This window comes from Macaca nemestrina, chromosome 13 (genome assembly GCF_043159975.1).
Source record: "Macaca nemestrina isolate mMacNem1 chromosome 13, mMacNem.hap1, whole genome shotgun sequence".
In the NCBI taxonomy this organism is placed as follows: Eukaryota; Metazoa; Chordata; class Mammalia; order Primates; family Cercopithecidae; genus Macaca; species Macaca nemestrina.
The window spans coordinates 11,524,686-11,591,597 of NC_092137.1; the positions used below are offsets into that span (position 1 = coordinate 11,524,686).

At 44.2% G+C, this 66,912-nt stretch overlaps 1 protein-coding gene and 2 long non-coding RNA genes across 10 annotated transcripts in view; 1 reads left to right on the forward strand and 2 right to left on the reverse strand.

Annotated features, from left to right (window-relative positions):
- The first annotated feature begins 572 nt into the window (after positions 1-572).
- Positions 573-11,112, forward strand: LOC105486480 (uncharacterized). Of its 2 annotated transcripts, none has more exons than XR_011611455.1 (4): positions 573-636; positions 2,830-2,956; positions 9,174-9,255; positions 10,769-11,112. It is a non-coding gene; the product is annotated as an uncharacterized lncRNA (long non-coding RNA). The 2 variants fall into 2 exon arrangements; XR_011611454.1 differs by having other exon boundaries at positions 621-757.
- On the reverse strand, positions 611-35,546 carry LOC139357768 (uncharacterized). Its single transcript, XR_011611456.1, has 4 exons — positions 35,008-35,546; positions 6,361-6,482; positions 2,790-2,925; positions 611-743 (listed from the first exon to the last, which is right to left on the reverse strand). It is a non-coding gene; the product is annotated as an uncharacterized lncRNA (long non-coding RNA).
- A 17,536-nt stretch (positions 35,547-53,082) lies between these two features.
- Positions 53,083-66,912, reverse strand: part of LOC105486478 (E2F transcription factor 6) — a 19,670-nt gene continuing 5,840 nt past the window's right edge. Inside the window, exons 2-7 of one of the 7 annotated variants that reach the window (XM_071076236.1) lie at positions 65,146-65,200; positions 61,462-61,675; positions 59,571-59,727; positions 57,933-58,046; positions 55,477-55,624; positions 53,083-54,311 (exon numbers count right to left, since the gene is read on the reverse strand). In XM_071076236.1, the coding sequence (XP_070932337.1) occupies positions 54,265-54,311; positions 55,477-55,624; positions 57,933-58,046; positions 59,571-59,727; positions 61,462-61,675; positions 65,146-65,200 (735 nt within the window). In that variant the 3' untranslated portion in view covers positions 53,083-54,264. Of the gene's footprint in view, positions 54,312-55,476; positions 55,625-56,367; positions 56,560-57,928; positions 58,047-59,570; positions 59,728-61,461; positions 61,679-63,235; positions 63,369-65,145; positions 65,201-66,912 lie in introns of those variants that run through there. The other 6 variants (XM_071076235.1, XM_071076239.1, XR_011611457.1 and 3 more) reach the window with 6 other exon arrangements.

A 66,912-nucleotide genomic window follows, 5' to 3' on the forward strand; every position in this document is an offset into this window, starting at 1 on the left:
CAGGCTGGTCTCGAACTCCCAACCTCAGGTGATCCGTCCGCCTCGGCCTCCCAAAGTACTGGGGTTACAGGTGTGAGCCACCGCATCTGGCCCAAGATGGCCTTATTAACCTGCCTTGTCTCCCTCTCTGCATTGTACTGACACGGGTTATTAGTCTGTAATAGCAATAGTTACCATGTAATCATCATAGTTCAAATTGACTCCCACTCACCACAAGCTAAGCACTTTACATTTACTTTCCTCATAACCCTAACAAGTGGATCCCATTTTACAGATGAGGCAACAGAGCCTGAAAGGTGAAATAACATGCCCAGACCGAGTGTGCCTGGACCCAGAGCCCGAACAGAGCACTGCCTCACTGGCTGGGAGAGTGTCTATCACCTGGAAGGTTTTGCTATTATTGTCATGCATGGTCCTAATCCAGGCAGCCCAGGATGTGACCCAGGCAGGGGAACCCGGGTGGGGAACAGATCCTTGGAGCCCTGCCGCCTCTACCTTCCCGGTATCACCAAGGAAACCACAGCTCCTTTGTTGTTGCCATGGCAACCATCTAAACTCTTTCTTTCCCCCAGCTTCACCATGGAGACAGCCAACGGGAAAGAAGTTCCTGAGTGGGAGGCGGTACAGCAGGCAGAGGTGAGAATGCGCCTCCAGGAATCAGGACTGGAAATTCCCACTCCGCTGAGGAATGCAGAGGCATTCCTGAAGCTGCACAGAAGTATATTGTCGAAGCCGGGATGTCCCTGGGGAAACATAGGTTGGAAGAATTGTTTTCTGAATTTATTTCTAGAGGTTGCCTTTCCTGTAGTCAGCCATTGTTCAAACCAAAGGAAATTCCCAAATTTTCATATCTCACAGATGCTGAAAATCTACTCGGCCAGGTCTTTTCCCTGTCTAATTTTGCTTCCAACTCTCTGGATGACATTGGGTAACTCAAGTACATCTCCCCAGGCAAGTGTCAGATGAACCTGACAAGTTACACCAATGGTGTTCAGGTCTCCAGACTTCTAGACCAGGATGAGTTCTTTAAGAAAACAAAAGGTTCCAACCCAGGGTTGCCACACTTTTAAAATTTCTGTTTTTTTTAAACAGAGTCTTGTTCTGTCACCCAGGCTAGAGTGCAGTGGCACATTCTTGGCTCACTGCAGCCTCCACCTCCGAGGTTCAAGCCATCCTCCCACCTCAGCCTCCTGAGGAGCTGGGACTACAGGCACATGCCACTATGCCCAACTAATTTTTGTATTTTTTGTAGAGACAGGGTTTCACAGCCTGTGGCCCAGGCTGGTCTCGAACTCTTGAGTTCAAGCCATCTGCCTGCCTCAGCCTCCCAAAATGCTGAGATTACAGGCACGAGCTGCAATACCCAGCCACCACACTTTTATTTGGGGAGATCAAGATGTCAGAATTGAAAAGTGCATTTAATCTACAGAGGCAGGATGATGTGACCGTTAAGAGCAGGCACAAGGAAATCAGACCTGCCAAGTTCAGGTCCCTACTCTGTGACATGCTGCTGTGTGACTTGTAACAGTTTGATCTCTCCTAGTCTTAGTTTCTTCAGAAGAAAAAGTGGGTTAATAATTGGGCCGGGCTCAGTGGCTCACACCTGTAATCCCAGCACTTTGGGAGACTGAGGCAGGCAGATCACGAGGTCAGGAGTTTGAGACCAGCGTGGTCAACATGGCGAAACCCTGTCACTACCAAAAAACTACAAAAATTAGCTGGGCGTGGTGGTGGGTTCCTGTAATCCCAGCTGCACAGGAGGCTGAGGCAGAAGAATCGCTTGAACCTGGGAGGCGGAGGTTGCAGTGAGCCAAGATCATGCCACTGCATTCCAGCCTGGGTGACAGAGCAAGACTCTGTCTCAGGAAAAAAAAAAAAAAAAAAAAAAAAATTAGCCGGGCGTGGTGGTGGGCGCCTATAGTTCCAGCTACTTGGGAGGCTGAGGCAGAAGAATCACTTGAACCTAGGAGGCAGAGGTTGCAATGAGCCAAGATCCCGCCACTGCACTTCGGCCTGGGTGACAGAGTGAGACTGTTTCAAAAAAAAAAAAAAAAAAAAAAACCAAAAACAAAATTGCGTCTTTTTCTTAAGGTTCTTACGGTGATTGAGATACACCGTGCAAGGCTTTAACACAATGCCCAGAACATGGCAACACTCAATAAATACTAGCAAATGTCACCATCATTATTTCCGTCACTTCACCAAAGAAAAGACATTTTAACAACAAAAATATATATATCTTGGCAGAAATGATAGTTTAAATTGTATACATTTAGCTTTAGGAAGTGTCGCTCATTGATTCTGTTTCATCAGGGTGGACCTAAGAATCCCTGGATTCAGTGATCTTGGGGTTCTTTCTGCTCTAAGAGGCAATGCTTTTGGGGTTGTTAACAGCCTTGATTAGCAAAGGAATGTTCATGGCCCATGATTAAAGATAAGTGATAAATCAGATGCCCTTAGTGGCCATCCTGAACTTGGATTAGACTCTGGTTCTGCACAGCAGACCTTTCTTGCAGGGCTGGACTATTTCAGGAAATCAGAACCACAGATATGTAATCCTTCCCTACTCTCCTCCTTGTCTCTGTTGGCGACGTCAGGCTTCAGCCCCACTAGCCGTTAACTGAGGTCCGAGGGTCCTGGCCTGGGATCCGGAGCTCCTAACTGCCTGTTCTGCCTTCCTGCAAAAGCTGGTTGTTTGGGCCAGTTGGTTTTTGGTTTCTGTGCAGCCACTCCCACCCCCACCCCATCTCCCTGACCGCAGGCTGTGGAAGAGTGGGATGTTATGGAACCTTCTCAGCGTATTCAGATAGGCTTCTTCTTGCTATTTAGTCTCCCTCTGGCTTTCTCTGCTGGGATCTGGGTGGCAGAAGCAGCAGGAGGATCAACGAACAGGCTGAGCGCCAAGAAGCCTGAAGATTCCAGAATCTAGCGGGAAAAGCATTCAGAGTCAGAATGAGTAAGCAACTTCATCTCTGGGCCTTTCCTTTTCTGTAAAACAGAGGTAATTCTATCTCCCTCATGGATGTGATAAAATAATACTTTGACTAGTAATAATATTCAGGAGTGGATCTGGGTATTGGGGGCCTGAAGCTTATTCAGTGCGGAGGGTCCTTTTTAAGAAAGAATAATACAAATTTACAAACACATTAAATATAAAAAGGGGTATTTACTTAGGAGAAAAAAATCACAACAAATTACAGTTAAAAAGAAAAACTGGGCCAGGCACAGTGGCTCATGCCTGTAATCCCAAACACTTCAGGAGGTGGAGACGGGATCACTTGAGTCCAGGAGTTCCAGACCAGCCTGGGCAACATGGTGAAACTCCATCTCTACAAAAAATGCAAAAATGAGCTAGGCATGGTGGCACACGCCTGTAGTCCCAGCTACTCAGGAGGCTGAGGTGGGAGGATCACCTGAGCTTGAGAGGTTGAGGCTGCAGTGAGCTATGATTACGCCACTGCGCTCCAGCCTGAGTGACAGAGTGAGATTCTGTCTCAAAAAAAAAAAAGAAAAAAGGAAAAAAGAAAAACTGAACAAATACAACTATCACAAAATCTAGAAAAATAATGTACTACATTTTATTATTCGTCTTCTATGCTTCTAATACCTTTTTCCTACATTTTTTGGCTGCGTACATTTTAATAGCTTCTTCCTATGACAATGGTTTTGTGGTAGTATTTTCTGTTTCAATAAAGAGATTATAAAGTTAATTCAGTCTTTTCCTTAGCACAGTTGGTGAAAATCTGATTTTTATTATTGATAGCTTCAACTAGGTATCAATGACAAACAAATTCTCCGCTTGCAATTGCAATTACATATTCATGATTAGAAGCATTTTCTTCAACCTTAGCCTGCCTTGATTCATCCCCCAAAACCCATCCTTTCACAGCCAGAATGCATTTGTTTCAGTGTGACTTTGAGCACTGCACTTTCTGTCATGATGCCTGGTGAGTGGGCACCACAGGCCTCAGGAGGATTTCTAGAAACCACTCCTCCACCAGGATAGCTAGCAACAACTTAATGGAAGTGATTCTGAAATGCATCAGTATATCCCATTTACCCAAATAAAATGAATCTCCAGGCCAGGCCTACTCCTAACAATTGCATAGCCCAGGACAAGACTGGAAAGGAGGTCCCCTCTCCATGTTTTAAAAATAAATTCCTGAAAGTCATCAATCACGCTAACAAACCATTCAATACATTGTGTCCCATCCTTCTACCCTTACAATTTGAAAGGCCAGATTCAAATTTAGAATTCTCAGAATCCTGAGTTCCATCGGGAATGTGTTGTGTGGGGAAAGCTGGCCCTGCCCCCGGGCTGGCTGCCGGTTCTCCTTCTCCAGGAGGAAGCACTTTGTTTGCACCCTGAGGGCTCTCGCGCGTGTGTGGATAGCCCAGGCTCCTGGCTAAGATCGACCATTGCCTCGTACACAGCCTTTTCTGGCAGCCCCTCAGGCCTGGGGTTGCACACCAGAATGTGAGCCGGCCTTTAGGAGGACGTGGGCAGCAGTCCTGACAGGCCCTGGTAGCATGATAGATATTGGCAAGGAATCCTGGGTCTCTGGGCCTGGAGTATCCATCCAGGTCTTCTGATAAGCAGATCCAGGAATGGAATTGGGGATGCAAGAGGTTTCCTGAGGAGAGACATTTTTGAAAGATAAAAAGCGACAGAGGAGGGTTGGTTGGGGAAGGCTTCAGATCACAATGCTGATCTGAAATGTGTCAAGGGCAAAAATGGGCGGGGAGAGCCCCACACTGTCCTGGAGATCATTTACAGGGTGGTCAACCCGATGGGCAGCTCTGCTGCAGACTGTGCATCAGAGGAGTCCTGCACTGGGCGTAGAAAGCTCCCGGTGTGCTCACTGCTGGCCGGGCTGCCCGGAGGAGGCTGCAGTGAATTGTGAAGGGGCTTCAGCTGGATGCTGCCTGCTAACTACTCTCCTTGCAGCTGACCAGTAAGTTCCTTCTGGAAGGGAGCTCTGAGCTACACGCCTCTCTGCCTGCCACTGTCCACAATAGCCAGATTGGCTTTGGTAAGCGGCCGTTCATGCTGCTGGGCCCATATGTCATCTCTGCTTCTGCCAGCTCATAGCTCACGGCATATGCTAGCTGACATCCCGTGGCTGAGCTATTCTGCCTACTTGACTATTTAGTGCCCCTTTCGTGACTAATGCTTTCAGGTAGCTGATATATAATGCAAAGATCGCCATTCTTTATGTCAATTTCCATATATCCATGACCATGCCTCTCCCCCAGACCTCCTTGTCTCTGATCATTCATTCTTCTAGGTTGGCCCCTGACCAGTCTGCCAGGTCAGGTGACAAGGTGAACTCCTGTCACTGCCATGAGTTCAGACTTTTTTCACCTTTGGCAAAGATTCCTTCCACACAAAGTTCATGACCAGGGACAATGCTGGAATCCCCCTGATGGGAAGGGCTTCCCCTGGCCACTGTCTCTAGCGGTCCGTCCCTGAGTGTCACTGTCAGGCAGCTGCTCTCCAGTTTCTGCTTGTTTCTGCACACAGCATCCAGCCAAACCATCTGCAAATTAAATTCGGGCCCTTCCTCCACCCTCAGCCGGCTATAGGAGACCCCTGCTCACTCCCACCGACGGGAAGGCCATGGGGGTGTGCTGAGGGAGGGGTGATGGTGCAGCTGTGGCAGATGACACGGGGTCTGGGACACCTGCTCATACAACTTCCTCGTGCTCCCCCACCCCCAGCTCAGGCTTGATCCCAGGTGAACCTTTTCCATCACTCTATGAGAGCCCAGATCATGCTGGATATTTCTAGATGCATTTTCACTTAGATCCCCTGGGCAACTCTCCCATTCCCATCAGGGCTCAATAACACACCAAGAGCTGCTTTTCGAAAAGCATGTATTCTCTGCTGCAGATGGCATGGCCTTGCTCCAGGTCCCCAGGGGCCTGTGTTGTGATGTTCCCAAGGCGGCTTGTCATTAGCTCTACACTGCATCCTCCTCCACCATTAACACCTCCAGCACTGCAGGGACTGCTGGATCAAATGGCCCAAGCGGCAGGGCTGCCTGCACCACAGCCTGAACCTGCTGCAGGCCCCACTCTGCTCTTGGCCACTCAGAGCCGGCAGCCTTCCATGCCACTTACCAGATAGTCTGGAATAGCCTTCCCAAGTGTGGAGCGTATTGCCTTTAGAACCCAAGGGGCCTATCAGGCATTGTGCCTCCTTCTTTGCAACAGGGGTTGTAAAATGCAGCAATTTGTCTTTTACTTTGGAGAGGATGCCCTGGCATGCCCCTGATCACTTCATCCCTAAAAACTTTATTGATATGCCAGTCTCTGAATCTTCATAGAGTTTCTTCCCCACCCTCCAGGGTACTTTACCAAGTCCTCTACAGGCCAGCTACTTCTTTCTCATCCTGCCGAATTAGAAAGATGTCAGCAATTTCATGGATCCATATGACGCTCTGGGGGATGCCCAAACAATCCAGATCTCTCTAGAGTACCTTAAGACAGAAAGCAAGTGAGTGAGTCAAAGAGCCCTGGGGCAAAACTGTAAAGTGTGTTGTCCGTTCCATGTGAATGCAAAATATTTCTGATTCTCTTTTCTGATCAGGATAAAAAATAATGCACTCATTAAATCCATGGCCGTAGTAATCTGCTGTAGCAAAGATACTACACTGGTCGTGGTAACTGGGGGTATTGCTGTTTGGGTTTGTGGTGGTCCACAGTTCTCTGGGTTCCCTCTGGTTCCTGCAGATTCAATTTCATTTAATCTGGTCGATTAAATGGAAATACGGGGGAGAGCTGCAGCCCTGCCTCCTTGAGTTCCATAAGGGTGGCATTAATCTCTAGCAGTCCCCGGAATGCGATATTGTTTGTATTTTCCTCTCCTGGCTGAGGTTCAGGGTGGGAATAGTATCAAGAGTTTTCACTTGGCTTTCCCCAGTATGATAACTCTTACTCCACAGGCCAAAAACCCAATGGGGGAGTTTTTCCACTGCCAATGATACATTCGGGGACTGAGAAAATGACCTCAGGATGGATCCAGGGAGGCAGTGGACCCACTCCGCTGGACTTCAGCCGGCACTCGCTTTCTTCCCTGGCTCTTTGCGTGGCCCTACTCTAAGAGATGGGCTGGGAGGATGCTTTGGATCTCTGGATGTCAATGTCAATTCAGCTCTTCAGATAATCCTTCAAATAGCTGAGTACTCCTCTTTCCCCAGCAAAAAGTCACTCTAGTAAATGGTCATAGGTCCTGTTGTTTATCTGAAATCTCTACTTTAAAAACTGTCATGTCACAGGATTCTTTCTCCTGGGTACCCAGCCACCTCTTCTGTCAATGGTTCTCAGTTCTGGAAACTAACTCCAGTCAGGGGCTGTGTCTTATGCCTGGAATCCCAGCTACTCAGGAGGCCGAGGTGGGAGAATCATTTGAGCCCAGGAGATCGAAACCAACCTGGGCAATGTAGTGAGAGCCCGTCTCAAAAAAAGAAAACCAAATAAATAAAATTACATCAAGTAAACTAAAAAGTCATTTTTCAAAAAGCTAATTCCAGTCCAGTTTATACATACGCACATAAATACACACACACACACACAGCAGTCCACATATGGGCCGCCCCTCGCTAGCATTGCTGTAGTCTGTCAACATCTCCCTCACTCTGGAAGTCAAGCCCTGTTGGCTGCCACTCCAGCTTTGCCAGTTGTTACGATGGGTGTGACCCTCTGGCTCCTGGCGATTAAGCACTACCATGTGCCTCTACTGCTTCAGGGCACCCATGAGCAGTCCATGAGCAGCCACAGGGGCTGCGACCTGCAGACCCCCAGAGGCAGAGCTGCCCAAGGCTTTGGGAGCCCACCCCTTCCATCACTGTGCCCTGGATATGAGACATGGAATCAAGGAGATTATTTTGGAGCCTTAAGAGGTAATGGTGCACTGCTGGGTTTCAGACTTGAGTGAGGCCTGTAGCCTCTTTCTTTTGGCCGATTTCTCCCTTTTGGAATGGGAGTATTTACCCAATGCCTGTACCCCCATGGTACGTTGGAAGTAACTAATTGTTTTTGATTGTACAGGTTCATAGGTGGAAGGGACTAACTAGCCTTGTCTCAGATGAGACTTTGGCCTGTGGACTTTTGAGCTAATGCTGGAATGAGTTAAGACTTTGGGGAAGGAACTGTTGAGAAGGCATGATTGGATTTTGCAATGTGAGAAGGACATGAGATTTGGGAGGGGCCGGGGTGGAACGATTCGGTTTGGATCTGTATGGATCTGTGTCTCTATCCATATGTCATGTCAAACTGTAACCCTCAATGTTGGAGGAGGGGCCTGGTGGGAGGCTATTGGATCATGGGGGCAGGTTCTCACGAATGGGTTAGCACCGTCTCCCCAGTATGGCCCTCATGATAGAGTTCTCACAAGATCTGGTTGTCTAAAAGTGTGCAGCACCTCCTCCCTCTCTCTCTCTTCCTCCTGCTCTGGCATGTAAGATGTGCCTGCGTCCCCTTCTTCCACCACGCGATTGTAAGTTTCCTGGAACCTTCCCAGAAGCTGAGCAGAAGTTGCTATGCTTCCTGTACAGCCTGCAGAACCATAAGCCAATGAAACCTCTTTTCTTTATAAATTACCCAGTCTCAGGTATTTCTTTATAGAAGTATGAGAATGAACTAATGAACCTGGTCTTAAGCCCCACCCTGATCAAGCACCCTCCCTGCCTGGACCCTCCTTAGTGCCCACTAGTCTATGGCAGTCCATTCTTGCAGCACCTTTCAGGGTTCTTGCTTTCCTCCCTTATCAAGCCTAGCCTGTCCCCAGCTGGGTTATGCTGCCACTTAATCCTACTTATTGGCTTTGCAGCCAGGAAAGGATATGGGGGCAGATCCTGAGGGGGGGCCCTGCTATTGTGTAGGGGAGAGGCCTCTACAGGGTGGGGAAAGCACCGACTCTTGAGAGAAGTGGCAATCTCTGCCAACTTTGAGGGCTCAGAGGGGTCTTGGGAACCAAAGTCATCAGGGGCATCCACCACTTGGGTCTTCCCACCATCAGAGCAATTTCCCAAGTCAACATCACTGAAATTATAGCAATTGGGTTGCTGTGTCATCCTAGGCACCCTCTGTGCCTCCCAGACCCCCTGGGATGGGGCCCTCACGCTAGCTGAACAAGGTGCCACGCCCTCTCTTATTGCCTGCTTTCTTAGGCCACTTCCAGCATCAATGGTGTCAGGTCAGGTCCTCTGGGTAGAAGAAATGGAGTCAGGAGTGCTGGAGACTGAGTAAGAGGTAAGCCTTGTTAACATGATAGGAGGATGAAGCATGAATGGGCAGAAAAAGACTTCATATCACAATGCCAATCTGAATCTGGGAAAGGAACTAGAGAAGGAGCAGAATAAGCAGGTAGAGGCTCAGAGTGAGATGCCATCTGATGAAACCTGGTCCAACCCAATAAGGAGCTATAGTGAAAGACTACCCATGAGAAGGCTCCCCCACTGGCAGAAATGGCCAGCCACTAGGATTCCTGCTGTGGTCCCTCTTTAGCTGAAGGCTGCCTGGCGGAAGTGTGGCCTTGACTCAGATGCTGTGGCAGATCCTGATGGGGTTCTGGCTGGAGGTCTCAGCTAAATGCAGCCCTTGCCACTGACAGCATGCTTTTTTTTTTTTTTTCTTTTTTCTTTTTTCTTTTTTTGAGGCAGAGTCTCACTCTGTTGCCATGCTGGAGTGCAGTGGCGTGATCTTGACTCACTGCAACATCTGCCTCCCGGGTTCAAGTGATTCTCCTGCCTCAGCCTCCCAAGTAGCTGGGACTACAGATGCACACCACCACGCCTGGCTAACTTTTGTATTTTTAGTAGAGATGGGGTTTCACCATGTTGGCCAGGCTGGTCTTGATCTCCTGACCTTGTGTTCCACCCACCTGGGCCTCACAGAGTGCTGGGATTACAGGCGTGAGCCACTGCGTCCAGTCCCTCATGCTCTTCTTGAAGGAAGTTCTGAGAGGCAGATGCTCATGACTGCCACACCTGGGGAGGAGCCTGGCAGAGGGTGAAGCTCCCTTTGGCCCTGTAGACTCCTTGCCCTTAGGGTAGAAATCCAGGTAGAGAAGGACAAGAGAGGAGCCTTTGAAAGCAGAGGGTGTACACTGCCCTAGTCCAGGCTGAGGATGTTACTGTGTAGACCCAGTTTGACTTCCCCCTGGCTAAAGCCCCAAACAACCACACCACCACCCAACACAAGTACAAGTGTGGTGGAAACAAAGTCTGAGTGTAAGACGTGGGCTTCAGGAATTGTTAAAATATTGTATCTTGATTTTTACATATTTTATAAAAACATGCTGGGTCAGGTGTGGTGGCTCACGCCTGTAATCCCAGCACTTTGGGAGGCCCAGGCGGGCAGATCACAAGGTCAGGAGATCGAGACCATCCTGGCTAACACGGTGAAACCCCGTCTCTACTAAAAATACAACAAATTAGATGGGCATGGTGGCGGGCGCCTGTAGTCTCACCTACTCAGGAGGCTGAGGCAGGAGAATGGCATGAACCCGGAAGGCGGAGGTTGCAGTGAGCCGAGATTGCACCACTGCACTCCAGCCTGGGCAACAGAGCGAGACTCCATCTCAAAAAAAAAAAAAAAAGCTAATCTATTGCTTGAGTCCTCCCAAGGTTTGAGAAGGGCCTCTTCCAAGGGAGGTCCTGAAATTTAAGCTGCGTTAGCTTCATGATGATTCCATTTCTGCATTAACTATTGCTATGGTTTTCATATTGGGTAGTTCCTGTAATTTGAGGTCCTTCTTTTTCAGATGGTGGCTGAGGCTTACTACCCCAGGGAAGGGATGCCACCAGAGAAGGCAGGCAACCAAGATGGCAACTCTCAATTTTTGAGCTCCTAATTTTCCGATGGCAGACACAAGAAAAAAAAAATTTTTAAGAAAAAGCATTAGGTTGCAAAAATCTAGGCCTTTGAACTTTAAAGTCCCATCCTTGAAAGCCTTGGAGAATAAAGCTTATGCATAAACAGTAGATTATATGCCTAATTACCCAGAGCCATTCTTTCAATACCCCAGTGATTGTTTAAATATTCTATAGGCTGGAGTCAATGGCAGGAGGTGGGTGGGAAAGGAGTCAAGAGGGAGGAGAGGAGAAGCAAGAGGGTTGGGTAGATATTGCCACGTGACCCTGAGAGGAGGATTCTGGGTCAAACCCCTAGGGGGTTGTGCGTAATGGAGACTCCAGATCCATTTGGGAATCTGGCTCTAAAGAAGACTTCACCTTGCCTTCTGAGTGGAGCCCCGAAGTGGCAAGACTCATAGAATTCCCCCACCGGTCCACACGAGAGAGAATGAATAGAGAAGGCTGCATGCTGGCTGGACCAAGGCAGCCTCAGGTGACACCGCCGCCACCAACACCACCATGACCACCACCACCACTGCCACCACCATCACCACCACCACCACCACCACCACGACCACCGCCACCACCATCACGGCCACTGCCACCACCACCGCCGCCGCCACCACCACCACCACCACCACCACATTATGGATAATAGCCCAATGTTTCCTGAGTTCCCTAGAGGGCTGAAAGAGAATAGGACCTAGAGAGATCGTATAGTTGGGACAGGCACTCATTAATTTGATCCAATGACTAGAGACTAGATGGGAACAAAGATGCCTTGAGAGATGTCAGTTTGCGCGCATAGATAGAAGCAGCTGGTGACTGGGCACTTGGGAAGCCACATGGACACACACAAAGCTCCTGGAAGACATTTTCAAGGGGTTGGGTTGTGCTGGGATCTAGAATTGGCTGAAGAAACCATGAGCTGACATGAAATTTCTGCCACCTATCAGAATGGAGGCTCCATTTAGAAATTAAATTATATACTTAAAAAAAATATAAATCCTTCCTTCGTTCCCTCCCTCCCTCCCTCCCTCCCTCCCTCCCTCCCTCCCTCCCTCCCTCCTTCCTTCGATGGAGCTTCACTCTTGTTGCCTAGGCTGGAGTGCAATGGCGCCATCTCAGCTCACTGCAAACTCCACCTCCCGGGTTCAAGAGGTTCTCCTGCCTCAGCCTCCCGAGTAGCTGGGATTACAGGCGAGCAGCCACCATGCCGGGCCAATTTTGTAATTTTAGTAGAGACAGGGTTTCACCATGTTGTTCAGGCTGGTCTCGAACTTCTGACCTCAAGTGATCCGCCCACATTGGCCTCCCAAAGTGCCAGGATTACAGCCATGAGCCACTGCGCCCAGCCAAATGCTTCGTTTCTTATACATCTGAGTTGGCCATCTGAGATTCTGTTTCTACTACACAGGACTATGGGAAGGATTACGCAAAACCACCACATCAATCCCCTGTGCCATGTAATCAGGACACAGCAGATCGTAGCTGGGTATTTTCCATTTTCCTCCGGATCTGCTCTGCACCCTTCTCCACTGGCCCTCGGCTGTGGGAAGCTGACCTCATGGACTGCATGCAATGCGCATAATTGCCCAATGGGAGGCACCAACAGGAAATGGGAGGGGCTGCGAGGGAACAGCTATGAGGTATTCACTCTGCGGGTCTGGCAATGGCTGTATTTCTCTCAGTTCCTGCCTGGTGGCCCCCTCCTACAGGCAAAGCTCTCACGGAGGTTCTGCCTGCTCTCTCTGCTCCTCTGGGCGTCGGGGTGGCAGGGCATTTCTGCTCTTGCTGGCCTCAGATGCTTTCCTTCTTGTGTACCCTTAACCTGTGCCCACTTCTGTAAATAGTCCCTTCATTACACTCTCTGGAACCACCTTTTTGGAGAATGCCACTGTTTCCTGAGGGGACCCTGGATGATACAACTATTATTAGTATTACCTTTAGTTTGAGGTCACATCTGATTCTCTGTGTGATCCCGTGGAGTCAGGGAGCCTTTCTGAGCCTCAGTTTCTTAATTTCTTAAATGTGAATCCAATACTCCCAGCTTTCGCTTTCCTACTTCAGAAGGATATTGTGGGAATTAAATGAGTCAATGGAGGTGACAATACTCTGGGGAAAAAAATACAACTGTGACCCTGTTATTAGAATTACTAAAAGTAACAATAGTAATAAGATTGTTCCTGTCCAGAGATCTCTGATCCCTCTCTCTTCACTCCAGCACAATAGCAGTGACTTAGTCTTTGGTCCTTCGCAAAGCTATTGTCTTTTCTGCAAAGTCCTATGCTGCGGAAAGATGAAAGTTTGTGATCAGATACAGCACACAATTCTCAGAGCTGTGGCCACCATCTGACAAATGCCATGGGGGCTCCAGGCTGTGCTGCGGCCCCTCAGAGCAGACCCAGGCCTGCCCTTGCAGCCTCTGGGCTCTGTTTGCTGCTCACAGAGGACTGCTGAGAACCAGCCTGTGGCCCTGGCTACAGCCACTGAGCATCCAGGATCCCTCCCACCTGAGTAGCAGGTGGATAAGGCCTGGCTTAGTGGGAGCCGGTGTGGACTCAGGTTGCTCCAAGCTCCTGGCAGGAAGAAACTTGCTAGTGGGGTGTGCATGGCTGGGTGAGCTGGGATAGCCCAGAGTGGAGAGCGAGGACAGTAGCCCTGCTGGGGGCAGTTTCACTTTGCTGTGCCTATTTTAAAAACAAGAGCACGTTCCTTGAGAGCTTCTCCTGCCTCTCCTTCCATACACTTAATCCATCCGGTCCACGATCCCCTCTTCCCAATCTAACCCGCCACCAGGCCTGTCAAGGGAGGAACACCTGGAGTAGCAAAGCTCATCGGTGGCCTCTGAGTGATCAAGATATCTTGCCTGGCCTGGTGGCTCACGCCTATAATCCCAGCACTTTGGGAGGCCAAGGTGGGCAGATCACCTGAGGTCAGGAGTTCAAGACCAGTCTGGCTAACACGGTGAAACCTCATTTCTACTAAAAATACAAAAATTACCTGGGCATGGTGGTATGTGCTTGTAATCCCAGCTACTTGGCAGAATTGCTTGAATCTGGAAGCTAGGGGTTGCGGTGAGCCGAGATTGTGCCACTGCACTCCAGGCCTGGGCAACACAGTAAGACTCTGTCTCAAAAAAAAAAAAAAAAATATGTGGGCCCCCAGTTGTTTAAAATCAGGAGTCAGTACCCCTGGAGCTGCAGAAAGAATTGTCCTGAATCAATTTAGGACTATGTTCTGTTGCATGATGTGGAAAGTTGCCTACAGTGGATTATTTGAACAGGTTTCTCTTTCCTTATTTCTTCTGCCACTTTCTACTTGTAAAAAGGTCTAGAGGTAAGCAGCCCTGAACTGTTGCAGCTACTCAAGAAGGTGTGGCCTTTGCTCTCCCGGCGCTCAGACGACAGCTGACCTCCAGTATGCATCATTCACGTCTGAGACACGAAGGAGAGGGAAGGACCAAGGGTGAGGCGCTAAATGAAGAGGCCAGTGAGGTCCATTCCCTTTCAAAAGCTGACCTGAAGTCTCAACCCAGGACATCACTAGCACATCTGGGTCACATAGGCTTCTACGGTCTGGCCTGGGAATCTAGATTCTCATTAACTACATTGGAAAGTCTGTTCTAATCCCACACTCAGATCCAGTTGACATTTTTGACATGGACCAGACATCAGATTTGACACGTCTGATTATAGTTGATACAGGGAAATGCCTGTATCAACTATAATCAGACTTATCAAGCCCGGCAATGAGGCTGGACTTTGGAACCTGGGTGGGGTCTGGAGAGGGGGAGAGGAAAGGAGAGAAATGTAGGTGGAGCCACAGTATAACAAGACTGGGGAAAGTTCGGAGACTGAGGGGTACTTTCTGAGGTGGTCCCCTACAGTTTTAAAGTGACGGCTTCCCGGAGTTCCACCTCTGCTGAGAAACCCCTCACCGAGCTTCCCTTTCTGTCTGGTTCTGTTGAACGGAAAATGACGTCTGCTTCCCACTCCCTGAAACTTCTCTTCAGGGTTCCTGTCATTGGCTCAAGCTGTGGGAGAAGGCGTGTGAGACCCAGGCCTTCCGGAGGCTTCCAGAGTTACAGCACTCCCACGGACAGGAGACAGAACTGCCTGTGGAGAATTGCATTATAGCCAAGTGCCAGGATATATATTTATCTGTGCCTGACATTCTCATCTCTTTTTAAAGGAAAAGCCACACATTTGGCCAAAAGATGAAGTGGAAAAAATGTACTGTTGAACAAATATCCAGGATGGTTGCTCAGAATGTATAAAACGATGAACTGTGTGGAAAAATCATGCCTGTGGCAAATTGTCAGCAGGCTATATTTGGGGGTCCGAATGCAAGGCCCCTGCCAACTGAGTTCACATAGCCTCAGTGTTTTTCCACTTCTATTTATAGCGATGCACACATTCACACACAAAAAAATGCAGAGGACATTGGACTTCGTTTTTAAATGATGAAAATGTTCTAAATGTATCTGGTTTCAGCACGTGAGAGCCGCTCTGCTGTCTACGATTAGCTTTGCTTACTGAAGAAGGGATTAATCAACGTGGGGAAAACAACATAATATGATCCTTTGGGAATCTGAAAGTCTGAAAACAACTTTTTTCTCTATTTCCTTTTAAAAATGTAATTCACTTCAACAAAACTTTATTGAGCACCAACGATGCAAAAAGTTAACTTGGGACCTAAATACAAGCAAGACACACTCTCTGGCCACAAGAAGCTGGCAGTTTTCAGAGGGAGGTACAGATACTGAAATAAAACCCATGGCAAGGATGGTCTGTGCCTTAATAGAACCGCGGACAAATGTATCAGGCACACAGAAGAGGGTGTGAAAGAAATGGACATCTGATTGTTGTCTCTCAGCCTCCATTCCTCCTGCCCCTTTTCCAGCAGCCATTGCTTCTAGTTGGAGAACCACGTGTTTCCAGCGAGGGAGATTCTTCTTTCCAGCTTCAGATGTTGAAAGGGAGACCTGGCTTGGCCAATCAGGGCAAGCCATCCCCCTGGGCACAGTGATTGGTTCAGGCCCACCCCGAGCTGGACCAATCAGAGTGAAGACTGAGACTTTGGCAGGGAATGCTGAAACAAAGGCTGAGCCTTAGTGTTGGATTTGAAGGAAGAAGCCCCAGGAGCTGCTGAGAGCTGTTTTGTAACCATGAGGTGAGTCAGCCTTCCAATGAGGCTAACTGCAGAAGGTGAATGAAGAGACGGAAATAAACTAGAACCACCAAAATATTTCTTACCTAATGCCATTCTTATTCTGGGGTTTTCAGTCATGTGAAACTATAAATTCTTCTCATTGTCTAAGTCAGTTGGAGTTAGGTATTTTTGCACTCCCAACCAAAAGCATCCTTGGTGATACAGGATGGATTAGGGTGTACTTCCTGGAGGAAGTGGCACAGAACCTAAAACTTGAGGATGGGTTGGATTTGGATGGGAGAGGACAAGAATGTCTTGACGACTGTGCATGTGGCTGGGAGTGGGATGAATCCTATTCCAACGCAGCTGACCCTGGAAACATTGGGCTGGTGAGATCTTGGCATGTAGTAAAGGACACACTAAAGAATTTGGTCTTAATCTTGCAGGCAGTGTTTGTGTGAGTGTGATGGGAGGTTGTTCCCTTCTTTCTCAAATCCCTCCTCAGGTACCAGGAATTCATTCAGTGCATTCACATTTGCTGTTCACAGCTCAAACTTTATAGCAAGGTAAAGCCAGAATGTTCAGGTGAAGAAGCGGAGAATGGCTGCATTAATTTCCTAGGCTGTCAGAAGAGAGAGCCACAAACTGGGTGGCTTCCATCCACACAAATGTAATTCTTTCACAGTTCTGGAAGCTGGAAGTCTGAAATCAAGGTGTCAGCAGGGCTATGCTTCCTCCAAAGGCTCTAGGGTAGGATCCTTCCTTGCCTCTCCAGTTTTTGGTAGAGAAGTTTTTGGCTTATCCCAGCTTACTCCAATCTCTGCCCCTGTCTTCACATGGCCTTCTCATGTCTCTGCATCCTGGCCTGTTCTTCCAAGGACACCAGTCATTGGGTTTAGAGTCACTCTAAATTCAGGATGATTTCATCTCACGACACTTAACTAATTATATCTACAAAGATCCTATTTCCAAATAAGGTCATATTCTGAAGGTTCTCGTAGCATAAATTTTGGGGGACACTATTCAGCCCACTACATTGACCAATACCAAAGCCATCTGATGCTCCATAATTTATGTCAGTTAAGCTATGGAGTCCCCTCTTGCTGGCTGTGCTTTGGCCCTTGGTGGCATTGCTGGACTCTCAGTCTTCCTGTGAACCCAACCACTGTGTCCTGTCTTTTAAAAATTTATTTTCGTTTGAGATGGGGTCTTACTATGTTGCCCAGGCTGGGAGTACAGTGGCTATTCACAGGAGTGATCACAGTACATGGCAGCCTCAAACTCCTGGACCGAAGTGATCCTCCTGCCTCAGCCTCCCAGGTAGCTGGGACTACAAGAGCATGCCACCAGGCCTGGCTTTGTGTTCTCTCTTAATAATGAGAATAACTAACTTACTATGGAGGAAGTACTGTGACAAAAGCTTCTTGCTCAAACTTAGGCACTTTCCTTGGCTTCTGACATGTCAAGGATTTTCAAGAAAGGAAAAAAGAGAGAAGGAAGAATGGGCGAGGAAGGGATTATAACCCCACTTTTCAGATATGACTCTAAAAAAATGAAGCGACTTGCTCAGAAAACGGAACAATGCTGAGATGTGAGGGCACTCTTTCTAACTCCAAATGTGTGCTTTTTAACCTCTTCTTTCTGGCTCAGAAGGAAAACAAAATATAGCATGAAAGTCTAATGAATTATGTTGAGGCTGGGCTATCCAAGATGGCCAGTTAAAGGAGAAAAAGAGAAGTTCACTGTGCAGTATGTCTAAGCCTTGAGCTCCACTTATGAATTTATAATTTTTGCTTACAAGAACCTTCATTTGCATCATGTTGGGAAAGAATAAGACCAAAGGAGATTAATCTGATGCCTTCAGGACCTTTTGTTTTCAGGCTGAGCAGCAGGCTGACAGTGGTGGGGGCAAATGGAAAGGAAAGCCATTTGGTGGGAGGGATCATCCAGTTTATAAGTATAAAAAAGTTATGACTCAGCTTTTGACAGGGACCCAGGAGAGGGACTTAGAATTGAGTCATTATGGATTATTCTCTGAACCCAATAGGCCAATAGGCCAATGTGTTTTATGGCTCAAGAGGTTAAACTAGTTTGGGACATGATTTCTTAAGATTTTAGAACCAAACCAAAATATATCGCTCTTCTCTTGGGCAAAGTCATGGTGCATTTGTGTCTGGCATTCTGTGTGTGTTTCTGGGGGTTTAATCTCAAGAAAACTGCTGTAATTCCTCATTTGTTTTACTGATAGGGAAAAAGATCTCCATATAAATGAAATTTCCAGGTATTTGAAGAGTAACCAACTGAGAACTAAAACATTTTAACTTTGAGCATTTGGGAAGGACTCTTTCCAAATGGTAGTACACATCTGTGCACTTTCTAAAACTAGGAAATGACATGATGATTTAGGGTCACCAGTAGGAACACCATTTATCATATGGACTGGACACAGTGATTATGTCAGTGGCAAGATACTAGAGTGGACAGAGTCTGAGCTTTGAAGTTACCCTGACCAGCTTTGAATTCCAGCTGCCTCCTAGCAGCTATACAATTTTGTAGGAGTGACCTAACCTCTCAGCCTCAGTTTCCTTATATGTAAAATGGGGGTAATAATTCTTACCTCCTGGGGTCATTGTGTGGATTAAATGACATAATATGTATCCATTAGATACATAGTGTGTACAGAGAGCTTTCAGCAGCACACCTGACAAATAGAATGTGCCCACATGATTATCAACAACACAAAAAAGTCAACTGTTGTTGTTATTGTCCCTACAGTAACACTCCACTAACTCTCCCAAGATGGTTATTTTCATTGTAAGGACATGGAGTTTATTGAGTTTTATGTCCGTTTGTGTTTTTTTAAATGTTTGCTTTTTAAGGGGTGGAGGTGGTCTGGTGACTTTCTTGCTGCAGCTCTCTTCCTGCGTGGGAGTGCTTGCCAAAACATGACTTCCCCATCCTTTCTCATTCCATTCATTTATCCAACACGCATCGGTGACACAACGCAATGTGAGAACATACACGCCAGATGAGTCCCAAATACAATGTTTGGAGAACTGAGAGGAAACGGGGATGAATAAAGGAAGAATGGATGCATGAGTGTGTCACAAATGAAGAAACTCACAGGAAGGCCGTAAGAGCAAGGGGCAAACACCAGAGCGCTTTCCATATGCCTGATAGACTCTTCCCAAAAGCATACAACCCATTTTCCATTGTCATCAAATATTAGCAGACACCATCATAGGGTTTGCCTTTGGCATGAAAGATCTGGAGGAAGCTCAAAGGTCCTCAAGCCCCTACCCTTCAAGATGCAGTGATGGAAATATTGGTGTCTCAAACCAAACAGGTCCAACGTACGTATGTCTCACATTCACAGCCAAAGCAGCCCCTCTTCCCTCTATGCCTATTTCATATGCTGATGATCCATCCAGGAAGACTGCAACAAATCTCAGAGGCACTGGGAATCGAAACTTCCACTGCCTCCCACCTCCAGTTATCCCAATGCAGATAACTCCAAGCAGGGAAGACCAGATGAGTGAATCCTCAGCACACAGGCTGGGGATGACCATCAGACAACTAGGAATGGCCAACACCTTGAACTGGAGGTACTCCAAGGGTTGTGTTTTTAATTTCTGATGTTAGTTGTAAGATGCATTCCTTTAGAGCTATTAATTATGTAAGTAATAGTAGACAAATATGGACCCTGAGGAAGGGAGCCAAGGGAACGGGCCTGAATTTTCTGCTCTTTTGGGCAGGTGATGACTCCAAGTCATTACAATTTAGATGCATCCTTATTTTGCAGTCACAGCTTGCTGAGATCTGAGGACATGATCAGATACACTGACATGGATGTTACCATGTGGACAAGGAATGAGCAACCTTGAAAAATGTATTTTTCTACAGGCTGTTTTGGTTTTAAGATCTTGAGAAGGAAGTCCAGGAATTCACAAGCTTGAAAAGGAGATGCTGAGGCCACTCTGAAGACTTGAAGGCTTTTGCCTTGGAGGCAGTCCCAGGCCCACCACTCTTAGCAAAGGTCTCCTCCTGCCCTTTCCCAGATCTAACACAGGACACCAGGCGGAGAGGAACCGCCCCTTTTTCCTTCTCACTATTCTGGCTCTTGTTAGAGTGACAGTGGGATGGGAACTAGGACTCCTTGTCATTGCCAACGGTTGCCTTGAAGGACTGGAGTCTGAGAGTAAGCAAAGGTCATGACCCACACAAAAAGACCAGCTTCATGAAAGCTTAATGAAGTTACTAGTGTGAACTTAGAAGCAAGGTTGGATAATTAATTTTGTCCTGGCTATTTGTGAATAAACAAAGATTAATACAGTGATTTCCATTTCGTTGAGTATTTTTCGGCCTCCAAACAGGAAGGTCACGTGGTTTTGCTCTTGTTTGCATGAAGCGAAATTCTGGGGTCCTCTCAATAAACCCACACGTTTCTATCTGATGATGACAGCTGGCTTCTTGTGTTTTTCCAGGCCGAATTTTGACAGTGTTTCTTGCGCATTCTTCACCATCATTTGTAGCCACCTTGGCAGCGTCTGTAGACAAGAAGATAAGGGACTTTCAAACCTACCCATGAAGAGGAAGTGGCCCCAGAGTTCAGATAAAGTCCTGCCGTACACGGGCTGTATAAATGCAATTTGACCACTTGAGATTTTAAGTCTTAAGAATCTTTCAATTTCTCAGGCTCTGGCAGGAGTAAGAGAATATCCTGGATGTTTATAAAATTCGATGACCTTTTAAATCCATCCCACTTGAAGGAAGAGCTAGATTTCTGGACCCCCATTTTCTGAGGCTTTCCAGGGTGGACGCATGCCATCAGCTCCCCCTGCAGGTCTGAATCTGTCCTGCCAGGGAATTCCTGAGATCCACTGAGAAAGTGGATTCTGGAAGGGCTCTGAATTGTGTCGCACAGATGAAATGCTTCTGCTGCTTGGAGATGACCCACCTTTCTGCTGGAAGCCACACGTCCTGGGAATGCACCAAAGTCTGAGTCTGTCAGTACCTTACTATGCTGCAGGAAGACAAATCCCACCTAAAACTTCAGTGCCCAGGCAGGACCTTCCTTGCGCTAAATGCACTTTAGAATATTTGATTTTCTATTCTTTGTAAGCACTGTGGCCCTGTGGTAAATCCATCACAGATAAAATGGCCTCTACATGAGCCATGTGCTAAAAAATGATATGTATACCCATTGTGTGTTGAGTCTAAAAGTTGTTTCTCAAAAAGTTTTGGATTGTCTCGAATTTTATATGCGAGTCTGCTGATTCAGTCATTCAATAAATATTGTGATAGACATTCTGCTATGTGATTGATATGTGATAGACATTGTTTTAGGCACCCTGGACAAAGGAAGAGACCAAGGCAGGCGAAGACCCCATTCTCATGGACCCTCAGGAACAGCAGTGACGACATACAGTAAACAAGTGCATGAACATAAGTGTGGTGTGATTTCATGTGGAGATGGTGCTATAAAGAAGAGTAAAGCGGGACAGGCCAGGCATGGTGGCTCATGCCTATAATCCCAGCACTTTGGGAGGCCGAGGCAGGCAGATCACTTGAGGTCAGGAGTTTGAGACCAGCCTGGCCAACGTGGTGAAACCCCATCTCTAGGAAAAAATACAAAAAAAAATTAACCAGGCATGGTGACACGTGTCTGTAGTCCCAGTTACTTGGGAGGCTGAGACAGGAGAATCACTTGAATCCGGGAGGTGGAGGTTGCAATGAGCTGAAGTCACACCATTGCACTGCAGCCTAGGCAACAGAGTGAGACTCTGTCTCAAAAAAAAAAAAAAAAAAAAAAAAAAAAAGGCCAGGTGCAGTGGCTCATACCTGTAGTCCCAGCACTTCGGGAAGCTAAGATGGGTGGATCACGAGGTCAAGAGATGGAGACCATCCTGGCCAACATGGTGAAATCCCATCTGTACTAAAAATACAAAAATTAGCTGGGTGTGGTGGCACATGCCTGTAGTCCCAGCTACTGGGGAGGCTGAGGCAGGAGAATCGCCTGAACCCAGAAAGCAGATGTTGCAGTGAGCCAAGATCGTGCCACTGCATTTCAGCCTGGTGACAGAGCAAGACTCCGTCTCAAAAAAAAAATAAATAAATAAATAATAAAGAGTAAAACAGGATAAAGAATTGGAGTGACTGGGGGTGTACTCTTTTTGAAAGACTGGTCAAGGTAAGTTGAATTAGAAACCTACATAAAGGAAGACACCAACCCATGCGAAGATGTGGGTGGAGAGCATTTCAGGAGAGGAGGCAGCAAGTACAAATGCCCTGAGGTGGAAATGAGCTTGGTGTGCTCCAGGAAAAGCAAAAAGGCCAAGAGACGCAGGACCGCAGAGTGTTAGGGAGTCAGTTGGAGGAGATGGAGCCCAAGAAGTAGGCAGGATATGTTGTGTAGGACCTTAAAGAATATGGTAAGGAGTTTGGATTTTATTGTGAGATGGGCAACCATTGGAGACCTTTCAGTAGAGTGAAGTGATCTAATTTACGGTTTTCAAACTTCCCTTCTGGCTACTATGTGCAGAAAAGACTTGAGAAAGACAGGTGTGGAGCCAGGGTATCTCAGTGAGGGGCTATTTTATAATAGAAGCCCTCTGAGAGGTGCTGGTGTCTTGGTAGTCATCGAAGTGGTAAGATGTAGGCAAATTCTGGCTATATTTTGAGGACAGAGCCACAGGACCTGCTGGTTAATTGGATGTACGAAGTGAGATAAAAGAAAGAAATCCAGCTGGGCGCCATGGCTTGTGCCTGCAATCCCAGCACTTTGGGAGGCTGAGGCCGGCGGATCATGAGGTCAGGAGATCGAGACCATCCTGGCCAACATGGTGAAACCCCATCTCTAATAAATATACAAAAATTAGCTGGGTGTGTTGGCACACGCCTGTAATCCCAGCTACTTGGGAGGCTGAGGCAAGAGAATCACTTGAACCCGGGAGGCAGAGATTGTAGTGAGCCAAGATCTCACCACTGCACTCCAGCCGGGGTGACAGAGTGAGACTCCGTCTCAAAAAAAAAAAAAAAAAGAAAAGAAAAGAAAAGAAAAAGAAGAAAAGAAATAAATCAGGTATGACTCCTGGCCTGGGCAATTAACTGAGATTGGGAGGACCGGGGGAAGAACACATTTGGGTGGGTGGAATCAAGAGTTCTGCTTGGACAAGTTAAGTTTAAGAAACTTATTAGTCATCCATCTGGAGATGTCAAGCAGGCAGTCTGGAACACATGCTCCATGCACGAATAACGAGGAGAAAACTATTTATGGAAAGAGGAGCTCCGTTCTGTAATACGTTGTGACACCTGGTTGTGAGCCTGCTCATCTCCTAGGTCTTGGTTTTCTGTTTTGTAAAATGATGGGCTTGGCTGGTCTCTGAGGGTCTTTTCGGTCATGCAAGTAGAAAAGAGAAGATTCGCATTGAAATTCACTGAGCAACAGGAGAGGGCTAGGCCTGCTGCTGGCTGGACATAAACCCATGAGACAGAAGACCCCAAGAAGACTGGCAGCGTATCTTAGGAACCTGAATTGGAAATGAGTCTTTGCAAAGCAATCACAGGCTTGTTTGAAAGTGGGAGTTTTGGGGAAGGAAGCACTTTAGCAGCAGCAGATGAATCTGCTCAAAGCAAAGCAGTATAAAACTTGGTATAAACAGGATTTGCAGGGAAGACAGTGAAGTGATGCTACTTCACTTCCTGGATCCTTTATCGCTATAACAGGTAAATATGGGCACCTGTGTCTGCCAGGAACATTGACATTTAATAGAGAAGTTTTTGTTTTGCTTTTTGCTTTACCTTTTCTTCTTCTTCTTCTTTTTTTTTTGAGACAGAGTCTTGTCCTGTCACCCAGGCTAGAGTGCAGTGGCACGATCTCAGCTCACTGGAACCTCTGCCTCCCAGGTTCAAGCAATTCTCCCGCCTCAGCCTTCTGAGCAGCTGGGATTACAGGTGCGCACCACCATGCCTGGCTAATTTTTGTATATTTAGTAGAGACGGGGTTTCACCATGTTGGTCAGGATGGTCTCAAACTGCCAACCTTGTGATCCGCTCGCCTTGGCCTCCCAAAGTGCTGGGACTACAGGCTTGAGTCACTGCACCCAGCTCTTGCTTTACCTTTGTTGACACTAGCCTACATTGCCTGGATACACATTAGGTTTATTTTGTTTTTTTCTTTCATTTTTCTGTTCACATTTAGTCTTCTCACTGTGCAAAGTGCTTTCATATTTCTGAACACCACATTTGGTCAGCATAACAGCCCTGTGGCTAGGAATATAATTAGATAATCCTGTTTTGGAGATAAAGAAACTGAAGTTCAGAGAGGTTGAGTAACTTGCTCAAGACTACCCAGACAACATAAGGATGAACCTAGGTTTTATGGATCCCTCTGATTTCCTCTTTCGCATTATTCCATTTGGTCTTCCAAATGGAAAGGCTTGCTAAAGATTACTTGGCCGATTCCTGGACACTGTATGGTACAATTGATTATTTTGTGCTTTTCTTTTCAGATGGGAATATAGAAATGACACTGGTTTAGGTTTTCATGTTGCTTTAGAAAGCCTCCCTGGTATTGCTAAAGTAGTGAGGTGTGTGGCACACTTCTGAACTAGTGGTTTTTGTTGTTGTTTTGTTTTTTTTTTTTTAATCTTTCAAATACAACTCTTAGACACTATAACAAGTTTAGGAGTATTTGGGTTTTCTCTTCCACAGTGATGTTCAGCAGAGGGGAAGGAAGATCTTAGCAATATGGCCAGTGGAGGGAAGACTAAAGTAGAAGCTTACGCTTTTCAGCGTCTATGAGTTGGAGGATGAGATGGCCAGGTGATTCTAATCCAGGAGTGCGTTCTAATTTGTTGTAATTACTATTGCTGTGTAACCAATTATCCCTAAACTAAGCAGCTTATAACAACCATTTGACTACCCTCACAGATTCTGTGGTCAGAAATTGGACATGGCAGTGGGATGGCTCGGGAGCCTCAGGTGGGAAGACTTAATGGCTAAGAGTGACTCAACAGCTGGGGTCTGGAATCCCAGGAGACATCACCACTTACTGTCTGGTGGTTGATCTGGCTGTTGGGTGGAACCTCAGCCAGGGCTGTTGATTGGGGAAGCCACGTGTGGCCTTTCCACGAGGCCTGGGCTTCCTCACACTGTGGAGGTTTTGGGATAGTGGTTCCTTGGGGCTCATGGCTCCAAAAGCGTGAGCCCCAAGGAACAGGGAAGAAACAGCATTGCCTTTTTTTTTTTTTTTTTTTTTGAGACAGAGTCTCGCACTCTAGCCCAGGCTGGAGTTCAGTGGCGCCATCTTGGCTCACTGCAAGCTCTGCTTTCCAGGTTCATGCCATTCTCCTGCCTCAGCCTCCCTAGTAGCTGGGACTACGGGCACCCACCGCCATGCCTGGCTAATTTTTTGTATTTTTAGTAGAGACAGGGTTTCACCGTGTTAGCCAGGATGGTCTCGATCTCCTGAACTTGTGATGTACCCACCTCAGCCTCCCAAAGTGCTGGGAGTACAGGCATGAGGTACCGCGCCCGGTCATTGCCTTTTTTAAGGTAGCCTCAGAGAGCATCACTTCTGCACATTCTATCAACTGCGATCAAGTCCCAAGCCTGCCTAGATTCAAGGATCCAGGACATAGACCCTGCCTCTTGATGGAAGGTCACATTGTAGGAGAAGATGTGGGATGGGAGATATTGCCACAGTCATCTATGGAAAATACCATGTGCCATTCTACTGAGGGTGTATCACCTCTGGGCTTTACTAACAATAGTGAAGGGACATGCTCATCTGCCAGATGCCATTGAAGTATTGCTGGGGCTGTAGCTCATGGCCAGTTACAGCTGCTTGGGTTTGAATCAGATCTCTCAACCAACCAACCAACCAATGCAGGAACCAGCCTAGCGACAGCAGCACCCTATAAGAGTCAAATACTGGGTCAAGAGCCAAGTATGAATTAAAAAGGCCCCTACCCTCAAGGATCACCTGAATCTTAAAGTTAGTGTACATAAAGCTAGCTGGAGTAAAAGTTTAAACTACAGATGGCTGTCTGCCTCCCTCCATTCTAATTCAGTTGTCAGTTCCAGTTGGGGCCCAGGAATCTGCATTGTAACAAGCCTGTAGGTGGTTCTAGCATAAGAGATCTGAGGGGGGCACTTTGAGACTCAGTGATGCAGCAGAACGAGCGCTTTGAGGCTGGGCACAGTGGCTCATGCCTGTAATCCTAACACTTTGGGAGGCTGAAGTAGGTGGATCACTTGAGATCAGGAGTTCAAGACCAGCCTGGTCAACATGGTGAAACCCTGTCTCTACTTAAAAATATAAAAATTAGCCAGGCATGGTGGCACACACCTGTAATTCCAGCTACTCAGGAGGCCGAGGTGGAAGGATCGCTTGAACCTGGGAAGTGGAGGTTGCAATAAGCCAAGATCATGCCATTGCGCTCCGGCCTAGGCAACAGAGTGAGACTCTGTCTCAAACAAACAAACAAACAAACAAAAACAACAAAAAAAACCACCTAGCATTTTGGTCCAGAGAGTGAGCTTGGGTGCTTTTCATAAGTCATTAGCTTTCAGTTCGCCTGGCTTCTCTCCTTGCATCTTACTAGCTCTAGTAGGTTAGATTGTTATGCCTGTTTTTATTTTATAGCCTGGACGCCTCAAAACCATCGTTTTTGCCTGCTAGTGAAAATGAATCTGGGCCTTTTATATATTTTTTCTTTGCTAGCTGGCACAATTTTAAGCTTTGTCAGTAGAGATGCTGCAGACAAAAAACGGTTTTGCTTTCTGGTTCCCATAGGCTTGACCAGCAGCCTGCTTTAAGGAGTTGCTTCTCCGGCGAATGGCTCCTGCAACACACATAGCTTCTCAAGCGCACAGCTCCTGCGCAAACTGTGGTGCATCTATGCAGTGGAAAATTATTCAGCAAGAAAAAAAAATGAGCTTTCAAGCCACAAAAAGACATGGAAGAATCTTAAATGCATATTGCTAAGTTAAAGAAGCCAGTCTGAAAAGGCCACAACTGTATATCATTCTGGAAAAGGCAAAACTATAGAGACAGTGAAAAGACCAGTGGTTGCCAGGAGTTAGGGGTAGGGAAGGGGAGATCAATAGGTGAAGCACAGGGGATTTTTAGGGTGGTGAAACTATCAGGTGTGATACTGTAGTGGTAGATACAAGACATCAGGCACTCAGCAAAACCTGTAGAGATGTACAACAGAAAGAGTGAATCAGAACTGAAACTACAGACTTAATAATACTACATTAATATCGGGTCATCAATTGTAACAGGTGTACTACATCAATGCAAGATGTCATTAATAGTAGGGGAAACTATGCACAGAAAGAGGGGGTTATATGGGAATTTTGTACTTTGCATCATTTTTCTGTAAACCTAAAACTACTCTAAAAATATAATCTACTTTTAAACGTCATTGAAGGCAAAAAGAAAAGGTTCAGCAAACATTGATTTTAGAATTTTAAGTCCCCCTCCTCCTACAATTCTGCCTAGAGTATTTGATTATTTCTTTTCATATTTACAGTGGCACAAAGGGAAAATAATGGACACTTTACATTTTACCTAAGACATTTTGCAGTTCTACATAGATACTGACATTTCATTTTCATTTTTATTTATTTATTTTTTTGAGACAGAGTCTCACTCTGTTATCTAGGCTGGAGTGCAGTGGCGCAATCTTGGCTCATTGCAACCTCTGCCTCCTGGGTTCAAGTGATTCTTGTGCCTCGGCTTCCCGCGTAGCTGGGATTACAAGTGTGCACCTCCATGCCTGACTAATTTTTTTTGTATTTTTAGCAGATACTGGGTTTCTCCATGTTGGCCAGGCTGATCTCAAACTCCTGACCTCAGGTGATCTGCCTGCCTCAGCCTCCCAAAGTGCTGGGATTACAGGCATGAGCCATCATGCCTGGCCTTATTTTTATCATATTCAACTCATCCATTCAAAATGCTGATGTATCAGCCAGGTGCAGTGGCTCACACCTGTAATCCCAGCACTTTGGGAGGCCGAGGCAAGTGATCACCTGAGGTCACGAGTTCAAGGTCAGCCTGGCCAACACAGTGAAACCCCATCTCGAAAAAAACAAAAAAACAAAACAAAAAAAACATTAGCCAGGTGTGGTGGTTCACACCTGTAGTTCCAGCTACTTGGGAGGCTGAGGCAGGAGATTCACTTGAACTTGGGAGATGGAAGTTACAGTGAGCTGAGATCGGGCCACTGCACTCCAGCCTGGGTGGCACAGCAAGACTCTGCCTCAAAAAACAGAAAAGAAAAAAAAGTGATCAATGTTTTCACTTTGTAAGTCATGGTTTTATGTACAGGGTGTACATAAAATCTTCATAGGAAAAATCTTCATAGGAAAAGGAGAGTCCGTGGAAAAACTAAATTCTCCCTTTCAGATTTGTCCACTGTGTGGTAGTGGCAACAGCAATTTCTAGAAGAAAGGTCTTGGATCGCACTGCCAAGTTACAGCTTCATAAACTATCAAGTGAGCTGTTTTCCATGAGGACAACTCACACACTTGCTATCACCATACACAGTGAGCTACTAAAGATACCACAGCTCTCAGGGCTGACGTCAAGCGGATATGAGAATGCGACACAGCTGATTGCCTGCTCCAAGTCCCAAATTGGAAACATGAGCTTGCCCACATAAGACATTCCAACTAACGCAACAAATGAATCCTCAAATGCTCCTCACGATCATTTGTTTTAAAAAGCTCAAGTGATTTTTCATTGTCTCAGACTGCTGCTGTGGAAGGTTGCCTATTAGAAAAAAAAAAAAAGACAGAATCAAATGGAATATTTCCTAAGGCAGGGCAGAAAGAACAAAGTATTAAAAAGGACAAGAAGTCCCACTGCTGTAACAGAGATAGAGATTCCTGATCAAGAAGCCACATTTTTAGGAAAGTGGGATGTGCTGTTTTATTTTTAAAATGAGATGCAATCAATGACACACGCTGTACAGCATGTATTCTGTGTACTAACCTCTCCCCTGGTTGTGTATTATTTTTCTACCCTTATTTACCCTTTGCCCCAGTTTTCTTAACTCTTTGAGAAAATACTGTATCTTTTCATAAGATATTGGAAATCCTATTTGATACCTTGTGAAGTGAAAATAAGCAGAAAATGACGTATTTTGAGCATTAATGATAACTTTCTAAATGTGCTGCAACGGATTATTTTTGGTGACTCTACTTAAAATACTCAAATCAAATTCCCTACTTGAGTATCAGCATAAATATTCCAGAGTTCTGAAATCAAGATTTAAAGAGTTATTCCAGCATACATATATATACATAGACATCGATGTAACTTTCATAAGACATGTATTACAAGCTGCTCTAACTACAGTTCCAGAGGTTCACTGACCCACGAAAATAACCTTAGTAGTGAAGTACAAAATCCAATCTAGAAAGCAGCCCAGGGATTTAGTCAGATTGCTTCTTCTCACCGGGTAGCATCATACAGTATGTATTCCTACCCACACACACTGGTAAAGGGAAGAAAGAAATGGTCAGTAGTAGGAGAAATGGGCTTAGGTAGTGATATGGTTTGGATTTGTGTCCCTGTCCAAATCTCGTGTGGAACTGTAATCCCCAGTGCTGGAGGAGGGGCCTGGTGGGAGGTGATGGGATCATGGGGGCAGATTTTCCCCTTGCTGTTCTTATGATAGTGAATGAGTTCTCATGAGATCTGGTTGTTTACAAGCGTGTACTGCCTCCTTCGCTCTCTTCCTCTTGTGCCAGCCATGTAAAATGTGCCTCCTTCGTCTTCGCATTCCGCCATGATTGTAAGTTTCCCGAGGTCTCCCCAGCCATGCTTCCTGAACAGCCTGCGGAACAGTGAGCCAACTAAACCTCTTTTCTTTATAAATTACCCAGCCTCAGGTAGTTCCTTATAGCAATGCGAGAACAAACTCATCCAGATGGTATGGTCATCTTGATTTGATAGTTAATGTTTGCCTGCTTGCCCCAAATGCTGAAGAGCTGTCTGACAATTAAGACCATCTCCAGTAACTACAGCATGAGCTGAAAGAATTCCACACCTCAAATTCCATAGCCTGACAAGGGGTCACCTTCATTTTTAAAGGGAATATGGCTTGTGAACTGTACTGTCTGGGGTCTGAATCCCGGCTCTAGTATTTCCCAGCTGTGGAGTTCTGGGTGAGCATGCCCTTACCTTCCTAAGCCTCAGCAACCACACTTACCTGACAAGGTAACACAAATATTAACTGTTTCTCCTAGTCCAGGGGCCGGCACATGGTATGGGCTCAATAAATGGCAGTCATTATTATGAGTAGATAGTTATAACAATAATAAAGTGTTAGAAGATTCATGAAAGTACAAGAGGCTTGAAATTTCTATAAACCACTCCCCAAACATGATATAATGTTTACCTACAACCCAGTTTTTCCTTTTGCACCAACTAAAATCCAGCTGTGCAGCTGAGAGGCAATGAAATTGAGAAGAATGATTCTAAATTGTTGTAAATATATTTTCAAAGGATTGTAAATATACTTTCAAAGTTAAATGTAAAATGAGAGCCTGTTTGTAGACAACTGAGTTGGTTTGTGATGACATTTTTTACTAAAGCTGTCAGAGGATCTGAAAGAATTTTGCGAAGTACTGGACGTGATGTTCAGCTTCTTTAGAAAGTTGATGAGCACTAAGCAATATGTTGCCTTGTTGTAAATAGCAAGTCAGTGTCATGGTCTTTACTCTCCTTCACCAGATTATGTGATCGAATAAGTAACCACATGTTAGGTGGAAACAAATTGTTAAAGGCTCTTAACTAAGCAACATTTCAATATTTGTTTGTTTGTTTTGAGACAGGGTCTCTCTCTGTCACCCAGGCTCGAGTGCAGTGGTGCGATCATAGCTCACTACTGCCTTGATCTTCTGGCTCAAGTGATCCTCCCACCTCAGCCACTCAAAGTGCTGGTATTACAGGCGTGAGCCCCCGTACCCAGCTTCAATATTCCTTTTAAGTCTGGTTTGTTTTTTTCACTGCCAACACATTTTATTCTTAATGTTACCACCCAAGTCAACCAGAAGTCATTTAAGAAATAGCTGGTGTAGAAAATAATTTTGCAAAATGAGAAATCCATTCATGACTGGATTCCAAACCGGTATGAGCCTGTCCCCAGTGTTGGTGTCTCGTCTCCATGTAGTCTTTTGCCAACTCATCTGCTTTTGCCCCCGACCTGCACTTGGGCAGAATCCAGTGCAGATCCTCATGCATTTAGGAAGGGTGTCTGAAGGCTTATTCAGCAGCCACCAATCGTCACGTCTTCAGCATTTTCTATTACCACATTCAGTTACAAATAGGTACACAAGTATGAAGAGAAACGGAGGGCAAGGGACGTAAAATGACGCATGCTTCTCCTGCCCTGGTAAAATGTCCTTCTCTGGCAATATTGTCTCCATAGGCAGAATGGTTGTTTGTGACAAGAAGAGATCGTGGGGGTAGGGAGAGCAGGGTAAGGTTTTAAACAAATTCTTTTTGCAACATTTACTGATTATTTTATTTTTTCTCCATTGAAGAGACTTTTTTTTTCTTTTTTTGCTCTATTCAGCCATTTTATGCTTTAACTCTGCAAACAACAACAAAAAATACACTAAACTACATTTAGACAGATGGGAAGAAATGGAGAAAAGGACGATGACTCAAAACACTAAGTTGAAGCTGGGTGTTGTGGCATGCACCTGCAGTCCCAGCTACTCAGGAGGTTGACGCAGGAGGATCGCTTGAGCCCAGGAGTTCAAGGCTGCAGTGAGCTGTGACTGCACCACTGCACTCCAGCGTGGGCAACAGAGCAAAACCCTGTCTCAAAAACAAAACAACACAAAACAAAACACCCCACTAATTGCTGAAAATGGTCAACTTTTTTTGCCTATGGACATCTACATGCTCCCGTACCATTTGTTGAAAAGACTGACCTTTCTCCATTAAATTGTTTTATCAGTTACACATTAAGTTCCTATGAGAGTAAGAAGAACAATGGGTTTGGAAGAAGGTTTGAAGATACAAGTGAAAATCTGAAAGAGACTTGTTCTAATATGGAATAACTTACAAGTTTTTCTGATTAAACTGTTAATTTTCATAGAATTATAGACTCACATGCAGTTGTAAGAAATAATACAGAGAACTCCTGTGTATTCTTTATACAGTTTCCCCAACGGTAAACTTGGAAAGTTATAGTAGAATATCACAGCCAGGATATTGACACTGATACAGTCAAAGTACAGGACAGTTTCACCATCACAAAGATCTTCTGTGTTGCTCTTCTAGAGATAGCCACACCTACCCCACCCCTACCCGTGTCCCTGGCCTCCAACAACCACTAATCTGTTATCCATTCTTTAATTTTGTTATTTCAAGAATGTTATATAAATAGGACCATACAGGATGCAACCTTTTGCAACTGGTTTTTTTTTCCCCCCACTCCATCCAGTTCCCTGGAGATCCATCTAAGTTATGTGTATTAATAGTTTGTTCCTTCTTACACACACTGGGGCCTGTAGGGGTGGGGGAGGGAGAGCATCAGGAAGAATGGATGCTGGGCTTAATACCTAGGTGATGGGATGATCCGTGCAGCAAACCACCATGGGACACATTTACCTGCGTAACAAACCTGCACATATTGCACCTGTACACCTGAACTTAAAAGTTGAAGAAAAAAAAATAGTTTGTTACTTTTTATTGCTGAGTGGTATTCCATGATATGGATATGCCACAGTGTGTTAAACTGTTCCTCCTTCTCAGGACATCTGGTTGTTTCCAGGTTTTGGCTGTTACAAATACAGCTGTTATGAGCATTCATGCACAGGTTTTTATGTGAGCGTACGTTTTCACTTCTCTGGAACAAATGACCCCCAAAAGTGTAATTGTTGGGTCTTACAGTACTTGCATTTGGTTTTATAAGAAACAAAACTGTTTTCCAGAGTGACTGTATCATTTTACATACCCCCCAGCAATGAATGAGTAATCCAGTTTCCCTGCAGCCTCACTAGCATTTGGTGTTGTCACTTTTTAAATTTTAGCTGCTTTTTTTTTTTTTTTTTTTGACACAGAGTCTCACTCTGTTGCCCAGGCTGGAGCGCAGTGGTGCGATCTCGGCTCACTGCAACCTCTGCCTCCTCAGTTGAAGAATGTGTTGAATCAGGGAAAAGTTATTATAAAGTAAAAAATCTAGGAGTATCTGGCAGTCGTAATGGGGCTATGTGCCTCAAAGGAAAGCAGTGGCTTTGTTTCACTAAAATTGGACAATGGGGAGTAAACACTCAAGTGCTAGAGGACATAAAGAGAGAAAAGATGATAGCCAAAGCAGAAGCCAAAGCCAACAACTCCCCCTACAACCACCCGTAGTATTTCCATCCCTTTATAAAAAACTACAAGCAGATGTATCCCTTCCCAAGCCAGGAAAAATCCCGTTTGTAGATCTAGGAGAGCTCATCGCGCTTATGAATGTGTGCGATTGCTGGGTATGTGGGGGAGCCCGTACGAGTGAACAGTGGCCGTGGTATGGGACAGACATTTCCCTTACTTACTAGCATCCCAAAATTCCAGCCTCACTTTCACTCCTCAGGAACGCCCGCAGTCCTGGACACTTACCAACCCAGTAAGAGGGACAGTGAGAATATTCCGCAAGTGGGTTGATAAAACCCATCGCGCCGCAGGTGAAAGCCCTTGTCACCAAATCCTAACAGTCAGTGCCTCCACAGCCGAGTGGTGGCCGAGATTACCCCACAGAGCCTGGTCTCCCTCTAACTTAAGCTACCTCAATTGTGTTCCCTCAAAAAGGGCCTGGAACTGTACAAACACCACTAACCCTTACGCCACATAACCCCTCCTGAGTGCACGATGGGACAATCCTGTAGATACCAGCCTACAATGGACTGCCCCGATGGATTCTTTTGGATATGTGGAACCCAGGTTTACCTTATCACTGGTGAGGTACTTGCTTCCTAGGCACAATTAAACCTGTATTCTTTTTACTTCCAAAGCAGGTGGGCGACACCTTTGGAGTCCCTGTGTACGATAACTTAAACAGAGAAAAACGATCCTTAAAGGTAGGAGGAAGCCGAAGATGGCGAGAGGATGAGTGGCCTCTGCAACGGATCATCGCGTATTGTGGTCCTGCCACTTAGGCTGAGGATGGTTCATGGGGTTATTGTACTCCCATATATATGCTAAATAGAATAATTAGACTACAGGCTGTTCTAGAGATAATCACTAACCAAACCACCTTAGCCCTGGAAATACTCGCGCAACAGCAAAACCAAATGCGCACAGCAATTTATCAAAACAGGCTGGCACTAGACACTTGTTAGCAGAAGAGGGTGGGGTCTGTGGTAAGTTTAATATCTCCAATTGTTGTTTTAACATAGATGATAACGGAAAAGCAGTTCTAGAAATCGCTTCAAACGTCGGAAAAGTAGCCCATGTACCAGTCCAAACCTGGAAAGGATGGGACCCAGCAAACCTTCTAGGACAGTGGTTCTGTAATTTAGGAGGATTTAAAACGCTGGTAGGGACAGCAATCTTCATCACTGGGCTCCTCTTGTTTCTCCCCTGTGTTATCGCACTGATAATAAAAGCCACTAAAACTCTTGTTGAAACTACAGTTAATCTCCAGACAATCCAGATGATGCTCCTGCTAAACACCACAACGATACCAACCCGTCTCTCAAAAATACCCCCCAAAATTAAGGTTTCCTTTTGCCAAGGTGCCCATGCCACCCCCTATGTCACGCCTGAAGTAGTTATTAAGTTCCCCCTTTTCCCTATAACCAAATAGACAGGAATGAAAGATTCTCCCCAGGGCCTGAAAGCTTGAAGGGATGAGTAACTCCTCCCTTCTCAGGCCCAGTCCCAAGGCACAAGGCCACTTGTGCCAGCAGCATGCATCGGCAGGATAGCAGAAGCAGGAAGAGAGCCGCCGGAAGACACCTACCCTGGCAGGAAGACACATACCCGTGAAGATGGAGAAAGAGGCCGTCTGGGTACTACGTAGCAGTCACGTCAGACTGGGACACTTCCTGTTTACAGAGGACTATAAAACTCCTGTTCCGTCCTCACTGGGGCTGACGCCATTTTAAGCCTCATCCCGCCTGCACCCAGGCACTCATTAAAACAGCGTGTTGCTGCGCTGCCTCGTGTTGTCTGTTGGCGCGAGCTGGGGGTTTGAACCGATACAAGAACCTTTCAAATGGTAGTAAGATTAAAGGTTTTTATTAATTGAGTTATTAATAACAAATAAAAGGCACAGATCTTAAATGTGCAGTTATTAGTTTTGGCAACTGTATACATTCATGTAATCACTACCCAAAACAACAAATAGAATGTTTCCACTACCACAAAAAGTTTGCAGCACCCCTGTACCCCTTTCTAGTGTATTTCCAATCATGTCCTCCTACCTACCCACAACCATTTTTAATTTCTTCCAGAGCTAAGGCTTAATACATGGAATTTTACATAATCTTAGGATAGACTGTCCCACATAAAGGAGACTATCTGCAATAATTTATGTTGGAAGAATGAGATATTGATGTCAATTAAGATATTTTGTGGCCTGATTTTAAAATGCTCCTATTAATTAAAATTTTAAAGACATTTTCTTGTGAAAGTATAAAGTGATACTTTTTTCTATTTTGAACATTATGAGTTTAAAAGTTCATTCTGATAGAACATTTTATTTTGTGTGTTTCAACTATGTGTGGAAATATGTATGGACAGAAATAAAAGGAAGAAATACAGATGATTCTTTATACTTCTTTGCATTTTCCAAATTTTATGCTACAACCAGGTATTGCTTTTATTGGTACAATAAAGCAATATCATCACTGTAAAATGTACTTATTTTTTCATAATGATGAAGTCTGTTTGTATTTATTTTGATCAAAGTGTCTTAGAGATGTATTTTCAATTAAGAAGTCCCAGGGTCTCCAAGCTCAGTGGCACTGTCCTGTTTTTTCTCACACAAATACTAATTGCTATGGACAACGACACAGTCCTGGGGAAAAACCCATGAGAGATCATTACAGATAAGAGAAAATATTCACCATGTTTGTTTCACTCCCAGGAACAAGCAACGTTTTGTTTCTCAAGGTTTTATTTTTATTTTTCTGAGACAGTCTTGCCCTGTCTTCTAGGCTGGAGCAATTCTTCTGTCTCAGCTTCCCAAGTAGCTGTGATTACAGGTGCCCACCACCACACCCAGCTAAGTTTTTGTATTTTTAGTAGAGACGGGGGTTTCGCCATGTTGGCCAGGCTGGTCTCAATCTCCTGACCTCAAGTCATCTGCCCGCCTCAGCCTCCCAAAGTGCTGGGATTACAAGTGTGGGCCACCATGCCCGGCCTCAAGGTTTTAATTTACACTCTTTCCATCTCATGATACGTAGTGACTGTAAAATTGTCTTTTTGAGGAAAAATAGGTAGCAATTAAAAAAAAATAATGACAGCTTAGTGTCATGACAACTATGAAATGACAGACTTATCTGGCTGTGTGTTGTTGAGACCTGAACACTCAAAATACCTCCAAAGTGTTATCAATCAATCACACTTCAGAAAGCAAGCTAATTGTTGAATTCATATTTGCTTTACACGAATTCCCTATTTGTCATTACTATAAAATTAATTGCTAAAGTGCTTTATTGCTAACTGTGCTTACGTAAATAAGCATAACTATTTTAATCGCTTAATGTCTGATTAGAATCACTATCATTAATCTTTGACACCAAAACATTTCTGATTAAATATTTTAAATAATGAAACATAATTGGTAGAGCTTAGTGACAATGTAGTAATCTTTTTGGAGAGGGCATTATAATGAAAGTTTACAGCAGCATTGTTTACGAGAACTTTCTGTATGACAGAAATGTTCTCTGTGCTGTCCAGCATGGCAGCCACTAGCCGTATGTGGCTACTAGACAATTGAGATGTGGCTAGTGAGACTCAGGAATTGAATTTTACACTTTATTTTAAATTAATTATAATTTTTATTTAAATAGCCACATGTGGCTAGTGGCCATATTAGATGGTAAAGGTTTATAGAATAAGGCTTAAAACCAAAATAAAAGTCTGCTCCTATTATACACAAGGCTTTTTTGCCTTGTATGAACTGGAAATTTAGTGTCTAAGAATCACTGATATTCATAAATTTGTGATAAACAACGGATTTGTTGAGACCAAAGTACTAAAATGATACTTAATTTGTTTTCATCTTTAGTGTGATTTATGGGAATATTAGGCCAAAGAAGAACGTTTTCCTTTTCTGATACAAAAGGAAGAGATCAATTCAGAACAGCAGAATTCATACTGTTTTAATTTCCATATAGTTAGGAAGTTATTATTAGCCTCAAATGGCCTGAACATAATGACTAAGATGAATATTTGTGTGTTTTGGTGTCAGACTCATTTCCTTGTAATTACAGTCATAGGCCACGTCATGACATGTTGGTCAATGGCAGACCACATATACAATGGTGGTCCCATAAGATTACAATACCATGTTTTTACTGTACCTTTTCTATGTTGAGATATGTTTAGATGCACGAGCACTTACTGTTGTTACACTTGTCTCCAGTATTTAATACAGTAGCCTGCGGTACAGCTCTGTAGCCTCGGAGGACTAGGTTCTACCACGCAGCCTCGTGTGTAGTGGGCTGTACCATCCAGGTGTGGCTCAGGGCACTTTGTGATGTTCACACGACAGAACTGCTCAACAATGCATTTCTCAGAACACGTCTCTGACATTAAGTGACACGTGAGTGTACATTATTGAGAAAGGGACATTTTCCTTTTGAAAATTATACCAGGCCAAGAGCTGCACCATCCTTTCTATTTTTTTTTTTTTTTTTTTTTATACAGAGTCTTGCTCCGTTGCCCAGGCTGGAGTGCAGTGGCGCCATCTTGGCTCACTGCAACCTCCGCCTCCTGGGTTCAAGCAGTTCTCCTGTTTCAGCCTCCTGAGTAGCTGGGATTATAGGCATGTGCCACCATGCCGGCTAATTTTTGTATTTTTAGTAGAGAGGGGGTTTCGCCATGTTGGCCAGGCTGGTCTCGAACTCCAAACTTCAGGTGATCTGCCCACCCCGGCCTCCCAAAGTGCTGGAATTACAGGCATGAGCCACCATGCCCGGCCTACTTTGATCATTTTCTTCACACACTTGGACCTCTCCTTCCTACATTTTCTGTTGTGTTCTCTATTGCAGGGATGGAAACAGCTTCTGGGGAAGGCTTGCTTTGTGTTATTATCAAGATGACAATGTTCTAAGCCCTCAAGCAGCAGTTTTGCAGTTGGAAAGGGCCTCAGTCCTGCCACCCGCACGCCGGTTGTTTTGCATTCAGGCTGTTAGGCCTGGACAGCCCCATGGATGCCATTGCCTGTCCTCTGCCACCTTTCAATAGGGACTTGCAGTGAGATGAAGAACAGCCTCAAATCCTCATGTGTCATTCCACATATGGGTTCCTCATTTAGAAACACAGACTGAAGAGCATCTTCATTCCCCTTCTTGGCTGTAGGTCTAAGTCTCCTTTGACTGGTTGGTTCTCCTTCCCCAGCAGGGGCACATTTTTCAGCAGAGATTTCTAAAGCAATCAACTTAAGACTTCACACGCGAGTAACCTACACGTCCTCCCGGTTGGCTGTCTCCCAGATCTTGTGGAGCAAGACGCCTGAGCCTTCCCTACTCCTGGGAATGGCTGGCCAGGAGGGCCTGTGCACCCACATTTTAAGTGGGGTTGAGAAAAGCCTTGGGCATTTCTTCAGGAGCCTTGACATAGTTTAGCTGCTTCCTCTCCCTGGCAGGACTACAAGTATAGCCACAGAAGGCTCAGTGCACAAAGTAAAGACACACCCTTGAGGACAGTACAGCCACAGCAACTGTACTAATTAACCACAAAACCAGCTCTAACATATCCACCTCTTGGGCATAATATTACTTATACAATGGGCTGAACAAAACTGCTAGCAGACAAAGATAGCATAGGTAGGCCCTTTTGACAACATATTCCTGAAGACAACAGCACTACGGCTGCTTTAGGTAATTGACAGCAAACGTGTGAAAAGTTCTCACCTTCTTAAAACCTATGAATCACCGTCTACTTCTCTGGGAGTAGGAAACTCACTTGGTTTTGGCTGGGGCTTTCACTGGGACGGCAATCTGTTCATGGAAGGTTCGAATGCTGCAGAGGGCTTGATGGGTCACCTGTGCCAGCAAGCAGATCAGCCAAGGATGCTTTAAAAGGAATGTGCCCTCCACCATGTAAAAAGACCCTATGGTGGATGAATGTAAGATTCTAAGTAAAAATATTCGTTCAGTTACAGCCATAACTAAAACAGAATTCAGACTAGTTTTAATTCTACTAATTAGAATTTTAATCAAATACTTATTGATATAGTTTGAATGTACATTCCCGCCAAATCTCATGTTGAACTGTAATCCTCGGTGTTGGAGGCGGGGCCTGGTAAGAGGTATTTGGATCATGGGGGCGGATCCCTTATAAATGGCGTGGGTCATCCCCTTGGTAATGAGTGAGCTCTCTCTGAGTTCGCATGAGATCTGCTCATTTAAAAGGGTGTGGCACCGCCCCCGCCCCCGGCCCCCCTCCGCTCTCTCCCCTACTCCTGCTTTTGCCATGTGATGTGCCTGCTCCTGCTTCCCTTCCGCAATGACTGAAAGCTCCCTGAGGCTTCATCAGAAGCCAGGCAGATGCCAGCACCATGCTTCCTGTAAAGCCTACAGAACTGAGCCAATTAAACCTCTTTTCTTTATAAATTATCCAGTCTCGGTATTTTTTTAATAGCGATACAAGAACGGCCTAAAACACTTATATCGTACTTACTGTATGCCAGGCCCTGTACATTAAAAATACCTTAAAAATAAGTACTTAAAAATACTAACTCAGCCAGGCACGGTGGCTCATGCCTGTAATCCCAGCACTTTGGGAGGCGGAGGCAGGTGGATCACTTGAGGTCAGGAGTTCATAACCAGCCTGGCCAACCCCATTTCTACTGAAAAGTACAAAAATTAGCTGGTGTGGTGGTGCATGCCTGTAATCCCAGCTACTTGGGAGGCTGAGGCAGGAGAATCACTTGATCCTGGGAGATGGAGGCTGCAGTGAGCCAAGATCGTGCCATTGCACTCTAGCTGGGCGACAGAGTGAGACTCTGTCTCAAAACAAAAGCAAACAAAAAAATTAACTCATTTAATCTTCATATAACAACCCTATGTATTTGAGTACTCTTTTGGGCACATGGTAAATAAATCTCCTTTTTATCTCACTGAGCCAGTCCAGTTCCTAACGGATGCTAGAGCCAAACCATGAACACAAATCCCGTTTGTGCTCCGAAGCAATCCTACACCACGTTTTGAAAATTAATCAAAGTATTTAAAAGCAAAACATCCTAGTCAATATCATCTGTACATTTTCTAAAATGGCTGAACCAGTAAATAAAAATAATCTTGTTTCCTTGCTACTAGTCACTTCTCTCCTCAAGCTACCTTCAACCCTAGAAGGGGCAAAGTTGACATTTACTGAACACTTATTTTAAGCCACAACATGCCTCCCTGTACCCCCTCCCCACTTAACATTTTAGCGGTAAGCCCGAGGCTCACAGAGGTTCAGCAAAGGACTTATGGTCTTAATACTGGTAAGTGGAAGACGGAGAATCAAGCCCTATCAGTCTGAGGCCTTCTTCACAGTGGGACGTTGGCTGTTTATCTTAGAGTATCTAACACTTAGAAAATGTGCAACATATATTTGTTAAAGAAATGAAGGAATGAACAGATTCCCATCTGGGTGACTGTAATTTAACACTTTCACTAGATTACTCTACAGCCATCTTTCTTTTTTTATATTTATATTTATTTAATAAATATTTTTGGACATTTAGGGCAGCTAGAGGTATTATTGTAGATATTGCTGAGATGAATGTCACTCACAATTGTCTGATTATTTTCTTTTTTTAAATTTTACTTTAAGTTCTGGGATACATGTGCTGAACGTGCAGGTTTGTTACATAGGTATACATGTGCCATGGTGGTTTGCTACACCTGTCAACCTGTCATCTAGGTTTTAAGCCCTGCATGCATTAGGTGTATGTCCTAATGCTCTGCCTCTCCTAGCCCCGGTATGTGATATTCCCCTCCCTGTGTCCATGTGTTCTCATTGTTCAGTTCCCACTTGTGAGTGAAATATGCAGTATTTGGTTTTCTGTTCCTGTGTTAGTTTGTTGAGAATGATGATTTCCAGCTTCATCTATGTCCCTGCAAAGGACATGAACTCATCCTCTTTCATGGCTGCATAGTATTCCATGGTATATATGTGCCACATTTTGTTTATCCAGTCTGTCATTGATGGGCATTTGGGTTGGTTCCAAGTCTTTGCTATTATAAATAGTGCTCTGCAGCCATCTTTCTAAAACATAACTCTGATCCACCAGTGACTGGTTAGATAATAATCATCACCACCACCCCTGAAACGACAACTCTTTATCTTACAGGAATTGGAGAGTTCCAGAAAGCCTAGCACCACATTTTTCACAGTGTCACTTGTGACTGGTTAGGTCTTTATGTTGTCATTTTTGTAAATAAAATGGAATAAATAGAAACATATCTTGCAGGGCAGTTAGGCAATTATTTTGAGAAGTTCTTGGGTGTGCACTGGAAACCATGGAAAATGTCTTCCTCACTGTGGGTCATAGTGAAGTTTGGAAACCACTACAGTAGCACACTGAGTCCCTCTGGACACTCTTTGACTCCTCTGTTTTTGTATAGCTTGTCTCCTCAACTGGAAGGTTCTTCCCTTTTCTATGCCTGGGGAGCTTCTAGTCATCTTTCAAGTCCTAATTTAAATGTGTTAGTCACTCCGTGCTCACTCATTCTTTCCTCTGGTGGACATCTGTTCCCATTGCGGGGTAGGTAGGTAGTTTTTCATTTGCTGGTCTCCTCTCAAGCTGTGGTTAAAGGCAGGGAACATGCCATTTTTGTTTTTGTCATTCAAATGCCCATAACAGAGCTTGATCTATAGAAAGGACTCTAAAATGCTTACTATTTTATAGAACCCTGTAATTAATTTTTATTGAACATACATTTAATCCATATGTTTTCTACTTTTTTTTTTTTTTTTTTAAGAGACAGGGTCTTGCTCCATTGCCCCGGCTGGAGCACAGTAGCGTGATCATGGCTCACTGCATCCTCAAACTCCTGGGCTCAAGGAATCTTCCCGCCTCAACCTCCCAAAGTGCTGAAATTACAGGTGTGAGCCAACACGCCTGGTCCCAATTTCCAATTATTGGCATATTCAGCTTTTTAAAAGCAACATCGTTCCTATGTTACTAATGCTTAAAAACAGTGAAAAGTTTTAAGACAACTCACATCCATTGACTGTGATGCTGGGGTCTGTTCTGAACAAGGTGAACACTGCAACGTGATTACGAGGCAGTACGCTCCTGGTTTTTCCCAGTGTGGATGCAATCTCATTTAAATCAAGAATGCCATCAGGAGCGGATTTCAGAACATCCATACAGACCTGGCAAGCTGGCTCACGCCTGGAAACCCAGCGCTTTGGGAGGCCGAGGCAGGAGGATTGCTTGAGCCCAGGACATTGAGACCAGCCTGGCCAATGGAGCAAGATTCCATTTCAAAAAGAAAGACCCATGCACATTTTACCACAAAGAAACAGCAATACATCGAAAGGAGGCTTATTAACTCCTGGAGGAATAAAGCAGAATACAAAGATTAGTAAAACTTAAATGCTTGGATTTCAACTAAATTTCTCTCTTTATAAACAGGCATCAATGGGGATTTAAAGGAAACAAGCCATATACAACTTGGATTAAATTGGAAAATAATTTTCCCCCATCAGTTTTGCTGTGTTCTTCAGATTTTCATTTAGCCATTTAGTTTTCCAGCTGCCTTTGGGAACACCTAGAATTCTGGAAGAAATGTGCAAAGCAGCTCAGTTCCTAATGTGACGGAGGGTGGGTGGCTTTCTTTTCTTTCCGCCTACACGGCACCGTAGGTGCTGCGCTTCATGACTGAAATGTTACAAAAATGCTTGAGAACAGCCCCCAGCCTCGACCACACAACCGCTTCATGTGTGAGCTTCGCGGGTCTGTGTTGAGACACGTTCAGCTTCAAGACCAGTGGGTTTGCATTCTTGGCACCAATTTGCGGGACAGTATAAGCACTTGATGTTGCCACCTTTGTAGATACCACTGCCAGGTTTTAACCTGGCAAGTTAAAAGACCGTAAGGTTTTAACTTCTCTCACTACAGTTTCAGGCTATAAATAGAGGAGAACTAGGTAGGTGCTATGTCCTCAGCATGTGTGTGCGCTGACTACAGTCGCAAAGAAAACAGAAAGTGACCTTGACGATGAAAGGGCCATAAATCGCGATGGCAAATTATTGTACTCATTACTCTAAAGGAGAATGAAGCTGAGGAAAACAGTTGTATATCCAGTGAGGTTGGTTTGTATTTACACAGGTCAAATCATGTGACAAAATGTACCATCTAAGAAACAAATATTCCAGTTATCAACGTGGACTTGCAATCACCTTGGACTCAGATCTCAATTTAGGATTACAGAATAGGAGAATTAAAGGAATCTGGCCAGGCTTGGTGGCTCATGCCTGTAATCCCAGCACTTTGGGAGGTTGAGGTGGGTGGATCACCTGAGGTTAGGAGTTTGAGACCAGCCTGGTCAAAATGGTGAAACTCTGTCTCTATTAAAAACACAAAAAATTAGCTGGGCGTGGTGGCGCATGCCTGTGATCCCAGCTACTCAGGAGGCTGAGACAGGAGAATTGCTTGAACACAGGAAGCGGAGGCTGCAGTGAGCCGAAATCATGCCACTGCACTCCAGCCTGGGCAGCAGAGTGAAACTTCATCTCAAATAATAATAATAATAAATAAAAATAAAAAGGAATTTTACAATTATAATTTTATATTTGTGAGATGTATCTAACATCATAGTCAGCCAGGGACAGAGCTGGGAACTGCCCCCCCATGGGGCCATGATGGGTGGGAAGCAGATGCTGGGTGTTTATTCTCTCTCAGATCCAAGTCTGCCCTTCTAGTTTCCATTCTGTGATCCTGGGACTGGCTCTCTGCACACCCCATTTCCTGTGTTCCCTTGCTAGCGGGTGGGTTCTGACACTAGGAGGCAATGGGAGGAGAGTGGAAAGCGGGAAGAGGAGGAACTTTTCTTCCTTATTCTAGTTCCCATCAGTGTCCTCACAGCAATAGAAGATAGTGATGGCTCCAGTTTCCAGATTGTTTAGGCAGCCCCAGTATGTGGCTGTACCCCTTTGGGGTGGCACACCAGCTGTGCCGTCCCCCAATCAGAGGATTGAGCCCCAGCCATTCGGTGGGTGTCTCCTTCCCCAATGGAAGTCCAAGCACTGTGGTGGCATCTCCTCCGAGGTCTAAGTGCCAGCCGCATGGGGACCTCTCCTATGAGCTCCTACATTATGGTATCCCTACTTTTTCCTAGGGGTGGTAGTCACTTCCTGAATTTATTTTTATTTTTTAAATAACTGCTCCTTGAAGAGCAGGGCTAATTCATAAGCAGTGTACCCACAGTCAGCCCCTGAATGTATTTATATCTGTTACCTCAATATCCCCTTTTTGCTTCTTAGCCTTCCAACATCTGAGTAACCCATTTCCTGTCTTCACTCACCTCTGCTGTAATACCAACCACGGTTTTCTTACCGGACCCTGACTGCCACAGACCTTGCTATCAAAAATGCATTTACTGCCCCCTTGGCACACGTATGTCTTACGAAGACATCTGGGGTACTTGCTCCTTCCTGCTCAACAGGTCCAATGTCACAGAACAGTGTGATGTCCTGAGAAGGCTCAAAAGAGTCACAATCCCTGCAGACCAGATTATGGCAAGAACAGAACAATTCACAGAGCCAGGGCACTACGCTGACTTCTGGAGAGCAAGGACTTCTTTCTCACCAAGTTGATTCATTTAGAGTTGATATATAAAAATTACATGAATTCATTTTGTTAACAAGAATGTGATCCAGAAATGTCTTTTTCAAGTCAATGCTATTCTTTAGCAGCATCTGTTTAATTGAAAGCAAGTGAAGAAATCTGAATAATCGTGAATTCTCTGCCAGATGGCAATCATCACCCAAATTTGTGTTAGGCACCCATTATATTAGTAGCAAACAAATACATTCAGAGGGTCACTTTTCATTGAGTGACTAGTGTTTCAACTTTGCCCATCATTAGCAACTGTCAACAGTTCCGAGTGATCCGAAGGCATTTATGACACTAGTCTGTGAGGCTATTTTGACTGCATTATTCTTTCCCTCACTGACCTGTGATAGAGACTGCTAGTTGTCCCCAAACATATTAGTTAAGATGGGCTAAGTTATGTTGCAGTAAAAATTAACTTCAAATAAATCTCAGTGCTTTGATACAGTTCATGTTGCATGTAGATTGGCAGAGGCTCCATTCCCATTCAGTCTCTGAGGGATCCAGGCCAGTGGAGGCTCCAGTGCCTTGTAGCTACATCTGGAACCTGTGGCTTCCTTGGCAGGAGAGAGCTACTGGAGACTATAATCTTGTCACCACGTCTCACTTCCCATCATAGCCAACTGGCTAGAACAAACCAGATGGCCTCGCTAATAGGTTCCATCTTTTGGTACCCAGAAGGGGAGGGGAACCAGAACTTGATAGACACTTGAGTATCTACCATATCCAGTTCCTATTCTTCCCTTCTTGAATAGCAACAGAATTCTTGGTCATTAGCTGGGCACGTGGCTGTACCTCCCTCCTCTAAACATGGCATTTCTAAGTCTAAGTAGCTAAGCTATGACCAATGGATGTCAGTTAAAGTGCGGTCACAACCTGCTGGAAGTGTCCTTAAGGAGAGGAATTGTACCCTTCTTCATCCTTCCCGCTGGCTAGCATGTAAATAATACATACTATTATGGGGTGGGCTCCAGCAGCTCCCTTGGATTTTGAAGCGACCTTGGGAATGGAAGTCAAGCATGAAGAACCAACACCTGGAAGGGGCCTTGGTTCCTGACCTTTTGGAGAACAATACCAACTCGGGACTGTCTCCTTCCTACATGCGTGAGAGAAATAAACTTCTGTCTTGTTTAAGCCGCCGTTGTGTGTTGTGTGTATGTGTCTGTGTTGCAGCTGAATCTACTCCTTACTAATATGGAGCCCCAGTGCAAAGTCTGTTACAGATTATTTTCTCAATAAGTAATATTCCTCTTCCCCTTCCATGGTCGGAATCAACTGATAGACAAAAAGATAGAGGTAAAACTCTCCCTCCTATTACTAATAAAGCTGATGGGGATGTGGCTTTAGATTGGTGGGCAAAAGGGCTTGTTAGCACTTCCTCCCGAAATGGACAGATTACCTGCCTTTGTTACTGACCTAACTTGGGTCTCTTGGCCTCAGCGCCATTGGCACGCTGGACCGGGTGACCGTTGCTGGGTTTATCCTGTACACTAGGTTTAGCAGCATCCTCGTCCTCCACTCCTAGATGCCAACAGCACTCCAGTCATGATCATGAAAACTGTCTCCAGGCATTGCCCAGTATCCCCTGGGGAACAAAATGTCCCCAGCTGAGAACAACTGGCACAACTGGACAACTGTAGGAGTCCCCCTCAGGTCAATCCAGATGTGTATCTCCAAAGGCAGGAAATTCCCGAAGGGAGGAAAGCCAAAGTGACTGAGCCTTTCATGTCCAGTTCCCTTTTCCACACTCAGAGAAGCCACCCCCTTTGCTTCTAAAAGGAAAGGGTGACTGAGGGAGTAGCAGAGGCCAAAAGTGTCACTCTAATCCAGGTTCCTCTACACAGAAGCCTAATGCTAGTGTAGTTCTGAAAATGCTCCCTTCTTTTGTCATCAGCCATGTGTACAGAGTCATTTTTCCTGACAGCCTAAATTTTCACAAACATTAGCTAGAAATAATGTGAATGACTGGCTGGATACAATTACTTTCATTTGAAATAAAAGAATGGGAACTAGAAAGGCTCAATGAGCAAGAATAAAGACATTGGGGCCAGCACTATTTTTTTTTAAGGGTGGCTGGCCACTGCTTTAAGTCCACGTGATTATCCTGAGTCACTGTGGGTGTTTGGATAAAGGAGGGAACGTATTGTGTGTGTGTGGCGGGGGTGAACATGGGTGCATGCGGGCCCCCCCTTCAGCTCTCTCAAAAGAAGGAGGGCTGCCTGTAGTTACGAGCCCTTGGGTAGAATAAGCTCGGGCCTCAGCACCTCCTTAAACTCTAAAATATTAAATACCCCAAAAAGCTTTTGTTTATATATGTATTATACTGACTGATATGTAAAGTATTACACATTAAAACTAAGAAATTATCTAAGTATTTAACTCATCTAAAAATAAAAATAGTAAACACATGTTAAATATTTTTATGAAAAATAACTATGTTTTCCAAGACAAAAACAATTTAGTAAAGAAGGCATTATTTTACATTTCACAAATCTCTTGAAGTCTGGCCTAATAGAAGACAGATGGATTTTCCTCTCGGCTTGTGTGAATTCTGCTGTGATATGTTTTGGTTTACATACATAAAGGAAAACCCAGCCTCATATAAATATGTAGCTGGAAAATGGAAAGTTGTTTAGTAGCCTCTTCAGATCCCAAAGGACATCCTTCCTTGAAACTACATCAGAACTCGCCAAGTGGTAGCTTCAAGGTGAGTTGCAACCCTCCACCTCTGGGCATCTCGCCTTCGAGACTGTGGTCTGGGGCCGCTCCTCCGGCTGCGGTGATGGTCACCTTGCTTGAACCCACACCTTGACTTTGCAGACTCCCATTCTCCCAGGCCACACTGTCACTCCTCCTCACTTCTCCCACTGCTTTTCCTTTATACCGTGTCCCCCTTTCTTCTCTCCCTGTCCTGTCATCCTAGCTCTTTCCTCCTTTTGTTTTTTGCTTCTTTACCTTCTCTCAGATCTTTCCTTGCTTCTCTGAGCCCTCGCTTCCTGCCCTCTGAAGGCCACGCTGAGAGCCCCAAACATCATCTCTTTCCCACCTAACTGGAGTGACAATAGGGCCTAAGTCCAACAAGACACCAGGTCTGTCTTTAGTAGTCAGAGAAACTGCAAAAGCAAAAGATAAAGCCAGGAGAAGGCACTGCCTTAATCTGCAGCTAACACCTAGCAAGGCTGGGGCGCACCGCTTGGAGGGTGGGGTAAGTCAATCGCTAAAGAATTGAAAAGCCAACTCTGAAACACTGTAATACGATGGGTTGCTTTTAATGACCCAGGTGGTTTTTAATTGTGTTAATCAAGTAGCCCGTTTCTGAGATATGAAGAAACAGTTTCATGTATGAAAGTGAAACGCTAGTTATGTCCTAAGGCCCTCAAGCCCTCAGTGGCACCATCATTCACTTGCTAGCCTTGGGCATTCACTTAACTCCAGCCAATACATGCATCCCTGGGGCCAAAACCGTCAAAAGGGAGGCACAAAAGGAGTCATAGCTGTGTCAAGTTTAAAGCCTTCCTCTAGACAACAACAGCACAGGGGGGCTTATCTTTTGCTGAGGCAAAGGACAATTAGTCAGATGGGGTATAACTTTTAGCAAAATGCAAATTTGGTAATCATTTTTTCTTTCATTACAAATTCAGTTTGTTTGTTGGTTATTGAAGTCATCTTTGTTTTTTCTTTGTTTTTTTAGATGGAGTCTCGCTCTGTTGCCAGGCTGGAATACAGTGGCGCAATCTCGGCTCACTGCAACCTCTACCTCCCAGGTTCAAGCGATTCTCCTGCCTCAGCCTCCTGAGTAGATGGGACGACTGGCACAGACCACCAGGCCCGGCTAACTTTTGTATTTTTAGTACAGACAGGGTTTCACCATGTTGGCCAGGATGGTCTCGATCTCTTGACCTTGTGATCCGCCTGCCTTGGCCTCCCAAAGTGCTGGGATTACAGGTGTGAGCCACCGTGCCCATCCTGAAGTCATCTTTTAAAAAAGATTCTCAGGACCAGGTGTGGTGGCTCACATCTGTAATCCCAGCACTTTGGGAGGCTGAGGCAGGCAGATCACTTGAGGTCAGGAGTTCGAGACCAGCCTGGCCAACGTGGTAAAACCCCACCTCTATTTAAAAAAATACAAAAATTAGCCAGGTGTGGTGGTCCATGCCTGAAATCCCAGCTACTCTGGAGACTGAGGCATGAGAATCGCTTGAACCTGGGAGGTGGAGGTTGCAGTGAGCTGAGATCACACCACTGCACTCCAGCCTGGGTGACAGAGCGAGACTCTGTTTCAAAAAAAAAAAAAATTCTTGGGAGTTGGGTCGAATGATGTAGTCAGGTCACTTATCAACTAGTAACAACTTACTGAACATTGTATCAGTCCATTCTCATGCTGCTAATAAAGACATACCTGAGACTGGATAATTTATAAAGGAAAGAGGTTTAATTGCCTCACAGTTCAGCATGGCCGAGGAGGCCTCAGGAAACTTACAATCATGGTGGAAGGGGAAGCAAACACGTCCTTCTTCACATGGCAGCAGGAGAGAGAAGAATGAGAGCCGATCCAAGGGGAAGCCCCTTATAAAACCGTTGGATCTTGTGAGAACTTACTATCACGAGAACAGGATGGAGGAAACAGCCTCAATTTTCTCTACCTGGTCCCTCCCACAACACATGGGGGTTATGGGAACTATAATTCAAGATGAGATTGCAGTGGGGACACAGCCAAATCATATCATTTTGTCCCTGGCCCCTCCCAAATCTCATGTCCTCATAATTCAAAACACAACCATGCCCTTCCAAAAGTCCCCCAAAGTCTTAGTTCACTGCAGCATTAACTCAAAAGTCCAAGTCCAAAGTCTCATCTCAGACAAGGCAAGTCCCTTCTACCCATGGGCCTGTAAAATCAAAAGCAAGTTAGTTACTTCCTAGATACAGTGGAGGTACAGGGATTGGGTAAATATACCCGTGCCAAATGGGAGAAATTGGCCAAAACAAAGGGGCTATGGGTGCCATGCAAGTCCGAAATCCAATACGGCAATCATTAAACTTTAAAGTTCCAAAATGATCTCCTGTGACTCCATGTCTCCCATCCAGGTCATGTTGATGCAAGAGGTGGGTTCCCAAGGCGTTGAGCAGCCCCACCCCTGTGGCTTTGCAGGGTACACCCCATCCCCATCTGGGTTGCTTTCACAGGCTGATGTTGAGTGTCTGCAACTTTTCAGGGTGCAGAGGGCAAGACTACCATTCTGGGGTCTAGAGGATGGTGGCCCTGTTCTCACAGCTCCACCAGGCAGTACCCCAGTCAGAACTCTGTGTGGGGGATCCAACTCCGTATTTCCCTTCTACACTGCCCTAGCAGAAGTTCTCCAGAGAGCAAACTTCTGCCTGGACATCCAGATGTTTCCACACATCCTCTGAAATCTAGGCAGAGGTTCCCAAACCTTAATTCTTGACTTCTGTGCACTCAGGCCCAACACCACATGTAAGCCACCAAGGTTTGGGGCTTGCACCCTCTGAAACAACAGTCTGAGTTTTATGTTGGCCCCTTTTAGCCAAGGCTGGAGCTGAAGAAGCTAGGATGCAGGGCAACATGTCCCAGTGCAGCATAGAGCAGGGGGGCCCGTCGTAGGCTCCCAGGTTTGTGATAGGAGAGGCTGCTGGAAGGTCTCTGACATGCCCTGGAGACATCTTGCCCATTCTCTCGGTGATTAACATTTGACTCATTACTTATGCAATTTCTGCAGCCAGCTTAAATTTCTCCCCAGATAATGGAGTTTTCTTTTCTATCCCATCATCAGGTTGCAAAATTTGCCAAACTTTCATGCCCTGCTTCCTCTCAAACACTTTGCTGCTTAGAAATTTCTTCCGCCAGATACCCTAAAAATCATCTCTCTCAAAGTTCCATGGATCTCTAGGGCAGGGGCAAAATGCTGCCAGTCTCTTTGCATAGCAAGAGTGACCTTTACTCCAGTTTCCAATAGGTTCTTCATCTCCATCTTGACCACCTCAGCCTGGACTTCACTGTCCTTATCACTATCAGCAATTTGTCAAAGCTATTCAACAAGTCTCTAGGAGGTTCTAAATGTTTCCCACATCTTCCTGTCTTCTTCTGAACCCTCCAAACTGTTCCAACCTCTGCCTGTTACTCAGTTCCAAAGTTGCTTCCACATTTTCGGGTATCTTTACAGCAGTGCACCACTCTCTGTGGTACTAATTTACTGTATTAGTCCATTTTCACAATGCTAATAAAGACATATCCAAGACTGGGTAATTTGTAAAGGAAACAGATTTAATTGACTCACAGTTCAGCATGGCTGGCTCAGGAAACTTACAATCATGGTGGAAGAGGAAGCAAGTACATCTTTCTTCATATGGTGGCAGGAGGGAGAAGAAGAGCCGAGCAAAGGGAAAAGCCCCTATTAAACCATTAGATCTTGTGAGAACTTACGAGAACAGGATGCAGGGAAACTACTCCCAAGATTCAATTATCTCCACCTGGTCCTTCCCATGACACATGGGGATTATGGGAAAACAATTCAAAATGAGATTGGGTGGGGACACAGCCAAACCCTATCATACTTGAACACTATATTAATATGATAAATACATATTAAGACATGACCTTACACTCTGACAACATGGAATGGCAGCTGGGAAATTAGCCACAGCAACTTACGAGGAAGGAAGATGGCCACCTGCGTGCTGTGTGTAAACTGCATGCAGGGTAGGAGTAAAGGGGAGGCACGGGTGACACCAGGTCCAGAATAGGATGTGATTTTGAAACACAGAGAACAGGAAGAGAATAGGATAAGAGCAAAGGCAGGGAGATGGGAAAGTTCACTGTGTGCTTCAGGTAGTGATGAGACCGATTTATTGAGGTGAAGGTCCGCAAGGCAGGTACCAAGGCAAGATTGGAAAGCGAGGCTGGGGCTCTTCTATATCCAGAGTCTGCACTTCAGCCTGAAGGAAACACGGATCACTCAAGGTTTCTGAAGGAAGAAGCGGTGCACTCAGAGGTGGCTCAGTGAGGTTGGAAAGGTTAGGGTTAGTGAGGAGGAAGGGCCCAGAAACGAGTTCATGGGATGCTTATTTTATCCGTTTTAAAAATCAGAGACCAAACGCCAGAAGATGGAGTGACTCGAGAGATACTTCATTTATAACACACATCTGTAATCTACAAAGGATTTTCGTTTACATGATCTCATTTTACCTTCAGAACAATTTGTAAAGGAGAACATCTGTCACATTTTCACAAGTAAGGAACTGCTGCTCAGAAATGATGGCATTACCTTTGGTAAAACCTTTGTTGGTTTTTTGGGACACTGCCTTCTCCCTCCCGAACCACCCCATTATTCCTTCTCAGGAGACTTTTTCTTCTGTATTTCTCCTTAAATACAGATACCCTTGGACCTGCTGTACTCTTCAGATGACCCCTCCTACTCTTGCGGTTTAAACTACCACCTCTAAACTGACATCTGTCCGACCTACTATACAGCTCAGACTTTTCTACTGAGCACCTCACCTACATACACACAGTGACCTGCCGAAACTCTTGCTTTCATCAAGCATGTCCCAGCCTATTGTTTACCCTAGGCTTGCTCTTCCTCCTGTATTCCCAATTCTGTCACACAGCATGACCAACCGGTCCGATGATGATCAGCAGCGCCCCCTGCAGCTTTTCTTTGGCTAATTTCAAACAATAAAACAGAGGGAGGAAAAGCACTGGGGCTAACCACCCAGTGAAGAGCATATTCTATCCCCAGGTGCACAGAAACCCGCCGGCAGGACCGCTGCAGGAAGGCGCTGGTGCTCAGCAGAGGGACAGGACTGGCAAAAGCCACTGGAGCTCAGAGGTATGTGAATCCTAAACACTCAGCATTATTTTTTAATACTTTGATTTTGGATTCTGATTTTAAATCTTTTTAAACACAGTCTGAATTTGAAGTTGCTTCATTTCTTTAAAAACAAGGTTCACAATCTGAATTCAAACGATACAGGAATCTTGTATGATAGACAAACCAAATACTATTAGTCTGATTTTACAATTCACTCACTCCACTCACTTATTTGTTCAAACATTTATTGAGCACTTCTTAAGGGTCAGGCATGGTGTGAGGCACTGGGATATAACAGTGATTATGACAAAGTCCCTCAAGGAGCTCACAGTCTAATGGTAAACTACAGAGTAAACTGAGGCACAGAGTGGTAAATGACTTACCCAATGAGGTAGAAATAGCTACGTACGTGAAAATGTGGGAGTAGAGCTGGAGAGAGGGCAAGGTACAACTTGTCGTAAGTAAAACCCCTTTGACTGACTGAACAGCAAGGCTGCATACACAAACATTACAAAATCTACTTGCAAAAACCTTAAAAGAGTTTCCAATGATCACCATGACTGAATTCATATTTCACAATGGATTCAGCTATTTCCTGATGGCACTTCTATCCCTGCCCCCCAAAACACTGGGCATGCCACCAGGCTGCTGGGAGACAGCAAGTAGGTAGACAGCTTAAAACCAAGAAGTATCTGACTCCAATTTCAGCATTGAAAACCATATTAAAATACTTTAATTAAATCCACAAACATAAATGTGTAGCACATTTATGATACTTCTACATGTAGAAGTTTGGAAAAACTCTCTTCTAACCCTCATCCAGAGGATTCTAATAAGTTATAGATACCAAAGAAATTAGAGAATTTGTCTGTCACTTTCCATATATACATTATTTTGGCTGTACAAGGGGAAAAGTGTCACTCAGACGTATTTTGTAAGTAATCGAAACATTATACAGATATATACAAAGACATCACATTTAAATACGTGTGTACATCTATCCAATGTACAACAGTAACTGCAAACATGAACCAGTGTAAGGCAATTTCTTCTGTGATATATGACATACTCCTTGAAGGGAAGGGTAGAGTCCACAAAGAACTGTCCATTTCAGCCCGACTGTCTGTTTTCATGACACTCTGTGATGAAACTACTTCAGGAGGCAAGATGTCTATTTCACTGACAAAAAGCAGTGAATAATTATAAAAGGAGTTGTTTTCAAATGTGGAAACCACAATTACTCAGTAATCTAAGTGGCGAACTCCTCAAAGACACTACTGGCCATGATGCCGCTACTGAGAACGAGAGCACTTCATGGATAATTTATTGCTCTGAGAATCAAATTTGACGCATAATTCTCCACAAAGATGTTCCCAAAAAACTCAGTAATACACAAATTCTCAAATGCCATCAGTTGCTTACTTCAAGCAATTCTTCACTTTGCTGAGGATTTTCTTCTGAAAAAGAACACGAGAGAGAAATTCACCTAAGTGAAGGTTTGATAGGCAAATATGTAAAAGAATACACAATCCGACTACTTCAGAAAACCCTGAAGATGCCTGGTCAAGAACACGCATTCTCAGGTTAATGGCATAAGGCTAATTTTTTCAGTCTCTCACGAATAAACCGGAACTTGAACTTGTACCTGAAAGCACCCGTCCGAGAATGGAGGAAGCCTTCCCTTATTAGGGCTTTACTAGTTTCTTTCGGAGCCCCCATGATTCCCCCAGTCTTTAATCCTTGTGTCTTTGTGCTGTTGTCTGTGTGCGGGCAACAGCCCCCTCTTCTGGTCATTACAGGTATTCTCTGTCAGTGAAAGCTTCCTATTGGTCCAGCCTGTGGCTCTGCAAGGGCCAGCTGAAGACCACCCTGGCCCACAGTGCTTGTTGAGTTCTCCAGTTGGCTGGGTCTTTGTTCGGATGTCGGTGGACCTGCTGGCTGGGCACTGTGATGGCTTCTGCCCAGGCCGGTTCTCCAGTTGGCTGGGTCTTTGTTCGGATGTCGGTGGCCTGCTGGCTGGGCACTGTGATGGCTTCTGCCCAGGCCGGTCACAGGATGCTGGCCCCCTGCTCAGGCAATTCCACTATTTGGGATCTGCTGTTGGGCAGTGCCGCAAGCTGGGCTCCGAGGTGAGATGGAGTCACTGCTCTGGCCAGGTGGGTCCAAAGGCAACGTCCTTAGAAAAGTGCAACTGAGGACTGACTCTTGTGGAGTGGGCTGTTTGCTGAGTTGAGCGGGTGTGTGACTGCCTGGGTCAAGCAGGTCTAGACCTTTCCCTTCTCCAAGATGTGCAGAAGGGGAAGTCTCCCGGCCGGGTCATGGGCAGGATCTTTGGCTGAGTGGAGCCGCTGTTTGACTGAAAGCCTGCCCTATTCGGAGACCATCGCAAGCTGGTACCACCATGGGACCAAACAGAATTCTAAGTCTCCACTGCTATCAAAACTACAGAAATTTAACTGTAACACTCACAGAAATATTCTCAACTACAGTTAGAATTATGTTGTAATTTTTTACTTATGTTTTTGTGGATAGGAAGAGTAAAAATATCTTAAGGCCATAATACACATTAACAACATTATATGTGCTTATTTAAAATACTGCCAGAATCACTGGTATATTTACCTTCCTCAGGGCCTTCTGCATGAGTGCTCTCAGATGAAGAGGTTCCGACTCCTTCAGACCTTTTGCTACCAGTCTGACCCTGCTCCACTTCACACAAATAGACATCGATAGGTCCGTTGGTGCTCCTTATGTGCACTGTGATAGAGTCCTAGCAAAGGACACAGGAATCGTCAAGATGAATGAAATAATAAACCGTATTTTTTCACTCACTAGAACTGCAAGAATTTCAAGAGACATTTGAAAAAATCACCATAGCTGTAGTCACATTAAAGCACTGGCCAACTCACACGCTGAAGACAGTTACGCTTGATCCTGCAGTAATGGCTTCAGAGCTATCATGGGAAAACCTCAAGAGCTATCATGGGAAAACCTCAGTACTCAAGAGCCTTTTTCTACTCAGGAGCTGACCCTTCAAGGAGGCCGTACTCGAGTCAAAAAGTGTTTTGATGACAAAGAACTCTAGAATACCCTAGTCTCACAGGATAAATATGTGCTTGGATTTCCAGACCAATGAACAGATCCTGAGATAATGGAAGGGCCATTCTTTTGTCCAGTTGAAAGCACAGGAAAAGATCAAAATATACCTCAAGTAAAACATCAAAAAAAATTGTAAAGATTATTTATAAAGGGCTATTAACAACTCACCATGATTTTTACATCCTTTGATTTCAGATTTCCCCAGGATTAATCAAAATACTTTTTCCATAAGATATCAGGCAACTTAAATGCTTCTACTGGGAATTATGCTAAATTCTTAAGGAACAGCTCCAGTTATAAATGATTGCTTTAACTGGGAGCTGCCTCAACTGTAACAAAGTCTGTTTTCTCCCCTTTAATGCAGTTAGGCCTCGGCTAGACTCACAGACACCACTGCTCCCTCCCACTCCACACCTCACTGCGATGTTACACCAGGGTGAGTCTGGGGAGATGCAGCCTCTCAGACATCTCAGAGCCTCACTTGTCGTCCTTGCTATGACTTCCTGGTACCCGACAAGTGGGCTGGAGAACATCTGTGCTCAGCTTCTAGAATGCCAGGTCACATCTGGTTTGAATGATAAATCCTGTACAATTCAGTAGATATTTCTAAACGATAAAAGGAACCAATGTCACTCTCAACTGGTAGGCAGCTGAGGACTTCACATTCCACTAAATTAGGTGTTGTCAAACTTCCCATAAAGAGTGAGATGGTAAATACTTTTGGCTTTGCGAGTCACACTATCCCTGTCACAACCTCTTAACTCTGCCACTATAGTATGAAAGCAGCCAGAGACAATATGTAAACAAATGTGCACGTGGCTGTGTCCTAATAAAATTATTTCTAAGAACAAGGAGCAGGCCAGATCTGACCTTAAGGCCAGTTTGCCAACCACCACACTAGGTCCCCAGATCTTCACGGTCAGGCTCTGGCCAAGAGGGCCCACGTGCAGAGACTTTAAATGGGACTCTAAAAGAAGCCTCAGGTATGATCAAAGGCTCAGCCAGATTTAGCAATTACAGTCTGAAGCAGCTCATTGCATAGGGGAAAAGCCAAAAATCCATTAGTCTCTGCAGAATGAATTATTATGCCCCAAAGTAAAGATGTGTTGATTAGCGGTTTCTTTCTTAAAAATAAAACAACTAGGAAACATCACCAAGAAATCTAATTTGAGTGTGACTGAGTTAAATGAAAGCCGGCCCTTAACCCATACACTGTCGAGTAATACAGGGCTCACTTGAACAGTGGTCTGCTGGGGACAAAAGGAAAAACGGGTCAAGAAAACATTCCTCGCTAGGCAGGAGGCAAACCCCCAGGGCAATGCAGAGGACTGTACTATGAGCACCGATGAGTCTATCAAGGCTGTCAGTCTTGAGGATGTGGCCCAAGAATGGCCACATTCCTTGGTTCTGATTCCGTCCTCATCAAGCAGCCTTCTGCTGCAATTATCTTTCAATGCAAACTTTCCTGCGAGGGAAAAAATGCACCGAGCAGCTGGCAGCTGACAAAAATATGTTCATTGACACAGAAATCCTGCTTTTCCATTTTAAATTCAGAACCTAGTGTTCTGGTTTATTCATCAGTCTTTCATGAGTTTGTTAACTCCCCAGTGCCTTCGTTGAGAGCAGACCTTACTTTTGCAACTTTAAGATGGGCCAATTCTTGGTGATTCTTCTAAGAAGCACTGCAGTACAATAGTGAAAAACAAACTATGAAGCCACACTAACTGGGTTTGAATTCTGGTGATCCTGAAAAAGTTAACTCATCTTTGTGAGCTCTCGGTTCCTCATCTTTAAGATAATAATGACTACTTGACTTGTGTTAGTTGAAGCAAGTTAAAATGTGTGAAGTGCCTTCAGCAGCAGCGGATGTAGAGTGCACATGCACACAATGGCTCTTAAGTATGACTGCAATAAATCACAGCCTAAGCAGTCGGCCCTCATCCCTCTTTAAATCCTTTTAAAAATGCAGGGTTACCTACTTCTCTGGGAGCTGGAACATCCAATCTGGTTTCTGCTGGAGCTTTAACTGCAATGACGATCTGTTCATGGAAGGCCTGAATGCTATGAATGTCTTGATAGGTCACATATGCTAGTGTAAAACCCAGTCAAGGATCTCTACACAGAATGCTGTTTATTGGGGAAGTAATTTATCTCTAGTAATTCAGTAATGCAAGGGTAATGTTAGAATGTCTTTAGTTTTTATGAGATACAAGTTCAGCATTAAGGAAAGTAGTAAAAAAATTATTCCATTGATAATCTTTATTATTCATATAAAATTAAGCTTTTAATGAAGCATTTTACAATATTTACAACTCAACCTAAAGAATTTAAGCTGTACTATTATGATTATGATGGCAATTTCTGGAGAAAAATATTAATAAAGTCTGAGTCCCTAACACAAATATACCACATGAAGAAATTCAAATTTTCATCCTATTCCCTTTTCAGTTATAGTAAGCTAGATCTTACTATAACTTTGAGAAAAAACATTCAGGGCTTTGACAAGAATCCCCCAAAATGAAAGATGGAAAAAAATCTATAAAAAGGCATAAACGACTTGGAGATTAAGTTTCTCAAGAATATCATGTGCGATATTACTTTATCCAAAATTATTTTCCATCTCATTACCTGAATCTTTTTCGTCTTGTTTCACTGTGTTGCCTCAAATTTTACCAATTGAGTGATTTATTGGGTTTCTCTAACATTTTTTTTTCTCTGATTGGCTGCAGTAATGTTGGTGCTTATTTTTTTCTTTTCCTTCCAGTAACTGTACTGTAGGAATAGAGGTTTTTGACTGCTGTAGAGAGTTTTAAGTAAATCTGGGGTATGGGATAGCTCAGAATCAGTGAGCCCCTCACAAAGGGTGCCACAGGGAACAGCACAGCACAGCATACAGGTCTAAGACACCCAGGAGGTCAGTACCAAAGACAAGGTTCCCCCAGCCCCACCCCCCAGCTCCCTGAGACATTGAGTTTCAAGGCAACACTGCTATTAAGCAACAACATGCTTCTGTGGACACAAACGGGAGTTTAAGCACCTCTTCAATGGCAATTCACTGTTTCGGAAATCAACTTCTGTTCACACATTTCTAGGAAAAACATGAACTTCACAAAAGCCAACAAATATTTTATTATCCTTATAGTATTCAGACTATAAAAATGAATACTCTCCTATTTTAAGTGGTACCATCAACCTTGGTTTGGTACTGTACCCCTGAGGTCATCATCCAGAATTTAATCTAAGAAACGCCACACAGAAGTTAAAAAACCTACCATTTGTGTACGTTTGAGGCTATATTACTACCAACTTTTACTTATTTTTTTTTTTTTTTTTGAGACAGAGTTTTGCTCTTGTTGCCCAGGCTGGAGTGCAATGGCGCCATCTCGGCTCACGGTAACCTCTGCTTTCCAGGCTCAAGCTATTCTCCTGCCTTAGCCTCCCAAGGAGCTGGGATTACGGGTGCCTGCCATGATGCCTGGCTAATTTTGTATTACTTTAACTTTTAATGGTCTAATTTTATATCTTAAATATATAAATTAAGTCCCCAAGCTGATTCTACTACTTAAGTAATCTGTTTTGGAAGCAGAAATTTTAGAAAGGTATAGACTTAAAGGATATCTTTCATTTTCTTTGTCATCTGTTAACTCAAACAGCTGCTGAGCACAATCCTTAATTAACTCATCCAAAGCATCTTCCATTGCTGATAAGTCAGAAAGTTCCTCTTGCAGCTTCTTTTGTTGGGGAACTGCTCCAAAATTGCTAAGATCAGATCCTCTTTAAAAGAAAAAAAAATCACCACAAAGGAATTTCAAGTTAGGTTACTGGAACTTCTCCAAATGATTACCATAAGTGTTTTCCACAACAATAGAAACTAGGGACTTTTAACTTCTGCTATCTTCGTTCTAGACAGCCATTATTCCTTCTGTACATACATTTATAGTTCTTCATCTTATACAGTCTTTTTCAAAAAAAAAAAAAATACATTACAACCTAACAGAAATTAATAACAGCAGAGACAGCCTAAGAAAGCAAAAGGGCACTGAACTAAGAGTCAATAACACCTAGCTTCAACCTCAGTCCTAGTCCTTACAACATAGCTTCTGATAAGTTATAATCTTACAGTACTTGAGTTCCTACATATGAAAACAAAGTGTTGGCTAAATGACAGTTCCTCTGCTAAAATGTGATGAGTCTGTATTTTTCCCTAGTGTACACATTCTATCTGAATATAATGATTCTATTCATCATTTTAAAAAAGACATTATTTTCAGGCCAGGCATGGGGCTCATGCCTGTAATCCCAGCACTTTGGGAGGCTGAGGCAGGTGGATCACCTGAGGTCAGGAGTTCGAGACCAGCCTGGCCAACATGGTGAAACCCCGTCTCTACTAAAAATACAAAAATTAGCCAGGGGTGGTGGTGTGCGCCTGTAATCCCAGCTACTGGGGAGGTTGAGGTGGGAGAATCGCTTGAACCCAGGAGGTGGAGGTTGCAGTGAGCTGAGATTATGTCACTGCACTCCAGCCTGGGTGACAGAGCAAGACTCCCTCTCAAAAGAAAAAAAAAAAAGATATACATATTTTCCTTAGTAATTAGTGCCTACTCCAATATGATGACCAGGCAACAACTGATTTTCATTTTTTCCTTTCAATCTTAATGGAAAATAAATAGGGAAAGGTTCTTGCCTCTATCTTTCACCTGGCAGTTTTCAAATCTGATTCTAATTAGTGATTCACAATGCATGCCGATACAAACTCCTAAAGTGTTTTTTAGTAAACATGCTCAAATTAGAATTCAACCTATACTTCCATACTATTGAAAAAATGACCTCCTTTATGAATCCCTTTCCTCTAATAACTACGTTAATTATTTAGGATCATTTTACAGTCTTTCTTGGTAGGTTTGCATTTGCCTGAGAGGTCACTATGTACTTATTTGCTGCAACGATTTCTCCCTGTCCCAAAATACTTGCCTATTCTAACAGCTTTCTTCTTATGTGTGCACGCACAGATACCTTTATCTATGCCAGTCTTCAGCTTCCCTTTCCATTGGATTCCTCCTCATCATGTCAAGTCTTTAGCAACTGCCTTCTAGACACTGTCTGATTTTTCTTTTAATATTCAGGGCAGTGTTTCAAACACCTCGCTACGTCATAATCTCCTGGGCTACCTGTTGAGAATGTACTTTCCTGCTTTCCCTCGGATCTACCGAATTACACCTCCAGAGGCAGTAAGCCTCTAGGTGTTTACTACACGGCCGTGTGAAAACCACTGTTTTACAACCTTCACAGATTTTCCCATATCAGTAATCAACTGGAACTGAGGAAATACTTTTTAAAAAATGTATGTACTCTCCAGGATGATGTGAGAAAATTTTACAGAATTCTCTCCTAACAAGAAGTTGTACCTTTGTTTTCTATTGTCAAAACATTGCTACTATCTAGTTTAAGCACGGAATTGTCACTTGATGAGAAAGAAAAAAAGCCATGAAAAGTTTGAAAGCAACTCACATCCATCGAATATGGTTCTTGGATTTCTTTTCAACAAGGTCGATTCCATCTAAGACATTGGTGATGTCATACACTCTCCGCTTGCGGACTCCCAGTTTCGTTGCAACCTTGTTTAAGTCAAGAATACCCCCAGGAGCAGATCTGACAAGATCCATAAATTTTCGAGTTAAATAAACCAGTGATACATCAAAACGAGGTCTCTTCACTTTTAGAGCTTCTGGGAAACAAAATAAACATATTTGTAAAACTTTAAATAACATTTCTCAACTCATTTTAAAAAATCATCTGTTTCCTCTTGATCAGAGAGCAGACATCTACAGAAATCCCTACACATTGACCAAATCAAAGCTGGTTTCTATGAAATAAATCTCTTAAATTGGAGAAAAAATTCACTGGCCTATCCTGGCTCTAAACAAAGGCTTTAAATTTAAATAAAGGAGTATTTGAAATATGCAACCAGTGTCCACTGAGCATGTGGACTTTTACAAGTCTACAGCATCTTCTCAGACAAAGCAGTGAGATTACATTTGCATCCATACCACTCTCAGGAATAGAATTACACATGGTTTTTAAAATTAAATTTCTCATTTGGTCTTCAAGTGAAGGAATTCTTTACTAAGCAAAGGCAGAGAACTGGCTTTTTGTCCCCTTTTAATGACTCTATCCATGTCATAGTGTAAGTTGTCTGACCAATGTTTTGAAAGAGCTCAAACTAGTCTTCTATTAAGGCAATGATGACATACCTCGGCCAACAGTGGTATCTCTATTTTTTCTTTTCTTTTTTTTTTTTTTCAGACACAGTCTCACTCTGTTGCCCAGGCTGGAGCTGGAGTGCGGTGGCGCGATCCTGGCTCACTGCAACCTCCGCCTCCTGGGTTCAAGTAATTCTCCTGCCTCAGCCTCCGGAGTAGCTGGGATTACAGGCGTGCACCACCACGCCCGGCTAATTGTTTTGTGTTTTTAGTAGGGACAGGGTTTCACCATATTGGCCAGGCTGGCCTTGAACTCCTGACCTTGTGATCCACCCGCCTCAGCGTCCCAAAGTACTGGGATTACAGGTGTTTGAGCCACCCCGCCCGGCCCACTATCTCTATTTTTAAAAATATTCACTACTCTGTATTAATGTAACGGATAGACAAATGATAAAAAATCCCTTTAATTCCCTCACTCACCTACTATGGCTTGGGTTTTCATACACACACACCCCTCTAACACACTCACACTTGTGTGTCAATCATATATATAGTTTTTAAAAACAAAAACAGGACCATGCAATTTTGCAACATGTTCTTTTAGCACAATATTGTGAACATCCTGACATGTCAACAAATGTATTTCAACATTATTCTTAATGGCTGTATGCTTAACTGTATGCAGTATTTGCTATTTATCTCAATATTAGAAATTCAGACTATCTCCAACTTTACGATTTTGCTTAATATTTCAACGAATCTTTTTGTTGCGAAATTACTGTATGTCCCCTTAACTGGACACTTTTAAGGAATTTTGATATGTACTGCTAAACAGCTCTGCAGGTTGTGGGTTCTATCCATTCTATGCGGCATACACGGACCTCATCTCACGCGCTTGCCAGAACTAAGTATCTTGTCATCTTTTCCAATTTGATACTAAGAAAAAGTTCTTATGGCTTGGTTTGCAGAAAAAATAATTTCTAAAATAACTTTGTCACTCTGGTGTGGAATATATGACTTTCTTTTTCTCCACTTCCACAGCACACCACAGTCAGTATGCCTCAAAGAAATGTCCATCCTACCTTCAGCCAGAAATGTCCTTACTCAGAACCTCCACAATGTCACATTTAGTTTAAAGACCACTGGCGGTTACTTCAGGAACAAAGGTACATATTTCATAATATAAATGTCTTCTCTCTGGAGCCCATTCCTACACTTAAGATTAAATAGGGGTAAATTAGGAATTTAAAAGGATTTTTAATTGGAAGTAGAAGGTCACAATTCTACAACAAACTCAAGAAGATTACAAATGAGAAATTCTAACTTTAAAAAGCATATATTTAATTATAGTAATTATTAACAAGGCATGGTCTTCCATGCTCAGGAGAAGTATATTTCTATGATGTTATTTTATAAAGAACACGTATAACGAAACACCAAAAACGTGACAGTTGCTGAAGGGATATGAATAGGATTACAGAGGTCTTTACACCAAAGCAACTCCGTAGTCTAATAAGGAATTCTTAATATTTCAACGAATCTTTTTGTCGTGAAATTATTGTATGTCCCCTTACCTGGACATTTTTAAGGAATTTTGATATGTACTGCTCAGCACGTACTGAGGTAAGTGCTAAGAGAGGTATTCAAAGTCACCCGATAGCACGAAATCAAACCTTCACTGCAGGGGGAAACTGGGAAGGCCTCTTGATGGGAGTACACTGGGCACAGGGAACAGGAAGGCAAATGGGCGGTGTCTGCCCACTCTGACAGAGGGTGAGGGGCTGAAGTGAGGGAGAGGGAACCACACCTCAGAAGACAAAGCAGCCTTAGAGAACCTGCGGTGCTTCGGGGACCACAGGTGGTGTAGCTTGAGCTGTGGAGGAGGGCGGCAGCATGCTGGAGAAAAGGCTGCGGCGTTAAGCAAGAAACAGCTACAATGGCCTGGTCTGCTCCGTCTACCCATTCTCTACTGCCTAGTTTCTTTTAATATGAAGTGGCTTATGAATGTAATACAAACACTTAAAATCAAATATACGAGGAATCAGGGTTTTCTCTACACGTAAAAGAGTGTCACTGAAGAACTTAGGTTGGATGATATAACAACCCCATTTCTGTATTAGACAAATCCCCCTGGAGTTTTCTAGCACCCAGGCTGGAGAGCCTGGACACTGACTGCCTTCTCAGAAGGACACCCAGCAACTTCAGCTACAGAGGAAGTCAGACCCTGAACGAGGAGAAGCAATTCGATGTGGTAAAGACTCTGGGCTCTTGCGCCAGAGAGGCAAGATTCAACCCTGACTCTGAGCAAGTCACTCAGCCTCTCTGGGCCTTTATAAAGTAAGAATTCTAATCCGCACCTGTATTTTGAAGGGTCGTTGTGACAATCCATGCAGAGAGCTTAATACAGTGCCAGGCACTGTATGAGCTCAATAAATGTTAGATATTATAATAAATTGGTGGTATGGGACAGACGCAAGAAACACATCAAAGGTGAAGCTGACCAAACTCAGTGACCAACTATGGGTGAGACTGTGGCAGGCACTGAGGAAAAACTAAGGGTTAGCATTTCTAAGATTCACACTGACTTGCACTATCTATCCACTGAGATTAGGAGGCTGAGGTGGGGCAGTCTATCATGAAAACTTCCAGAAGAGGGAACTAGAGCCATTTACATCCTATCTCCTCTAACAGACACCCTAAACATTAACCTAAGAAAAGGGACAAGAAGGAAAGAGTACATTTCTCTCCCAGGAGGAATTCTGAGAAAACAGCCTTAAATATAGACTGTTCTATGGAGAACAAATTGGCATTTGTGCACATTATTCAACCCATAACCTCAGGAGTTGTTACTAAACCTTGAAACTTTACATTTCAGTGTACAAATAACACATTTTATTTCAGTTTCTCATCAACTCATACACTTACACAAATCATTTTAATCATATGAAGTTCAAACTAACAAAACCTAAAACCTATTCAGGAATCAACTTACTTCTCATGGACACATATTGTACATTATCTTCTAAATTAATCCTTATTTTTGATGGCTGAAAAAAAAGATAAAAAATTTAACTTAGTGATTTTAAAACAACAATGCAAACAAATAGCATTTTACTCAATAGTATAAAGGTCTGATAATATGAATGTGATAATTACTGGCCAGGCACGGTGGCTCACGCCTGTAATCCCAGCACTTTGGGAGGCCGAGGCAGGTGCATCACCTGAGGTCAGGAGTTCGAGACCAGCCTGGCCAACATGGTGAAACCCCATCTCTACTAAAAATACAAAAACTAGCCAGGCGTGGTGGCGGGCACCTATAATCCCAGCTACTTGGGAGGCTGTGGCAAGAGAATCGCTTGAATCTAGGAGGTTGCAGTGAGCCAAGATCATGCCACTGCACTCCAGCCTGGGCAACAGAGCAAGACTCTGTCTCAAAAAAAAAAAAACAAAAAAACAACCATTCACACACACACAAAATATAGTAATTACTGAATACATCAGGTACTGAGGATAAAAGGAACATGAAGAGCACTACGACACTGTCCCTGACTTGGTAAAGCTTAGTAGAGATAGAAGATCTATCTCAACCAACACATGCTCACTCCTTGCTATTATTAAAAGTATATGCAGTTCCCAAAAATTTGCTCACAAGCTTTCATAGGCAGCTATGTGTTCCCACTATAATTAATGTAAAACAGCAGCATTTCTAACAATGGAAAACAATGCACGCTGTGGGTAATTAGAAACTTTTGCATTAGATAAAAAGTTTCTTCTTTTAATTTCCTGAAACAACCAGGAAATTAGCAGAAGCGCCATTATCAATGCTCACCATTTTACCAGCTATTTAGAGGCTCTGAAAGTTTGCATAAAACTGGTAGTAACATTTAGGAATTGTTTTTTTGTAAAAAATAAATAAAATGAAACCAAACCTTAAAACGAAAGCCTATAAACAGAAACTCCTAGTAACATCAATGTTAATGTGCCTCCAGAAGGGCTGTCATCAGGTTTAGCTCTTATCTACGAAAAAACTGGCCATAAAGCAAAACTGGGGCAAGTAAATTCATAGGTACTCTAAGAAGAGAATCAATAGTAGTACTAGGGATGCACCCAGACAGGGAAATCACAGAAAGATACATGGTGAAGGCAGCCCTCAGGTAAGCCTTGCCCAGCAAGTCAGATTTGCCTGAATAAACAACTGTGGGGAGAGAAGAAAAAAGACAGGATTGTGGTACCGGAAACGAACAAAGGTGTGAAGATGTATATGGCACGGCATGTTTCTGGGAACCCACTGAAGCGGCCAGTGTGAAAGTGACTTGACTTTGAAGCTGGGAGGTCATGATGGCACCACATAAAACTAATGCTAAAGAGTTTGGACTTCATGTCATAACCAGTAGAGAATTACCAAAGGTTTCTGAACCAGACTAGGACATAATTAAGTAAATGGTTTAGAAATATAAGTATGGCAGCAACATGGCAAAAGGACTGGGAAATGAGGAAGCCCAAAGGCAAGGTGAGCAGTTAAGAGGCTCTTTGTTTATACTGGTGTTAACAATATCCTTGGCACAACGATTTTCTTATCATCCATGACAAGATGATAGCATCTATTAACAAATTAACCCGATATGGAATACTCCCATGGAGACAGAATCCCACTGTAAATAACTTAGTTGTTAGAATTGAACATGTAGACCTGCTAGGGCATGCAACACTGGAGCTGGGAATGCTGGCCTTGAGAGCAGGGACTAGGTCTGGCCAGCTC